At 38.6% G+C, this 72,089-nt stretch overlaps 1 protein-coding gene across 3 annotated transcripts; it reads right to left on the minus strand.

Moving 5' to 3' along the window:
* Positions 1-14,962: 14,962 nt before the first annotated feature.
* On the minus strand, positions 14,963-53,714 carry Slc17a6 (solute carrier family 17 member 6). Of its 3 annotated transcripts, none has more exons than XM_063256776.1 (12): positions 52,701-53,714; positions 49,783-50,041; positions 48,254-48,372; positions 32,595-32,709; positions 31,584-31,671; positions 29,918-30,004; positions 27,280-27,422; positions 23,972-24,121; positions 18,894-19,026; positions 18,350-18,460; positions 17,833-17,960; positions 14,963-17,079 (listed from the first exon to the last, which is right to left on the minus strand). In XM_063256776.1, the coding sequence occupies exons 1-12, from the start codon at positions 52,784-52,786 to the stop codon at positions 16,744-16,746; spliced, it is 1,755 nt and encodes a 584-aa protein (XP_063112846.1). In that variant the 5' UTR covers positions 52,787-53,714; the 3' UTR covers positions 14,963-16,743. The 3 variants fall into 3 exon arrangements, with proteins under 3 accessions (XP_063112846.1, XP_063112847.1, XP_063112848.1); XM_063256777.1 differs by lacking the exon at positions 52,701-53,714 and adding an exon at positions 50,500-50,702; XM_063256778.1 differs by lacking the exons at positions 49,783-50,041; positions 52,701-53,714 and adding an exon at positions 49,211-49,342.
* Positions 53,715-72,089: the final 18,375 nt, after the last annotated feature.

Genomic DNA, 72,089 nt, shown 5'->3' on the forward strand with positions numbered 1-72,089 from the left:
ATTAGTCTACAACCTAGTAGTGTTAGGAGGAGAAATACTCTTTAACGATCCTCCTGCCTTGGACTAGGAACTGGTTTAAAATTTTTTTAAAAGCATATCTATTGTAAGTTTCTTACATGATTAAAAGCCTTTGAGGAAATAGTGACCATCTAAAAATGATAGATATTTTGGAATTCCTAAGTAACTTCTGAACAAAATGACAGAAAAACGTCACAATTACCTTAGTTCTCTAGATGCCAAGAGAAACACTTGCATGCAAAATAATGTGTCCAAACTCCTCCTGGGGCACTGGCTGCCATCTCATTTGGAAATAACACTGTTTACTTACTTTACAATTAATCCTACCTATACTTTGCACCCAGCATGTCTTGACTGATTATTTTTCATTAAAGGCAAAAAGAACCCAAGAAAACAAAAAATTGGCTCTTCACTGTGTCAGGACCCCATTTATTGATACCATCCACTCACTTCTTTGGATTCCTGTAACAACTGGAAAGGCTGGATTGAACACTGTTATGTATAGAAAATAAAGAGGAAAATTCTGGAGTAGCATAAAATCGACCCGTGTAGATTTCGTTCTGGACTCTTGTTTCATTTATACATATAATTATTTCAGCTTTGCCTTTTAATGTTTATCAGTTTTACCCACCGACATATTCTTACAGCTACAGGATAGCTAATAACCAGATCCAGGGAGAACTGCTTCTTTATTGATGACCAGAAAGATAAAATATATATTCTTTAACAATAGAAAAATAAAATCCTGGGTTTCATGTTGAGTGGTATGGACTAGAATGGAATCCTACAGTCAAAATAATACAGTGCTCTGTTTGATTTAAGGCAGGGTGACCAAAAATAAGTACTGAGTAAAGGACAACAGAACTATCCTGACCAGTCCCACCCACTTCATGGAACCCTTTTGCAGATGGGCTTGATCATTGTCACACAAATTTTACAGTCACTACCCAGGAAGCAGTGAAATGGGAGTCACTCAGTTAAGTGGAAGGTCTATCACAAGTTTGGCAAAGTTAGAAATCCATTTCTTAATCTCATTGCGAGTTTCCTTCATCTGTCAAAGATGTAAATAACGTGTCCTCCTGCCCTTGACTGGGCTCTTTTTCTCATTTACATACTTTTATTCTGGTTCATCTCACCATTGCCTCTGAAGCTAAATATTATTCATTGGTAAATGAAGTTCAAATTCATGATTTACCACTGAACTTTAGACTCACCTATTCAGCTATTCAAAATAATACTTGTACTTGAACACCTCCTAAGCAGCTTGCATGTAGTCTGTCCAAATAACTGTTGATTTTCCCACATTAACTCTTTCACCTCCCATCTATCCTACTAATCCAACTTTATTAAAAGCACTATCACCTATCCAAATGCCAAAATTCTAGAAGTTATCATTGATTTCTCTATCCCCTCACCTTATAGACCAAGAATATCTTGTGAACTTTTCTGTCAAACTATTTTGTGTTTTGTATTCCTTTCTGTGGCCACTGCCCTAGTCCATGGACTACTGTTAACTGAACAAAGCAGTGGCCCTCCTAGTATATTATTGGTTTTATAACCTATCTTCCAAAAGGAAACCTTAGAATTTTTTTGTTGAAATACAAATCATGGGGCTGGAGATATAGCTCAGTGGCATAAGCACCTGCCTGGTAAGATCCTGAGTTTGAATCCTGTTACAAAAAAAAAAAAAGAAAAAAAATCAAATTCAAATTCAAATCCTACATTCTCACTTTTTCTTTAAAACCTTATAATGAGTTCCCATTACACAAGAACACTTATTTGGATCTTAGTGTTCTCTTCGATTCTCCAGGTTAAATTTTATCCCATACCCTACAGCTCCTACTGAGCTCCAAAAATTGACTAAGCTCATTCCCACGCTGAGGAGGAAATACCTGCTAGTTCTTCTACTTCAAGCACTATTCCTCCAGCCTTACCTTCAGAGGCCAAGTCACAGGTACTGTCTGTCATGGATGAAGTGATTCCCATGAGTAGCTCCTTCATTTTGTCAGTGCCTCAATCGCCAGCTGTCAGGCATTTTCAGTTAACCATAGGTGCCACTGGTGGCATTATTTCCAAAGAGTTACTCTGAGCCCCCTTGCCTACGATGTAGAATTTCAAACACCAATGAGTGTAATACAGCCAAAGAGTGACAGCAGGTCTCTGCCCTCATGGTGCACTGACTGTATGGAGAAATTCTGATTCTATAGCTCGTGATGAAATAGTCCTGAAGGGATTAACAGCAGGGTTCACCTCCTGCTTGCATTTTGGATAGTAATGCTGACCTGTCAACCCGAATGGCTTGAGAACTGCCTACAGAATTAACAAAGCATGTTCTCAGAAAGTCTAGTTGGGTTGTGGTCGGGGCATATCGCTGGTCCCTGGCCTCTTCCTCTCTGCTGCTGTTCCCATGTTGTACTTCTTGACTGCCATGAACTGAGCAGTATTACTCTGTTATCCAAAGTTTCTACCTTGGTGCCAGCTCACCATGAACTGTACACTCTGAAACTGTGAGTCAGACAAACCACTTCTTCGTTTAAGTCGTGTATTTCAGGCATTTTGGTCACAATGTTAAAAGACTAATATTGCTTTCTTTTTCTCCTTTCTTCCCCCTGCCTCAGTTCCTCTTCTCCTGAAGAATTGTTTAACTAAATCATTCAAGACTCAGGATCCCATCTCACTGCCAAGCACTGTTCACCTTATTCAAGATTAATCCTTAGTGAAGCTACCTTGACAACAGTGCAAGGTAGAACCCTCAGCCTTCTACTATCATATCTATCATTCAACTCAGTGTTGGAAAAATTGGCAACATAAATGGGATGCAGGTTTTAAGGAAATCTCAAGAGATCCAAGTCTTTCTGAATTTCTGCCCTCAGAGATAGGCAGAAGTTTTTGAGATGGAAGCAGGTAAAGAGGAACAGGAGTACCTAGGACACAGACCAAGAGCAAGGTAACCCTGAACTTCACCAGAAAATAAGCCCAAAGCATGCTATGAAAGAAGGATGCCTAAAAGAATCCCACATAACATCATCTTTAAAACTACCAGCGAATGGGCCAGGGATTTAGCTCAGTGGCCAAATACTTGCTGGCTATGTGCAAGGTTATGAGTTTGATCCCTGGTACCAAAACAAAACAAAACAAAATCTTAAAATTGCCAGCCAAGAAATTTTCAAGTGAAAATCTGTGTGACATATTGGCCTTTGTGTTAGCCACTTTCTTAGTGCTAAGATACAGTACCCATCACTCACAATTTAAAGGAGGACAGGGTTATTTTGGCTCATAGTTTCAGTCCGTAGTTGGCTGGGCCCATGGCCAAAGCTAGGGGCAGTGAGGCATGGAGGAGGAAAATGCACTCAACTCATGTCGGCCAGGAATGAGACAGAGAAGAGAGGAGCTGATGACAAGTATACACCCTTCCAAGTAACCCCTCCTGACTCTACTTCCTAAAGTCATTTTTACTTACTAACTTATTAGTGAATGAATCTATTAATAAGCATAGCATGGGAAAGATCTGCCCACTACCAAAGGCTGCAGCATTGAACATGGGAGCCATTTGGGCAGCATCCTAGATCTAAACCAGCCTGGACATACTTTGTTCAGCATGCATTTTTAAATTTTCATTATTTTGGTGGACACTAAAATAATGTAATATGCCATGTGTGATTTTGGAATTCTCTGGAAAAACAAAGTGGTGTCAATCCTACAAGACAGGGTGCTGGGCCTGAGGAGCTGGTGCACATTTCAACTGAGTGTGAGACTCCAGCTCACTATATTTCCATACCCTGCTCTTCTTTAATGTAATATACTTGGGCGCTGTAGGTTTACACCCCGTAGTTACCAGCTGAAAATCATTTCCTTTATCTTGGACTCATATTTTGAAAACTCCTTGTGAGAACTCTAGCTTGTCTTTAGCTTCAGATAAGGGTAGTTCAAGAAAACCACTCCATAATATTTGGGTCAACCATCCTCTCCATTTATGCACAAACATCCCGGGCTAAGATGTACAGCCAAGAAATGAAATCCTACCAGAATTCTGTGTGCCAAGCAATTTACACTAAGACACAAAAGGAACCAGAAGAAAAGAGGGTCCCTCTCAGTCCTCACTGGCCTCTTTGTAATTGACCATCCACTGGCTATGTGTAGAAGCTACAATCAAGAGAGAAAAACACTCATCAGACCGTCAAGGTAGATTAGGAAGAGTCTTTGCTAGAAATCTTTTTTCTTCTTCTTCTTTTTGTTGGTGTGTTCTATCATTGAATGACGTCTTCAGCCTCTTTATTATTCTTTATCTTGAGTTGGGTTTTTACTAGGGCTGGTCTCAGACTTGAAATTCTCCTGTTTAAGCCTCCTGAATAGCTGGAATGACAGACATCTGCTACCCCAGCAAGCTCCTACTGGTGCTCTCAGTGGTAGCCCTGGGAGTGGCCCAAGAGTAAATTGACTTTCTAGTACCTAATACAACAACAAATTGCTTGGGGGCACTGATAGACACAAAAATTCAAAGGAAGCTTCCTAGTCCCCCAAGGAAAGCAGGACCTAGAAGCAGAAGTGGACTCTCAGGTTTAATGCTCAAGAGGTATCAGAACCCAGAAGCAGAATGACTGATGAAGATCTTGACTTATTTAATTTTCAGGCAACTTTTCAGTTAACATATTTTGCTGATCTCACATCAAGTAGATTCTTAAATGGATACCTGATTCCACCAATAATAGCTGTAACTTCTGCAGCGATTAAAATCCTTACTATATTGAATATCTTCACTGAACATTCTGAGTGCTGTTAAGCATAGAGTGTAAGACAAAATGACCTAGTGGAGGAAATCATCCTCTTGAATGATTTGGGAAACCAGTCACACACCCCAGGACACTTGTTTTCTGTCCTTGTCTCCTGTGCTCATTTTGTTTCTTGCCCTTTTATATCAGACTTCTGCCATCTGAATCTTGAGGGTTTTGACAACGTCTTGTCACACAGACTCCTTGTCAGAAGGGCAGTGCAGTGGCCCTGTGATGTCTTTCTTACTATCTGGAATTTGTGTTCACTCTCCCACTGCAGGCCAGCTTCCCGCACCCCAGCATTCCGCATCATGGTAGGGTCAGATGATCACATTCCTTAGCATCTTGGAGATAATGCTGGGAAACCAATTTCAACTCTATATCCAGGATGACAGCATTAGTGGAGAATCTCTCATTACTCTTAGGAAAGAGGACAAATGGAGAGACTTACAGGAGTACTTGCTTTGTGTCTAGGAATAAAACAATATCTTAAGAATTGAACACCTAAGAGACTCTCTTAAGATCAGAGGGAGGTTTTATATGTTGTGTGGTGTTGCAAAATTTCACGTGTTGGGGTCTTGACCCTACTACTTGAGGTGATGACCTTATCTACAAACAGAGCCGTTATAGGTATAATTGGTTAATATGAGGTCATACTACTGTTGAGTAGGACTCTAACTGAATGTGACTTGTATCCTTACAGGAAAGGAAAATCCTAAGAAAGAGACAAATACATGGCATAGTGAGAGTTCTGGGTCAACACTAGAAGTATGGTGGCAGAGAATGACCTGAATCTGGGTCAGAGTCTGCCACAGATCCAGCACCTTCAGAGGGACAAGACTCACACTGCTGGCATGCATGGCAAACATTTGACCTCAGTAGGAGATGCAAAATCTCCATCTGAAGAACTTCCTTCATGGTACTTTTTCAGATATCTCTCTGAAACTAGCACAGAGATGTTCTGAGCTTACAGATTTTGGATTGGTCACTATATCCTCTCACTCAGTTGTGAATTTATTAGGTTGGAGGTCTGGTACTAGGCATGGTGGTAAAATATGACAAGACACGCATTATGAATGCCACCTGAAGTTCATTTGCTAAACAGCATAAATTTAATTGTAAATAGGCACTAATAAGGAAGAAACATATGGAAACAAAAGAAATAACATGCAGCCATGAGTTGGGAAAGGCCCCGTGTACCAGAACCCAAAACAATGTCTAATCCTCAGAGTCCTCAGGGCAGGTGGCCCTGCATCTTCATGTAGCTGTGTTTGCTGTGGCTATGAGAAAGTGCTGTGAAACTCAGAACCCAAGAGGAAGGTTGAGAGAAAGGAAAAAGTGGCTAACTGAAGTCGTGGGAATTTGGTGCTTCCACCCTGCCTTTCTCTCCAGTCCCTTGAGAGTTTCTCTTTAAGCACTCACCTCCAAGGATGTGTGCCAGAATTTTCACTTTTAGAAAAATAGAACTCTTTCCATTGTCACCTCTCTTGGGATTAATTCAACTTGGGTATTTTCCATTGAGAAATAACTTGGGTCATGCCTGAATTAGCACAATTTCTAGGCTCTGTAAGGCCCTGGTCTTGACTTTTTTTTTTTTAAATATGGAATAGCCTAGAGTATTAGCCATTCTCTATTCTCTTTCTAGCAAAACATCTGTATAAATATCAAACAGTAGGGAATAGCTGGACACCTTTTTGAAAGTGTTTAACATATAAAGCATGTGCAAGTAATGTTTGGTCACATATGGACTAAGTGACCCTTCCTTTTTGCACTAGGCATTTTGAGTGACCTACTCATCTTTAATCAGACAGAAATTTGCCAAATTTGCATTTGCTTGGCACCTCCAAAGGATTCACCAGTCTTAAAAATCAAATAATCTTAATGTTATTCCACAAGTCAGTAGACTGTACACTGTTACGCCTGTCTGGTAAGTGAGGGCACTTACACCGGGAGCTCTGCTTGGGAAAAGTCGGAGGTGTGATGTGAAATCAGGTCAAATGCTCTCTCGCTGCCTTAGTCAACATTATCGACTGTTGAATTTGGTCACCCAGTTGGCTCCAAAGCTTTTAGAACTCATCTTCAGTACAGTCACTCACAATGTCCCCTGTTAGTGCTAAAGAATGGATTTTGATCTTCAAAGTCCTCTGGTGACCTGTCAGGATTTCATGTCTCTGTCTAGTCACATCATAAAGACCTATGCACTGTGAAGAGGAAAGAAAGAAATCACGTAGGAAACAAGTTTAAAAACTGTGAGAATATAATCAGCGGCTTAAACTGAATCTACCTTTAAGCCTGTCGTTTTCTGGATTCAGTGCCCTGCATTTTTGATGGAAGATATTAAACTGGGGATGCTACTACAATACACATATCCCTATGTATGAAAGACTAAACAAAGCAACACTGACATTTCATCTTCTACTTGTGTGTAACACTGATATTTGAGATGTGATACGAAATGAGAAGAAAGAGTATTTTCATGATAAATATTCTGTGAGATTCTTTCTAACCAGAATTGTGGAAGCCAGAAACTAGTGTAACACTCTGTCGTGGAATAATTTTGCACAGTGAAGAAAGGTTCATTCATGCTTTTGTCTGTATGTTTTGATTATTTCCTTATTTCTGAAATGCTTGAGTGGTAAGTGAGTGGGGTTAATGCACCAAGCTTTCTCTTGACATCTAGAAAAAATCCCATAACATGCTATCTTCCTCCTCTTTTGTCTACTTTGGTACTACTCACAGGATCTGCTTCCATTATCTTCCCACTCCCATTCTACGTTCTGTAAGGCAATGAAATCACCTCAGGCCGTACTTAAAATCATTTCAACTATAAAGCAAAGTTTGAATGACTTTAGTATGACCTCTAAGACACTTACTCATTTTATCCATGTTTGCATCTACTTCCAAGCACATTTGTACTCCAATACCTGCCAGTTATTCTCTATTAATACTAAAGAAATGACTCAAGTTTATCCTTTCTGTGGCAGAGTAGAAAGCTGTTGTATATAAATGTATATTTTAATCGATTCATCTGTTGATGTGTATATAGTCTGCTTCCGAGGTTTAGCTATTATGAATCACGGGTGTACATGTATCACCGTACTATGATGCCTTTAATTATTTGAGGCAAACACCTAAAATCATAAATAAATATAGATAATAAGAAAGAGGGAGCTGGAACTTTTGCAGTAGAGGAGGAGATCAAGAAATGGAGAGAGGGGAGGAGAAAGGTTCAAAAAAAAAAGAGTTAAGATTGTTTTACATGTATGTAGCAATTCCCTATCAGGAAAGTAATCCTTATGTACAGAAAACAAGTACTAATAAGAAATGAAAATTTAAAGACTCCTAGACAAATTTCTAATTGCAAATTGTGAGAGATAGTATTCTAAAAGTGTTCTTTAAAATGTGTGCCTATGTAAGAAATGTTTGTAATCATCTATTGTTACCTGGAATTTGTTATCCAAATAGAAGATTCTGGATGCATGAGTTTCCTTTTTATGTAGTCTAATGACACGCTATTACCACTTCTGTTTAATTCTTCTTCTCTACAGTACTATAAACTTTTCAAAAACTAAAACCATAGCACACTCATTTTTGTGTTGCCATATTCTAACTACAGGCCAGAAGAACTCAAAAGATATTGAATAACAAAATGGACAGATGAGTAATGTAGCTCCTGAAAAAAAAATGTTTTAGCACTTTACATTTATGCTCAGTTGGTTAGCAGTTGTACCTATTCAAAAAATTATTCTTGGTCACTACTGTTTGTGTGAACACTAAAACACTAAAGTGTGTATTAATCTTTTCCATCTTTAGACTTTTGCATATGCCATTTTCTCTTTCTAATACCCTCTTCTCATCATGCTCAGTGAGGTTAATAGCCATCCTTGATCTCTCATAATGTAAATCAAATCCATGGGGAAATTTTACAAACTATGTCAAGGGTTCTTTTTGAACTTTTTACAGGACCTAACTTCTGTTTCATAGCATCTACCATAATTAAAATTGATTTTTCTCTAAAATTGACTCACCTCTTTATCTTCTGTCACCGATTTAGCACTCAGATTTCTATGGACCCAGGATCTGTTTTGTTTTCCTTTCTAATTTCCTGAGTTCCTAGTACCTGCCGTGTGACACATTCTCAAAGAATATTTGTTGCTCATTGAGACAAACTGATGACCTTAGTTAGCTCATAAAGACTGTTAGTTCAATGATGTAGAGTTAAGTTTCCCCTCTGCCACTTGTTAGCCCAGTATATAAAAACATTCACTTCACCATACAGTTTTAGCCCTCCCATATAAAGTGGAGGAGGCTGGGCATCTATATATTTCCTCTCCAGAATTCTAGAACATTATTCTATTAAACTAGTAAATGTTATGTGCAATGTACTATTAGAATTTAGATCCATAATTTTTCACCTGTACTTTCTAACTCATTGCAGGATATAAAGTCAATAAAGTATCTTCCGAGATTCTAAAATTCAAAATTCTGTAAAAGTCTGTAAGATGTCCCCAATAAAGTTAGGGACAAAGGAGAATCAATGAAAAAGTTCATCAGGAAGAAAGAAATTTCTCTATTATGTACATCCTGTTAATGACTTAAATGGGTGATTATTTTTTAAATGTTAATAGAAATAAAGGTGTAGGCAGTCTCATATTTAATGGGATTCTAAAACCAATTATGACATTCATGTTTACTTGAAGAACTCAGTAACTACAGAGAGAAAAAAGTTAGAAAATCTTAGAGCTGAGATTTTGTAACTCATCTTGTTGATGTGTTTTTACAAACTGCTGTGACAATCTAATTCCTCTGTATTACAGATGGGGAAGCTGAGGTCCACAGCACTGAGAGAAATAACTTGCCTTGAATTTAAACACAAGTACAAGATTTAGGGTCGAACCATAACAATTCTGCTTTTCTGCTATTGCTTTGCAACCAGAATTGAGAGTTAATGTGCTCTGAATCCAGTGATGGGCTAATTTCCACTCTGCATGGATGGAAATAGACCCCCCTTTTTGTTCTCTCTGTCTTTGAAAAGCAGCCTCACAGACTGGCGAGATCTGCTGGAAAGATGCCTTCCTCTGTGACATTTACCGCGAGCTCGCTTTTGTTGGCTTTGAGCAGGAGAACTTCATCTGGATTCATAAACCTGTTCACAAACGTGGACAGTTCCTCCGCTACCTTGACTTTATAAAATAAAAACATTTCCCCAAGGCTACTGAATTAACTTTTATGAATTCAAACACTGTCAAATGTCCTTGGCTATCACTGCCGTATCTCAATTGGCAGCTCAGAGTTTAAAAAATGAATAATAATAATGAAAGGACTGGAGTACTAGAAAACATGTGTTTTCTGGGGGTAAATGTCATATCTAGTTTGTCTGCTTTAGTGTTTTAAAGTACAGATTATCACACGAAAAATGTAATAAAAATTTATATGTAAACCTCCAAGAACAAACAAATAGTGATATTTTATCTTATTTACTTTAGATCTTCTTTCAAGTTCAAAAATTATCAAATTTGAAGGGTTTTTTTTTTTTTGCTTTACTAGATAACGTCTTCTAGTACTCCAATATTTCCATCTCTTTCCAACTCATGTCTTTATTGTCTTACTAGAATAAACAGTGCATTGTTATAAATATGTACTATAGTTACATAATTATTATTTTATAGTACTTATTCACTTATTTATATCATATACAATTTATAAAATATAAATAGAAAAATATTGAAAGGAATTGATTTGAGTAATATAATAGTGGTAAAAATGCCTTTCTAAAAGAGCCTGTTTTGAAGGACCCTACATTGACATCGTATTTTAAAAGTTAATTTATTATATTTATTTGATGTCATAGGTTGAGGAGGATAGGGAAATTGCACCTGCATAGCACTTACTAAAATTCTGGGTGACATGCTGGGTATGTTATGTTACCGATTTTATCATTAAAACCACCTAAAAATTGGGTACTAGAGTGCTGGGTGATAGATGGAAACTGCAGAGGCTCAGACAAATCAAATAACTTCCCAAAGGTACCCAAGTGTTTACTGGCAGTGGGCTGTATTCACAAAACCTTAGGATAGGAAGCCAGACCGGGCTCACAATCTAACTTCACATTATACCTTTGGGAGTTCAGGTAAGTTACTTTCCTTGTCCCCAGTTCTCTCATGTATAAAACCAGGTTTATGATAGTTCCTACCACCAAAGATTATTGTTAAAATTAAATGAGTGTCTCCATTATTATTCCTGAACCCTTCATTCACACCCTCCTTTCAATAAAATCCAAGGTAAATAACATCTAAGCAAACAGGAAAAGACAGTAGCCAGGTGGAAATGAGTAAGTGACAGACAAATAGCAAAGAAACCAAAAAGCTCATAGTTCACTTTCCTAACAAAGGAAAGAGAGAAAGAAACCGGAAACGGTGTGTATATTTGCATGTGGAAAGGTTGTCTGCATACTGAGGCATCCAGACATGCATTCCTCGTACTCAGGAAAATACAAGGATTATCCAGTACAGACGGCACACACTAATACAACATGTCTTCAAATGGAATTTAGCAAAACTGGAGAGATTTCTTTTCTCTCTGCTTCTAAGGAAAGCCTAGAGTTTTATTCAATCAGGGTATGCTGTTATTAGGCAACCAGATGTACTCACGGGAAATCTTGCAGAAGTCTGGGCATTTTATGACACCAAAAACTCTAAAGAAGCATTAGCCCAAGCTTCACGAAAAGCGTTTTTGACAGCAGCTGAATGGAAAATCAGATCTAAAATACTGAATTGGGATGAAGACAGTGAAAAGTCCTTCCAGTTTCATGACTATCAAAAGACAAGCTCGGTGGCAGCTTGTGTTTAAAATTGAAGGAGCCCATATTACACAAATTATGAGAAACACATGGGAGGAAAACAACAGAGAAATTAGAGAACTAAAGCCCCTTACACATTTAAAGGGTCCTACATTGGACTTCGTAGATTCTCATTTTCCCATGGCCCGGGTTTCTTGTATCATGGGGTCAGAGGATGAAGCTAAAGAAAATTTCCTCACTTACAAACTGCATGAGAAGCACCTTGGAAAGAGCCTCCCTTTGGGAATTTTGGGGATTGAGAAAAATCTTCTGAATGGTGAGAGCTGCGTACCCAGGAGGTTCTTCACTCGGCCACATCTGTGTGGTATCTCTTAGCAGCTGGATTCCAGACAGACACCTGGGGAACTGGCACCCTCCATGTCTTGTGTGATGATTGTGCTCAAAAAAAGTAGTGGAAAGGAAACCATGGAGACAGCAAATGAACCCCGGAAGAGCTGGATTTCCAGTAGCACTTCCTGTAGACCCATTTAGGAATAATAAACCATGATTAGCCATCACGGCTACAGAAGGTCTAGCTATGCATATGTGGCTTTGCATTTGGCTGATAAGATCGACCCATGCACGAAAGTATAGAAAAAGCATGCAGATGTGAACCCATGAAGATATTTATAACAGCACTGGTTACAGTAGCCCAAACTGGAAGTAATTAAAACATTCATAAATAAGGTCTGAAATAAGTATGTTAAAAGACGTGCTGTCCAGGGAAATGTTCTGAGAGATGTGCTATTAAGTGATGGTGACTTTGTGTGAGGAGCATAGTATACTTACAGAAACTTAGACCAGATAGGTCAGGCACACCTCCTGGCCTTGGAAGGCAATGTTTTGGTTAACCAAGCAAGCTACTTGAGCCACATGGCTTATTTTAACAGTAAACTCTTTGCTAACCACAGAGAGTAAACTCCAAACAATAAAATTCACGATACAGTAAATACATAAGCCAGTAACACAGTGAGGATCTTATCAAATACGTACTGCAACTCAGTCGTCTGTCATATACTTTTCTAAGAGTGGGAGCCCAACGATTTTGTTCCCATCAGCCTCACACAAAGGCGCAAATAATGAACACGTTGTACTCTGACACTGTGACGGCTGCACCTCACCAGGCAGGAGGAAGCTTTCAGCCTCTTTGATTTTCTGGGGCCACCGTGTATGTGTGGCCCATCGTTAACCAAAATGCCTTTATGTCACACCTTTATGAAGGTGTGTCGTGCTTTGTAATGATTTTGAACGTTAAAACTCTGTTTAAATAGGAAGGGTATCATACTGTTAAGTGAAAAAAACGTAACACGCAAAAGTAAATCAAATATAATTTCAGAGTTGCAAATTCTAAAATGTACGAGTAAGTTTTCTGTGTGATTTTCCACAGAAAAGATTCTGGGAAGCTAACAGTGCTTCTCTAGATAGCCGAGCTTTTGATTACACTTAGTATTTTTAGTACTGATGTGTACCTAATGAAGCTCTATCCAAGTACTGTATTTACAGTCAGAAGGATATTAAAATGACTTAAAATTAGAAAGAAAAGATAAAAATATTTTGCAGTGGTCTAATAATCTGTATTCTAATTCCATCCCTGCTTGGGGAATCTTGGGAAAGTTATTTACACTCTCATAGGCTTGGTCTCCATGCCTAGAAAACAGAAATACAATCGAAGGGAGACTTTTGATTTTATAAGTCAAACATGAAAATAAAATGGGTTGATACATGAGAAAGCATACTGCAAACTGAAAAATAATAGATGTATAAAATGATAAATGAGGAAAAAGGTCAAAAGGACAGAGGAACAATGTATAATTATAAGCAATTAATGTGACCAGTGTTAATGTTGGAAGACATTAGGACAATTTTCCCACAGGAAGTATAAATTTTGTGTTATAGAGTTAAAGAAAGTAAGTGTGGGTCTCACTATTCCTCACATCAAGTTAGGAACACACAGCAGGCCAGTTTTCTCAAACATGAGGCTGGGTCTCTGATCACTGCTTTTCAGGAAGTCCTTGGAAGGAAGAAACAACATAAACTATATCCCATTACTTCCACGCACACACTCCGAGGTTACTTGAGTGATGGATATGGGGAAGTGTACTGACGAGAACAAGAAGTATCGATTTAATTAATTCTTTTTTTTTTTTTTTTTTTTTTTTTTTTTTTGTACCAGGAGTCAATCTTATGACCTTGCACTTGGCAGGCAGGCTCTTTTGCTGCTGCAAGAAATCCCCAGCCCATTAAATAATATTTTAAAAGCCGTTAGAAATACACATTTTAAGAAACTAGATTTTGTGGCATAAACTTATATTCTGAGCACCTAGGAGGCCAAGGCAGGAGGATGGAGAGTTTAAGACTTCCTTGGTCTGTAGAGGAAAACCATGTCTGAAAAGCAGGCAGGAATCAAGGAAGAAAGAAAGGAAGGAAGGAGGGAGGGAGAAAAGAGAGCAAAAGGAAAGAGCAGGAAGACAAAGAAGAGGAGGAGAAGGAGAAGGAGGAGGAGGAGAAGGAGAGGGAGGCAGAGCTAACTATGCTAATAGCTAGCTAACTAATACTAACAAACTTATTTCAAAATCCATAAGGATCTCTGCATCCCCTCCTTGATCAAATGGGTCCCCCTTGAGGAATTTCAGTGCTCTCAATTCTTAGATAAGTGGTATCAATTAAGTCACACCATAACACCCCCCCCCCCAAGAAGATTTTTTTCAAGCTCAGATTCTTCACACTCTCCACATGCAGCTTCCATAGAGTGTTCCCTTTCACACTGCTGTAAGATGAGGGACTAAAAGATCACCCTCCTATGCCAAAGACATCCTGCTGGCTGCCTCTCTTACTGCTAGTTGGTTTGTCTGAACCATTACAGCATGACATGGTTATTCTGTTTTACCAGGGAAAGCTGTTGAAACTTTACATGCTTCCATTTTTCTTTTCATCCGTAAATGTAGAACAGGCTAATATCTACTCTGGAGGCTCACTGTGGGGTTACATACTACACTAACCAAAAAACGTGATTGGCAGAACCTAACACAAGCTTTGTGTGCAATGAAAATTAGGTAGGATTGAACTGACAGTTTGTAAGTTTGTTTCCAAATTTTGCTTGACATTTGGCAGTGGCTGTGACAATATTATCAGCAATGGGTGCAATTTGACTCTTAGACCCATTTCTTAGTTTAGAATTCTTGCTACAGAATCACATCCCACATCATCTAAAGAAAGCCAGATTCCTCCATGGAATCCCAAAGGGCGAAAAGTGGCTGCTACTCCAAAGCAGACATGTACAAGGAAAGTTTGCATTAAAGCTACAAACTAGATAAAAGAAAGCCAAATTAATATATACTGTTTTTACAAAAGCATAAATAGAGCATTTTATTTAACCTTTTTGCTGCAACAAAATGACAATCCACATTATTTGCTTTCAACACAGTAAAAGCTATGGTCACATTACACCACGTTGAGACACAAAGCAAAAGGTACTTTTATTTTCTTAAGTTCAAGAATGGTTTGCATTTTGAAACAAACTTTATGTTTTGTATTTGCAGTAGCAGGGCCTCCGGTCACTAGCACAATACAATGAACTGATCAAATATCCAGGACAGACAATTAAATACACCAATAATATTTTGAGTTGAATTGGGAAATGCATCATTATTATTGTAGAACAATATAAAGCAATCTGATGTTAACTTGTTAAGTAAAAGAAATCATTCCAACCACCCAAACAGCTACACAAGCAAAGTGAAGAGTCTATAGACAGCAAATTGTATGCATTGCACTTATTGCTTGGTACACAAACATTGCAATTCCTGTTGAGATATATTAAGAAATGACAAGCAAAATACCTCCTCCCCATCTAAAATTCTATGACTCTATGAAAGTAGAAATGACAACCCCCTAACCCAACATTAGGTGTATGCTAATTTTGGTTTGTGTGAAGATTGTTTATTATGTTTCTGTGGTATGGATATGTATAAGATATACAGATATATATATATAGATAGATAGATACAATTTTAATATAATTTACTGTCCTATAAGACAAATATCTCTTAAGTGGGACTTTAAATAATAAAGTTGTCTACTTACAATATCTCTATTAAGTTTACTTTTCATATTATACATAGTTCTGTGGCACAAGATTCATATAGTATTTAATTATTAAGGAAGAAGGATATCTAAACCATTTTCTATTTCTTTTGATTTCAATATTGCATTTGAAGGGTTATATCTTCATAATAAATTTCTTATTAGATTCTTTATGGTGTATATATCTTTTTCCCCTAATGCAAGTTACAACCAGTATAAAGTTGTAATAAAAAATACATTAAAGTCTGTTTCTTTTTTATATTTTTTTTTTGCAAAAAGTTACGTGATATGCTACATGAAAAGTTGAATTTCTTGAAATGTGAAGTGTTCATACTGTCAGGTAATGAATGGAAGAACGTGAAGCATACCCCTCACTTTCCAAGTTCTCTTTCACAAAAATAAGTGTTTGTGCCCCAGCGTTTTGTATAAAACACTGCAAGATATTCCTTCAGATCACAAAATATCCCACATTATACAATCTTCATGATTATCTAGTACAACTTTCGAGCAGCTGGTGCTCAAAATACTCCCTCCATGGAGAGATCTCAGCTCCCTCACTCACACTCACTACATTCTGTAAACTTCTGGTGCAGCCAATAGGATATCACTTTGTTTTTTGGAAACAGGATTTCTGGATATCTTGCAATACAGTGTAACAAATATATAAGTGCATTTTGCATGATCAAGCAGCTTTGGCTTCCTAACTTCTGTAGGACGAGATGTGCCACGTGTTTGTGCTTTGTTACATGGTGATGAGGTTTAGCTCCTATGAATCCAATGGATGACTACTTGTTTCTACAGTGAACCTTTAAATCACAAAGGCAAGAATGGAGGACCTGAATGGAAATGATGTAATTTCACAACTCCTACAGATTGCACTTGGTGGTGATTTCATGGGTTTGACTTCATTTTTACAGCAAGACTTGCCTGGTTGATATGTTTACATGTTTACACCACATTTTTAAATTTGTGTGTGTGTGCAATCACATTTAATTTAATCACAAACACTAAAAATAAATCCAGTAATTAATTTTGTTATGAATAATCATCTCGGTCCTTGTAGGTATATGAGTCTTGTGCTCCTTCTTGTACAAATTCCTCTTTCTTTTCCCAACCATTTGGCCAACCTCCATTGGCCTGTGTCGTGGCACCATAAGATTTAGTGGTACCATAATTTATATAATTCTGAGTAATATCCCCTGTTTCTTCATCGAGTTCATCTTCATGGATAAATCCACATTTTTCTTCACTTGTTTCCTCAGGGTCTGCCCAGGGTTGCTTCTCTCCTGAGGCAAATATTGCATAAAAGATAACTCCACCGTAGTGAACGAGGGCCGCGATGAGGAAGACGTACTGCCACTCCTCGCGTGACTGCAGCAACAAAGAGGTGACTGTAAGTGGAAACTCCCCACTATGGAAAAGCACATCTCCTCTGAGGATGCTACCGGCCTACCTCTCATCAATGCTGTCTTTGGGAATATCCAGGTGCTGGTGATGTAAAGCAAACACTTTTATAAAAACTTTCTATAAAACTATTTCTTAGATGAATGTTTAGCATTCATGTTCCGAAATAGAACTCTGAATCTGCCAGTAGCCTATTGAATTTAAAGGTGTTCATATTCTTTTTTCTATTAATTTACTAATCATTTATTTCTGTGAGACCTTAACTTTGAAGTATTATAGATACATATGTTGCAAACAGCTGCTACTAGAATTTCGCCATGGACAAATGCAAACGTGTCTGAATTGAAATTTACAAATAAACAAGAGACTTCTCCCTTCCTACCTTAATAAGCTGTTACTATAAAAATTATTTTTGCTGTATCTAGGATATCAGAAATAGGTGTGTAGAAGACTACCCTGAATTTGATATTTAGCAAAGCAATAAATAATTAAGTAGCAATAAATAAATGGTGCTAAGGAAAGTCTTGCTTATTGGTTGGACAAGTAAATAGTCTCAGAATTCCTACATAAATATTTCCTTCCGAACCTCAAGTGTATTTCCCACTCTGAAGTGTGGTGACTGAACCAGAAAGAGCATGTCAAAGGGAGCGTGGAAACTCTTTCAATCATGACAGAGAATCTTCTTACTATTTTCTTCAACTGTCATCTTCCTCGTCTTACCTTATTTTTTGTCATTGCACCAACAATGATAGGACAAACCATTCCTGACAGTGTGCCAACGCCATTTGAAATGCCCATTAAGATACTGGCATATCTTGGAGCAATATCCAGGTGGTTGACATTGAAACCTGGAACACACACATAAACATTGACTCAGGGCCTCCTGCACCCCTTCAAGGCAGGCACTTAGAACGTTACACAGCACTCCTTAAAAGATACTGGGAATATAATATGTGCTGATTGACTACACTTCAATAATTTAGCTTAGGATTATAGCGAGAATGGAATGAGATACAATTTATTGGCCAATAGTCATGAGATGCTTGCTGAACAGTCAGGAAGATGTCCTCACAACAAAACAAGCAAGAACAAAGAAGGAGCAATAAACTTGGGGAAGCAGAGTGTAGTAACAAATGAAGCAATTTTTCTAAATGCTTTGATTGTTGCCTAATTACTATACATGTACAGAATCACCATTCAGAATTAGGATGTCACATGTACAGAAATAGTATCTTACCAGAGATAGCAAATCCGCTGAACCCCACAGCAAGCACCAGGAATGAGATGGCTACGCCTCTAGTATGAGAATAACCAACCACCAGCAGCAGAGTGGCTTCCATTCCAAAACCTTCAGAAGCAAGCAGATGGAAACACTTCAGAAATTTTTGCAATTCTGACCAATGAGGTAAAACTGCTAACAGCACTTATACTTAGAGACCTATGCATTTCTAGAAAGCCTGTACTAATACACAAACATTAATACTACTAATACATGCTGGAGATCACGGAAGCTTTCTTCATGTTTTGTTATGAAAATGCTGAAATCAATCTGCATTTTCAATGGTCGGAAAGTTTGCTCACTACAATACATAGAAATGGTATGATGCAGTGATTTGAATCTAAGAGTTATGGAAATTTGAGCCAAGATGAGAAAATGATTTGGAATAAACAACGACAGCACAGATGTAGCTAAGTAGTGGGACATGCAGGCAAGTTTATTGGCCCTTGTCCATCAGCCCTTCCTGAACTGAAGTATGACCTGTCACCGTGCGTGCACTTACCCCCGCAATTCATGATCTTTCTCACTGTTGTTGTTGAAAGGATTTGCTTGCTTCTTAGAAAGTCTGCGATTTGTCCTCCAATGGGCACGATGATTGTCATGACTAAGTGGGGTACAGCAGACAGCATGCCGACCTGGTGATAAACAAGAGGCAGGGAGATGGACATGACCGCGAGTGTAGCTAACCCGGGAACTTAATGGGCTTGGCTTTGTGAATCCATCTTGTTATGAGCAGAGGAAAGCCAAAGACTGTCTCCAAGTGACCAGGCCCTCATTCCTAGAGCCAGCAGCAACTCCCATGCAGTAAATGATGGAAACTAAGTCAGTTACTTTGATTCCTTTCTATCTTTCTGGGGAAGAAAATTTTTATTGCTCTTAAGAGTCAGCAATTTTTGAGCTTATGAATTAACCATCCCAAGTCCTATTGCTGAGTGATTCAACACTTATGTGTTCATTTCCTATTCTTCAGTGTCTTTCCACAAAGCCATCATTCGGGAGACCAAGTGGGGAGGAAGAGATACAGAGAGGATAAGTCCACTGGACATGCCTTGAAGGGCTGCATTTTAAAATTCATTTTTAATTCATAAGACTAAAAACTGTACATTTGCATTATATATATTACACATTGATAATATTTATGTAGTTGCTGCAGAGTGAAAATCCAGATAATGCAGATCGGTTATTGAGTTTTAAGTATTTGCTGCCAAATATCAATGTGTAGTCTCACTGTTCTGCAGTGCTGTAGTCTTTGAATTGACGTCATGGGACTTAGCTCAATCTAAAATCTATCCAGCAAGCATCAATGCAGCGCATATCTCTCACCATTCATTATGTACAGACCACAGTTCTAGATGCAGGGGAAGCAGGAAGTGTGAATAAACTTCATTTAAATGGAGTATTAACACAGCTACAGACCCAGCAAAACTCACATGCAAACACAAAATAGAAATGTTTCTCATGAAGTATACTTTGAAGCACAATTTTTGGCATATGCTAAGTACTGACAAGGTGTTATTTGTGGTTAAGTGAGTCTTCCCAAAAAGATTAGCAAAGGAGTCTACTTTCTTTTACAGGGGTTTATAGAACATGGCATTGCACTCATGGAGTTGGTTTTTTTATTACAACTCACTGAGAGAAGGAGTGACTAAGCCAGCATTGATGTGGAGGAAAAAAATTCTTCCAACCCAGAGGAAACTGTAAAATTACTATTATTAGATGAAGATCTTAGAGATTTAGAATGGGTGTGTGGTTGTCATTCGACTCAAGTTTTTAGCTGGTTCTACAAGTGTCCAAAGATTGAGCTGAGGGCCTAAATTTTATACAGCAATGCCAGCAGCAGGAGGAAGAAAAACAAAAACAGACAATTCACATGAATATGCTCAGTTAAGTTCAAATATGGTATTTAGTAAGGGCTCAGCAAATATGAGATAAAGATATAATATATATTGACCTTAAGCAAGCATTATTGCTTTTGAGATGAATAGCTTGAAAAAATACAATGCTTCTTTATTTCTTTATTAGTACATGTTTGAGATGCATGACTGTCTTCATATTTATCGTCTGTGTCTACAGTTGAACACACACATTCACATCCTAATCCTTTTTTCTTCCCTTCATCTCCCCTCTCCTCTCTCCTTTCATCTAAGAGTCCTCCTTGCATGTGGTAAAGGTCTATCTTGTAGTTTTATTTTGCTTTTAAAATTATTTATATTTTAGGATTTTAATATAAAAGAAGCCACAGAATAGTTAACCTCCTGTACCTGGTTTATTTTACTTAGCATTATGAACTCAAGGGGCATCCAATATCGTACAAAGACTTAAATTTATTCTTCCTGAGAGCTGAGTAGGGCTCCATTGTATATAAATAGAACATTTCTTCATCCATCCATCTGTTCATGAACACATCAGCCATTTCCAAAATTTAAGCATTAAGAATTGTAGTGCTATACATATGGGTTATTTTTCTTAATTGCAACAGATATATTTCATGCAACTAATGTGTAAAACAAATCCACTGGAAAATAGTCACTCCACTGGAAAATAGTCACTCTAAATACAACGTGCCATGGAATTCTTGCTATTGTTTTTGTTTTGAGACAAAGTCTCACTCTATATAGGTCAGCTTGGCCTTATACTTGTGAGATCCCTCCTGCCTCAGCTTCTTTTGTGCTGGGATTACAGAAGAGTATCAAACTGACTGATTGCACTGTGTTTTTAATAATTATAAAGGCAGGCTAAAAGCCTGAGGGCAGCTGCATTTTCCAAGCTCACAAAACTTAATTTGTGTTTTGATGTAGTATTTGATACATTTGAAAAATTCTTAACTCCAACATCGTGTTATTTATTATCTTTTATTACTTTCAATGTGCTAAGACCAAAGATATGATTATCATTTTTTGTACAAAATATGTCACAAAATACAAAGGGAAATACAGGGAATGGTGACAAGCTTCAAGCTAAATGAGACAGAAGTTTTGGAACACTTCTGCCCATGGAATTCACATCTCAATCTCTAGAAACTCCTATTCCTTAGGCAAGAGGTAGCTCTCATCTCTGTGTGACCTCAACACGGCCACTGAAGTTTCAAAGCTCCATGGAAGTGGATCAAATGTCTCCTAGCTTTCGGTGACATGACCCATCACTTGCCACGCGATGAGAGTGATCACACCTTTCCTGGAGTATCGTCATTTATGATAATCACATGCCAATTGGCTCTTTGTTTGGAAGCTTTGCAAAAATAACTTAAAGGTTTCAAGTTCATAATACCGACTCCAGGGGATGAGACCTTGCCTACCTCCCCCTTTTTTTCTGGGTCACAGTTTGGACTACATATCTCATTGTCTCATCTACATTCTGCTCAAACATTTACAGACTGTGTAGCAACAAAGAGCAGCTACTCAGCACTGTTTTCTTCCTCCTCTAAATATGCAATTTGGAAGATGTGAAGCTTCCTCTCCTTTGACTGGTTCCTGTGTCCTGATCGTAACAGTGCTTGTTCATCATCATATGCACCTTACCCTCTCAAAAGGGCTATTTTCAAATTTTAGCATAAAAATGTAATATTATACATGTGTGCTAGCTAATACAGTTCACTCATATAGTTAATTTATATGTATATATAACTAAAATAGCTAATACATAGTATATACAAAAATGCATGTTATATAATACACAGATCCTACATATATATGCTATATCCAATTTAATGATGATGTGGGAGAGTTATTTTCAATGCAAATATTTTATTTCATTTAAAATTTGCTGCACACATGAAAGATGATAGTAATATCATCAGTGCAAGACACAAAACCTGAGGTTGCCACTTATTCCAAAAGTGGCCTGGAGTTCCTCAGTATTCAATGTTCAACCTGGATGGGAAGCCACACCAGTCCAGATCCACAGCTCAGGGTCTGTTCCCCACCATTTCCTCACTCATTTCTTAGTTAAGTCGGAGTATTTTCATTCAATTAGCCTGGCTATTAGTGAAGCCAATTTAATTGAAATCTCTAGATCAATCTATGAGTGTAGCATTTATCCCAACCCTTAGTTAAAAATGTAACAGGAGATTCAAATCAACAGATTTATAATATTTAGGTTTGGCAAAGTATCACTGATTTAACACAGCATTTTCTCTTCATTGGAGAGGCACAGTCAGCAGGACCACAGACTTTTATTAATATACCCTGGCTTCTTTGCTCTCCTGGTGAGACCTGGCTTCACAAATAGCCTCTCAGTGTCAGTTTTGTGCCAGGTTATGAAAAGCGACTGGCACATCCAGCAGCAGCCTTTGTGCAGAAGTATAACACCTCTCAGAGCTCCCAAAGGCCACCCTGAAATGTGCGATCAGGTCCAGAGAGAACAGTCCTGTCTGAAGCACTCATTCTTTTCACAGAGGGAGGAAGCAGTTCCCTTAGAAACCAGGATCACAAAAGAGCCCTTAGAATAGCTCCCCCTAAATCCAGGATTTCTCAGTCCCAGCCCTGAGATATTCTTTTTAACAGATGCACAATATGAAAAGAGAGAGCACTGCTGGACTTAGGTAATGACACGAAGTCAAGAAGACTGCCAGCCCCAGACAAGTATATTCGCTCTCAGCAAAAGGACAGATGGAACGTTCAATAAACACTCACTAAGTGCTTGGATGAGTCTCAAGTCTACCTGAATTTGAATGGCAATGTAAAGAGAATTTAAATGGAAATCAAATCAAAAGATCTAGGGATCCTCTTAATTATATCACTTATTACCACTACCACAGCTGTAGGTAACTGAAATCATTTCCACTATTTCTGTTTTCCCTATCTGTTGAACAGAAATGATGACAGTTACCTAGCTGGTCAGCCAAACAAAGTTGTTCATGAATAGGAAAGGACCATTTAAATTTTAAATCCCTATATAGTACTATATTTTTAAGTTCATTTTGTCCTTATAGCAAATATGAAATGATTGTATTTCCATAACAATGAACTAATGTCTGTGGCACTTCGCATTCTGGGCTGGATATCAGCTTTTTGTCCACACCACCAAGCTGTGAATATTTTGGGATAGAAACTAGGCTCTCATTTCTGCATCATTCGCAAAGTTTCACCTACGTGTTCAATATATGCTTTGTAAATTGACAGATTGGGTGAAAAGAGTACAAGAACGTTTTGTCGAGATTATTCTGATTATTGTTTGTAAAGCTGCACAGCTATCTGAGAATGAGTTAGATAATTATCTAAGTGCATTTCCACTTAAATAGAATTCCTTTTATTTTTTCTTACTGTTATATAATCTCTGACTTGATACCTAAAAGAAATTATGTTTATTTAGAGGAAAAATTCTACATTATTGCTCGTGTCACTTGAGATGTATATTCCAAAAAGGCAGAGACTGATTTGTTTTATATCATTTTCAGCACTAGAAAGCAACATACAGCATACAACAGAACACAGCAGGACACTCCCAGCAGTTAGTTACCTGTTTAAATGAATAAATAACTCAGGAAGGTTAGAAAACAAACTAATTAGCAAAAGAACAAAATATTCACTTAAATATATATAAAAAATCATCCACCATTTAAATGATGTCAATTTTACATACCTTACTGATTTCAAATCCAAAGACTTCCTCAAAATACGCCGGCTGACTAATAAGCAATAAATAAAAAGTCCAGCTTCTGCAGAAGTTTGCCACTATTATTGCATAGACTGGCATAGATGTAAAAAATTTCCTCCATGGAGTCTTGAATTTCTGAAATTCCAGAAAGAGAGTCACTTTGAACATCTTTAGTATTTTCTAATTTCAATGGAAATAGCAGATACTTTACATTTTCAAAATACAAATGATGGGATATGAGTCGGTGGTAGGCAAGTGATAATGAGCTGATAATTACAACCACCACCCAGTTGGCTTCTGCTGTATGAATAATTACTGAATGAGAAAAATAAGAGAGCAATCTCTTCTGATTAAGCCACTCCAGCTTTAAGAATATGCAAACTTCCAAGTGTACAGAAAATTCCAAAAACATACATTACAGTTTCTACAATGTTTTAGCATTTTTCTGGTATCCACAGTCACAGGAGGCCTTCCAATAACCGGAATATTTCATTTAAAATACTGAAAATTCAATATACTTGGTAGGAAGAAGATAGGAAATATAAAGAATAAATATCACAAGATCCTCTTGGCATTAGTCATGCCATTACCTGTCTATAAATTCTCTTGACAGGTAGTGGATATCAATATGCTCTATGACAGCCGAATGTGAGGGCCTATAAAAGTCCCACTGCACACAGGCAGGTTAAAGCACTCATTCCCATTATATCGTAGACACATCACAGGGAAAGTGCTTTACAGAGGAGCATCAAGGCTCAAAATAAGCAATGTAAATATTTGACTTTACTTATGGTTACCTTTGCAAATTAAATCTGATATACTTACATAGTTTGGAACTGAAAATATCCTTCACCTTCCCAAATATTTTCCCAATTATTTTGAATACCACAACATAGTTTGGTAAAGTAAGTATGGCCTAAAATAATTTTATTTACTATTTTCTTAATTGACATGGACAATTGCCAAAAAAGGAGGGCCACACTTTTTTTTGAAAAAAATTTAATTAGTGTTTATGAGTAAAAGGGAATTCATCTTGGGAGTTCAGCACTTGCCTTAATGTACTTTGATCATTTAATATTATACACCCCTTATCCCTTTCCTCTCTCTTCCTCATTCCCTGCTTTTCAAATATGTATTTAGTAATTATTCCGGCACGTGTGACCCACATTATTTTTGTTATTGTGACTGTAATTAATCTTTTTGTTTGGAACAACTACATTAGGGTCTCAGTTCACAAACTCAGTTCTCTCCATGATCCTGATCATAAATGAAACTGGATGAGAACTGAGTCAAATTCCCCATAAGGCTAACACTTGCACCTAACCATTGAATTTGACTGAGTTCTCTTCCACCTCTGTTTGCAACCATTATTATGACAAGAATCAAATTCACGACCCGAGGTGCCACTTGTACTTGCTATTTAGCTCAGGCTGGTCACCACCTCATGACCCTCCCACCTCAGTGTCATGAATACCGTACAACCTCTTTCAGTTCTGTTCAACTTTTTAAAGATCACTTTAAAAGCAGAATGAGGTACTAGTAAGCTATAAATAAGAATAAACTTGAGACATTTTAGGGAAATGGATGCAACTTGAGCCCATACTCATAATTGAAATGAATCAGACTTGTATGCATAAATATCATATTGTCTCACTAGTGTAAGAAGCTGAAAAAGTAAATAAGATCCATAATATACAATGGATATTGTGTGAAATGGGAAAGAACTATTCAAAAGGAAAGAACAACTGGGATGGGGAGAGGGAGAAAAGAAGGAAGTGAAAAGGATAAATAAAATAAATAATTATACACAAAACAGTTAAAGTAGCTATACCACTAATTGCCATTAGTTCACTGAAAGGAAAGGTTTGTGATGGTGAGCATTAGAGTCCACGTAACCAATCCCACTCTGTCTTTATGTCCTCCTGCCACTTGGCTGGCCACCATTGGAAAGCAATTATCTAGCCAACAGCAGAAGGAAGCAGGAAGTGAAAAGTTCTAGCGCCAATCTGTCTCATCCATGCAGCAAGTACCATGTAATGATTTTTAAAATAGTGAAGACTTCACTTCTCAATGATTTCAATATGGAACATTTCTTATTCATCACAAATCAAACTGTGCTTATTAACAGTGGATGGCCAACTTTTCTGTCTAGATCATATGCAGAAGGGAAGCATCTTCTAGCAAATGAGTCAGAAAATCAGAGACAAAATCAAACACACTTAGAATGGGGAAAGGAGCATTTAAAAAAATAGAGAGGTATAAGCTATAAAGGGCTTTGATGCCTCAGTCAGTGAATTACACTTTCCAACTCTTAGCATAAGGAAATGCAGTTATTAGAATATGGAACACTATTTTGTTAATGATTATTTTAAAATAATATTAAATGATTATTGATTTTTATGTACAGCATATTGACACGTGAGTAAAATATCTGCATTATTGAAATAGAACTGTAGTTTTGTTCTCCATAAGCAAACACTCCCTAAGAAACCAGACCCAAAGAAAAACACTTCACAATATTCAGAAGCCATGGTATTCATAATAATAATTTTGTATTGCCATCTTTTAGATATTCATAATGATAACACTCATCATAGAGAATCCGTACCTGCAAGGATATATCTTCCTCATTCTTTTTTACCCCATTCTCCTCTCCTCCTTGCACCCTCTTTTTCCTTATTGCAAAACTCTGCATTTTTTGCTTCTACTCCTTTTTCTTGTCCCTTTCTTCCTCTGCCCCTGCCTTGTTCCTCTTCCCATTGAACATTTTCCATTTCCCATGTTTTAAAGATGCTATTTCATCAATTAAAAATATTAAAGTATGGTAAGTATATTATCCATGTAAGTTATTACTGGCCTTCAAATACTTCAATGTTTTTTGAATCACACATAACAAACCTAAAATTAGAATATATGTTAAATAAAAATAGCCATTTTCATCACTGATTAGAGATTTCCTATTATTTAAAATTAACATATTTGTTTAATTTGCTTAAACTATGTACCAATTAAAGTTATTTTTGAAAGCTTGCTTAGTTTTGTAATCATACCTAAAAGTCTAGGGCTGATTTTAGGATGCTTAAGAAAAGATAGAGAAAAAAAACAAACAAAACTACAGTTGAAAGAAATAGCAGTCATTCCTAAGTGAGTGAGGGAATATGGATAGACAAAAAGAAAAAATAATAATTGATACCAAAATTGTTTTAATGCATGGGGTCTTATCAGGTAGTGTGGTTCATCAAGGACCATGAGATGGGAAATAAGAGAAATATACACCATAATAAAGTTCTTACTTCCATGGCACCTAAAAGATTTGCACTTTCTCCAATGCTTTCTTCTATGTACCTACGTTCTTCATCTGTAATTGTAGGGTGTTTTGCAGGGCTCTCATAAGACACCAAAAGCCAAAACATGTACCAGACCATCCCAAAACTTCCTGCAAGAAACAGGAAAAAAGAGGAAGTGAACAAAAGCTATCATAAGTCTTTCCACTTATTAGTTACACGCTGAAATAAATCTACAATAACCTAATGACAAACAAACATCGTCTGAATGAAAGAGGACTTGATTTTATGTGTGCCCAACTGACTTTGGCCTTGTTCTCTTCTCCTTTGCCGTAAGATATCAAGTTTCCTCAACTCTGGTCCTGTGGTTGCATCTCTTTGTCTCTACTGAACAGTACTGATACACATGAGAGTCCCAATAACTAATGATTCTTCAGGGAAATTTTCCCAGGTCCAACAAATACTGAGCATTACATATTTCAGCTGCTTGGCTAGGTGGGAGAAGTAGAATGAACAAGTAAAATCTTGTCCTCAAAAGAAAGTTTTAGGACAATTTCTTTAATTACTTTCTCTCCTTGAATATTTAAAAATGGTCATCATTTTCAGGGGAAAATAATGTTCATTCCAATTCCTCTTACCACTTCCAACCTAGTAAGCAGAACACTAAATAAAATCCAAAAGATAATTTTAACATAAATCATTGTATCACATAAAAAATGGGCCTCTGTAATTAGTGTTGTAACATTTTATACTATATGTATCAGTATAATATATAATTTTTTGTGCCTACCATCCAGTCAGGAGATTGATCTAGCAATCACCTACCCTTAACCCCAGCATTTCCCTATGAATCAAACACAGATTCAGCTACCTATGAAAAAACCTCTGTGACCACAAGAGGTTTGGGGAGGACATCTAGACACAAACCACAACAATGAAAAATAATTTCAAGGAACTTATTCTGTTATTCCAGAAGTGAGCCATTTCAATTCTGCTTTAACTGTCCTCTTTGTTCCTTGGGTAACAATCTAACGCCTCAAACTCTCATACACTTTCTTTCTTGCTTACTCAATCTCTAGGAAATGTTCTTAATGCTGTCTATAGCTTGTGATTTCCTGCACTCCTTATAATTACCAAACATGCCAGAAAACATGATTTGGACCCAGCGTGTGAAAATGTGTTATAATTATAGTGGTTGTGGAATAGGACCCTCCCCACATTCATATTCTAGCTTTCTCTCACGAGCAATGTGACCCAATCAGTAACAGAATCTCTCTAAACTCTCAGTGTAAAATGGGACAATAAATCCTTTTACAGGATTGTGCCAAAGAAAAGTTAAAAGAGATAATGTATGGGTAAGCCAACGCACCAACATAAATGGAGCACCTAATAAACAAGAGCCCTGGTAATTCAGTTGTAATCATTGTAACCATTAACTAAATTCATCTGAAGTGCCATGCCTTCTGCTAATTGCTTCGTGTGCATTATCACTTTCAATTTATACTCCTACGCAAGTCTTATCTCATTAATTTTTAAAATCCAAATATCAAACGTGTAGTTCAAGAGTCATACTATGAAATTTTTAGATGAACTGATATTTCCATCTTGACTTTGTATCATTCAATGACAAATATTAAATGAGATTATAACTTGAAATATTGATACTAATTTTAAATCAGTACAGTATTTAAATTAGCATTCTTTTCCTTCTTAAGAGTGATGAAGTTATGAAGAGACATATTTGGTATTTAAAGTTATTTCATAACTTCAGTTAAGTAATGAACTACAGCACAAACCAGAGGGCTTGCTAGCTGAACTAATTCTTATTTTCCTTACAGGGAAGTGCTCTTAACTTTGTTGAAGTATAGATCCTTTGAAAAATCTGATGAATAGTATAAATTAAAACCTTGAAGTAAACACATCTCTAGAAAAATGTGTATAAATATGCATATGGTTTAATATTTAGGACATTCATGCATCCAAAACCTATCCATGGATTTTGAGCTTCCAAAGCTCCACACTGGAAACTAACACTTAACAATGCTCTGCAGAAGGAGCATTTGTTCTGGAGAGACCATTTCAGGATGGGAATGAGTTAAGGTAAAATTGGGAGCATCCAACACTCTTATACAGCATGACTTCGTTAATATTTCATGCCCATGTCCAAAATGATATTAATAATTGACAACATCAGTTTTAATCTAGTTCTAATAATTCTTTCTTCATTATTACCAAATGGGTAATGGGTCTTGGAGATAGATGTGCTACGATTCCAGTTAGATTTTTAGATTCAGGGTTTCATTTTTTATTTCAAGGTCAAGGCTTAATTGGGGGAAGCAAAGATTAAGAAAGGGATGTTGCATCACAGCTGATTATAGACATTTCATCATCCAATGGAACCTTACCATTCAAACTGCCCCTGTTTTCTGTTCTCTACCCCTGTTCAATCTTGGGGTGACAGAGCCAGAGAAATGGGTTGCTATCTAGCTCTTTCTACCTCATAAATATTTTCCTTTTTTTTTTTTCAAATATAGAAAGGATTCTTAAGATGAGAAAATGAATGAGTAATCATTTCACTGTCTGCAAGCTCATTTCTTTCAGCCTGGGCACACTGTACTTAACCCTGAGGTAAGGGAATGGAACATACCATAGACATAGAACACCGAAGACCACCCAGTGTATTGTACCAGGATACCAGCTAAAGGCATGGCAATCACAGCTCCAGCATAGGAACCTAGGGAACAAGGGATAGTAAGTGAAATCAATAGAAATTTTTATTTCATGTCATGTTTTGAGGTTCGTTCCCACAAATGCACTCTCTGATGCATGTACACCCTTACCCACACATCTATCCTAACCAATCACGTATGTACATATTCACTTACATAGGAGTACAGTAACCCCACTGTGAACAGAGATTATAAAATCATGAAAGAGTCACACTGGCTGCCATGGATTCTGCATGGCCAGGTGCAGGACTGGGGCCAGGCTTTTCCTGGACACTGGAAAGCCATTCTTGCAACTCAAGTATGTCTCTCCTGGTAGCAGAGCCATGCAGTTTAAGTTTGCATGGTGTTTTATAGCTTCATTTTTAAACTTATCAAAGGTTACTGTGAAAACAGTGTCATTCATATGTGTGTGTGTATATATATATATATATATATATATATAGTCACACTTGTGCTCCATAATTTATGCTTTTAAATTGAACCTTTATAGGAAAAACTACTGCTGAATCATTCATTATAGTTTGAATATAAAAGAAAACTAGCCTAATTTTTTTGTTAGTAAGATTATTTGCTATAGTTCTAGTCTCTGAGGTTTAAAATAGGTTTATATTCTCTCATAGTCTGGTCTGGAAAGAAATTGCATTCTTGCCTTATAGTTTGGGTACAAAAACGGAAAATATTCTGCAGTCAAAAAAGAATATGATCTTAAATCATTTGGTTTCTTTCATTCTTTCTTTCTTTTTGTTTTTTGTTTTTTGTTTTGTTTTTGTATCGGGAATCAAACTCAGAACCTCACACTTGCCAGGCAGGCGCTGTGCCACTGAGCTGTATCTCTGGCCCTTTAAATCATTTCTTAAGTAATTTCCTTAAAATATTTAAAAGTTAGCAGCAAGCCACAATTTCATGTCAACAAAAAGAGCACTAAGTTTCAAAATTTTAGACTACATATTAATTTTGTTTCCTAAATAGCAATAAGTTCTGTTTTATTTCTGGAAGTTAAAGTTTTAATAAATAGAAAATTATAGAAATACTATTTAGGAGAATAGTTTGAGATCATACTGATTTTAGCTATAATAGCTATATTCTGAGGGTTATTACTTGGATATCCTCAATTTTCCCATTATGATAATGCATATTGTATCAAATATAAATTCCAATAAATTGTTAGATTTGATACTCAACAGGATTGAAACAAAAATCAGTGTTTTAACATTAATGCAAATTAACAGCCTTCATTTCTTTTTATTTTCACCTTTGTAAATGAATTAAAATTTATTTTGTTTTTATAATGTGTTTTGTCTAACAAAATGAAAGAGAACTGAGATTCTCAAAAATGTATAAAACCTCTAATAAATATATTTGAAAATGTAGTTAAAATGGATAACTCCTAGAAAAATATAAAACATACCACGTTATAGTTTATTCAAGGAGACCACAAAGTACTAAAGAAATTGCAATGATGTCGAAAAACTTACCGTATGCCAAACTCCAATAGTTTTAGGGCTGAGTTTACCAAAATTTCAGCTCCTACCAAGTTTCTCCTGTGCTTCCATCCAGCATAACCACATCCACACCAACACTCACCGCAGAAGGAAGTGGTGGCCAGCCTGCTCCTCTCCAGGGGAGGGGCCCATTTGCTCCAAATCCCGTGGCATGCTGGGTAGGTGACGCCCTGTGACCGGAAGGCATGCATCACCTTTTAGAATGCAAGGTCAACCGGGAGATAAGACCACTACCTTCCCTGTGACTCTTTCCCATAGGATGGGCTCATGGTATTAGAGAGAGCTGCTACTTAGGGGCTCCTGAAGACTCCCTGAAGTTGATGAAAGAGCTCAGGTCACACTACAGCCTGTTAAGGACCTGTTCAAATTCTTCCCAACTTCAGGTGTTTCTTCTACTTTAAATTTCTTCTGGTTAAGGCAAAAAGTAAGATTTTATTACTCAAGTTCCTTGAAATTTTTAATAGATTGGAAAATTTGGAAGCCATTTCTGTGAGTCACTAAATTCAGTGATTTTCCTCCAGGTAGGGCTGAGTTATTAGGCACTCACACTTCCTAGAAGTGGAGTCTGGAACTTAAGACAGCTAAAATAATTGCCTGGTTCCTATTATTTTTATTGTATTATTTTTTTTCTTTTTTGAAGGTTTTTTTTTTTTTTCAGTGCCTTAATAGACTTCCACCACAATCCATAGAAAGAAAGTGGCAATAGTCCAAACTCATTTTTCAGATGATATTCTTTCAAGGTCCACAAGATGATGGAAACAGAAGCCAATCACTAGTTCTCAATGTCCAAAGCTTACACCCCATGAAATATTTCAGTGGGGACGTATCACTAAAGGACAACAGGGACTTGGCATAAGACATGCAAGGACTGGGGACCAGGAGTGGCTAGGAGCAGGGTTCTTGCCTAGCATGCATGAAGTCCTGGGTTCAATTCTCAAATACCTGATTCCCTACTAATTCCAGTGTTTCAGTTTTCACTCTTAACAGTGAATGATACAATTTAAAAATACTTTCGTTTATAGAAGGCAGAGATAAATTGGTGGTTTTCAATAACCCACCAATGTAAAATGAATCTCTTCCTGTAGTTCCATACCTCCACGAGTCCCTGCAATATTCTCACAAAGATGACGCATCCATAATGCACTCTGGCTGCAGATGGGATTAGCATGTTAAGGGTGGAGGTCAGAAGTATGGCGGCTCCAAATACCCTGAAACAGAAAAGATAAAACACTGCTTCGCTTCAGCATTTTACAGACACAGATCTAAATTTCACATGCCAGGTTTAACACTTAAGGTAATCAGCAATAACTTGCAATGGAAGGTAATTTTTTCCCTTTAAGAAAATAGATTCTGGATTTGACTGGCTAGCCATTATACATGCATACCTGAAGTGTCTAAAAGTTATTTGCATTATTGGATGCACAAAAAGTAAATGATCTGCCAAATCTGATTTTTATAGATTTTATTACAGTTTGAAAATATTTAATAAGCATCATATATATGCTTTGTCCAAATTTCTGGCTACCATGTAACCTTTTTAAGGACAAATTGCTGCTCTTCATGTCAATTGGAGCCTGCACTTAGTACAGTGCCCACTACACAGCTGGAACTCTTCGAAGAGCTGTTGAAAAAAACCAATGAATGTGACAGAATTCTGAGTCATATTATGCAATTCGGCAACTTCTCTACAAGTACATACACATAGAAATTGTATAAAGAGAATCGTATCTTAAATGCCCCCAGGAAAAGCTCATGATTAGCTCCCTCAGCAGGCTTTATACTTAATGTACCTCTCTCAATTTTGTTTTTTTCTGCCTTTCCTTTCCCCTTTCTTTCTCTCCTGTTTTTAGAAGTAGATGAGTAAGGGTGTTGACTAAGACATATCACCAACACCCGGAGTACACACAACTCAGGAAATAATTGAGTAGGCATGGTAGTAAAGGCTTTACTATTGTAACTAGTGAGTAAGTTATCTATTGAATTCTATAATTTTTCTGTTTAAAATATCTTCTAGAGTTTTCATACTAAGGAAAAAAAAAATACCTCCTCAACCTGAGAACTTTGGAACTATTATCTTGGAGACATGTTTTGGGGGAGAGACTATCACTAGTGAATGAATCTGAGTGTTGGATAACATTTCACCAAATCATAAACTGATCTGTAAATTCAGTCAATATTGGCTGCTCCATAGAAGTTTTTCTAGGGTCATTTAACTATGAAAAACCTAGGCTTCTTTTTTTCTATGGTAACTTTGTTATTTTTATTTTTTTCTCAGCGATGTACGTCTGCATAACATACAGTTTACATTCCTCTTGATGAATACTGTACAGGTGCATCCTACAGATTTATTTTTAAATCTCCTTTCTTTCTCCCTACTTCCCTTCTTCTTTAATTCCCCTTTTCCCATTTTCACTCTTGTTGATATTTGTAATCTTAGTTCATTTTGCTTGCATATAATATTTCCATTCATTGGGGATATTAGGATCATATATATGACATATCTTTATTCTAGATCTGGGCTTCTGAGATGGGCTTTGGATAGTGTTAATTTGATATTGAAATTAGATAAATTTTTTTTTAGAAAGACTGAACTTGAACACCTCCTTTTCTTTCAAAAATCAATTACAGACTTGGTTAAATACTTCTGTGTAAAAACATATGCAGAACCTAACCACTCTACCTTGGGGTTTTCTCCACCGAGGTGGCCACCAATCACCTGAATATTCTGCTTCTTTTTCCCTCAGTCATGTGTACTAAATGGGTATCTTTGGGAAATCAAATGCAATACCGCATGCTAACATTTAAGGAAATAGTTTTTAAAATCGAAGTTTGTAGAACACCTATGTTTTTTATTTTTATAATTCTTTTAGAGATGCGATGTCTAAACTTTGTTTTCCATGAATATAACTTCTTGTTAGCACCTTTTTCCTTTTAGAAAGGATTTTCAAAAATACTGTTACTACAGAAGGTGGTGAGAGTGAATTTTACTCATTCCTTAGCTTAGAATCTCGGTCTCTGTGTTACTGACGTTATGGGCTGGGTAATGCTTCCTTGAGGGCTGGGTAACTCTAATGGGTGTAAATGATGCTCAGCAGCTTCTCTGTACTTTACTCCACTGACGCCAGTAGCATGCTCTCTTCCAATCCTCAAGATACGACAACTAAAATCATCCCTAGAAATTTCCAAATGTCCTCTGGGGAAGAAAATTCAGTTCCCAGGAGAACTGAATCAATAATGAACCGTTTGATGAATATCCACGATGGTCAGAGCTGAGTTTAATGAGCATTCACTTGACTTGATGAACACCATGCTAACATTCCACACAATATAAAAACAGCCATTTCACACCCCAGTGACGCATGTCTTAAGAATATATCCTTGTTTTGCAAAAAGAAATAAATACTTGCACAAATGAAGTCACTTGTTTGGGTTGCTAACCTCTTCTAAATAAGGGAGACCTAGGCCAGAAACAATTCAATCTTATCTCAAATCCAGTGGGTTTTGCCACTAAGATTTACCTTTGGTAATGCACATTCGATGGTAAGATCATGAAACAAACTCACGTAAATCATATTACTATCCCTATAATAATTTGACCATAGATCACTTTCAATATTCACCTGAATAGTGGGTCTAATTATAGAATCTGTGACTTGGTCTAAATGTTTTTAAGTTCATTAATCTCTCTCTTTTACTAGTGCTTGATATTTGTTATACTTTAGATCTTCATGTATCACGTATTCATCAGTGGATTATGGGGTTCTGCCTCTGCAGCTGAATCGCTGTTAGAAGGTAAAGTCTGGTTAGATGGGGGTCCTCAGGGAAAAGAGCTGGAAGGGTGTCCAGTAGTTCCCTTTCTGGTTCCCCCATTTCTCTGCTTCCTGGTTACTGCAACAGGAGCAGCTGTCCTCCAGACAGGTTTCTGCCCGGAGCCAGCTGACCCTAAGTATAACTGTGAATCAAAATACATCTCTTTTGTTTTCAAGATGTGGGTGTCAGAAATTTGTCCCAGCAAAGAGGAAAGTTACTAAGAGAGTATCCCTTCTGAAAATGCATTGAACTTATTCTAACTAGTCAAGAATACAATCCATCAAACTTTGTGCAACCTTAACTTATTTTATATAATTGCTAGCCAAATTCATATCCAAGTAATTAAAATTCTAATCATTAAAACTCTTGTCCTATGAGGAATGATTTTACCCTCTCTCTTGCCACAAAGCCAAAACTAAAGCAGCCTCCCTATTCAATGTGCATTACACATTCACAGTTTCAACATCTGTGATACTGCATTCAGAGCAGAATGTTGAGCTAGGAGAATGGTCTAAGATTTACAAAACACTTACTGTACTTTCTACATTTATATTAACTCATGTGATGCATAAGCCTCCGATGAAACTTTCTTCACATTTTGAAAATAAAGAAATTGAATAAAAAGATTGACTAAGCACAAAATGAATTGTATGTAAAACTTAAATTTGAATATAGAGCTCCGTGAAACAAAACTCTGTGCTCTTTCATCTAAGTGACGCTGTCAGGCAAGAAGACAGACAGATGGACCTCATTATACTAGAAGAGGGAAAGAAAAAATAGAATAAAACAAGGACCCAAGAAACAATGTATGCAAAAGGCTATAACACAAGTACAATAAATTAGCAAAAGAGGGAAGATCCATCCCAGAGAAAGTTAAACAAGACACAAACTTTTCACAGGGAATCTTTTAGCTGGGGCATGAAAGGGGAACAAAAAGAAATTTCAAAAATAAGGAATGGATCAACAAAGTTCTAAAAACAGAGAAAGCTTTTCTATATACAAGGGCGCACTTAACTATGGGGACACTGTCCAAGACAGTCATTGCTTGGTCATTTTGTCAATGTGAAAATATAGAGTATAGTAACAGCAGTACCATTATAAAACCATCATGATACATGTTGGTTATGTTGCATTATGCAGCACAGGACTGTGCCAGAAACCAGGGCAATATTGAAACAGCTGGACCTGGACATGGAGCTTCTGCTGAGCAGGAGAAAGCCCAGGGAAGGACTTGGATAGGACAATGAAGTGACAGCAGAGTCCACAAGTTCATGCAGTTGGGTGAAGGTTACAGTGTGGACTGATTATCAAGGATAACTGATGTAATCTTTAAAGCAAAATAAGTATATTCTTAAAGCAAAATATGTATTAAAACTTACTGGAATAGATAGGAGACAGACTTACGAAGCCTGGAAGTAAAAGATGACTAAGATATTCATTTCAGAGAAGCACACAGATAAAAGTTGCTGATTATGCTGGGGGAGGGGGAGATGCTAACATAAATATGATGCAGAAATTTTCATATGATTCTTCCTTTGTCACATAATAAGTGTGTGAACTGCAAGCTACTGAGCCTCTTTAGGCTTCTGATTCCTTACCTGCAAAAAGAGCAGTACTGTATATTGATTAAAATCAGTTATTTGAACTTAGGGTCAGGATGTTTGGGTTCAAAAATCCTTACAGTCACTAATTACTAGAGTGACCTTGAACAGCTGGTTTAACTTTCTGTGCTTCATTTCTTATCTTCAGAATGAGTATTAAAGGACTTCTGAGTTATTAAAGGTAAAGTGCATGAAAGGGTGTTTGGCACATCCAAAGCCTTTAAGGGATGTTAGAACCAGTACAATGATAGCATTAATGTACACAGCCCTTAAGACTGCTGTGAAGCTAAATAAAGATCTGATACCTGATACACAAAAATAAATCCATAAGTATGAACTAGACAGGTAGAAACAGAACTAGTCAATGGTGACTATAAGAGTGAAAGTCATTTCTACATTTTCAGGTCAACTTAACAACATCAACATTACAAAGCTCCTACTGCTCCTACTCCTTCCTTAGCTCACAGGAAGCATAAGCAAATCCTAGTGAGTTTAAGAACTGTCCGGGTTGAAGAAATAGTAAGCTGTCTATGGCTCTTTCCTTATTCAGTCTGGGTACAGATCCCAGATGTCCAATCTAATTACTGAGCTCAACTATGCTGTAACAGCAGCAGAACACACACTAATACGAAGAGTGTCAGAAGCAGAGGGAAACATAAGAAAAACTGAAAGAACTAAAATAAGAACTGAAAGCCTTGTTGAGAGATGGATGATCAGAACAGAGCGCTGGGCGAGTAGAGTTTTCACTTTCCTCTCATGCAGTTGAACAGAGAGGTTCATTCATGAAGGCATTTGTCTTTTTATTAATAAAATCTGGTTTTTAATAAAGAAGTGAAAGAAAAAAAAAAGAAATAAAGTTAAAAAATCCCTGACCCCAGAAAAGAAGTGAAAACCACAAAGAAATGTTTACCACAGTGGTTTCCAGACTTCAGCATGCATGCTAACATGGGGCTTATTAGCATCCAGGTTGCTGAGTATCAGAGTTTTGGATCTGACAGTTTTCTGTGGGCCTCAGAATTACACTTCCTACTAAGAAGTTCCCAGGAAGTTTTGACTTTTCTTGTCCCACTTTGAGCATCATTGGCTCAGCAATGCTAGGTGTTCTCTCAGGTCATCATGAAAGAAACAGACATGGGGCAGAGATCTACAATACCTAGAGCTGGCTGGGGTAACGTAAGGGCCCACTATGCATTATCTAGTGGAGATGCAAGGTCAGAATGCAAATGCCAGCTGAACAGGGAGACTTCTGTTACAAAAAAAGTAACTTATTTAGATCAAGAACCAAATTGAAGCCACTGCAAATCTGTAATCCGAGCCCTCTAGAAGGCGCAGGCAAGATGAAGGCAAGTTGGAGAAACTGGGTAACTTAACAGCTTTGCAAGACTCTGTCTCAAATCTAAACACACAAACAAATAGGCTGAGAATGTAGCTCAGTACAAAGGACCTGGGCTCAACAACCAGTCCACTCCACCCCCCAAAAAACTTAAAATTTTATACTTGCCTGATTTAGACTGTCTTCACTGACCAGATGGGCAGCTGTCACATATTTTAGGACATTAGTAAGTTTGACATAGGAACACCAGTTATATAGTCACAGTGTAAGAATTGAAATCATAATCCTGATTTCTTAATATGAGTTTGGGCAAGTTTCTATTTCCCCCCTTCTTCCATCCATGAAATCAAAGTGGGATAGTTCCATACTTCAAAGAATGCCAAAATGATTAAGTGATCCATTATGAAAGGATCAGGGTTCATTTTGTAGTAAATGGTCTGTAAGTATTACCAACCATTATATAGAAATTTCCTATCGCTTAGTAGACATTTCAAAGGACTGATATTCCTCATTTCCGTTCACAATGATTTTGCTTAATGCTACTTGTTTGACCACAGAGGCAGAGCTATTCTATAACATGCTGAAATTTTAGCTTCATAATATGTGTAAAGAAATGCATTAGGAATTCTCACTCTGTTTCTGAATTTCTGTGGGAATGACTGAAATGCATTAGCCTATTAATATGTCCTGCATAGTCCATCTAAAATATCTGAGGGGAAACTAATAATAGTAAGGAGACACCTGAAAGTTTTCTCTAAGTTTCTACCTGTCTTAGCATCTCCCTTGATTCCTCAATTTCTCCTTCCTTAGTTTCCTCCTTCTGCATTCATTCATAGATTTCCAACTGGTTTCCTCTGTGATGTGTTCCAAAAGCTCTGTCATAAGGTTCAATGCAAGATGTCATGTGACCTTCTGGTCTCCTGTTGTTTATTTTGGAGAATGGAGCCAATGTCTCTCCTTCTTTGACTCCCATAGTACTAAATACAATGTTTTGTAAATAGGGTATATTCTTAGGGAATGCTCATTCCCTGGTGTAGTGTAATAACTTCCCTTCCTGAGGCATTCACGATTGCTAACAAACCTTTCTTCCTGGAGTCTTCTTTATCTCAAAATCATTTTTAATCAGTTGACCACTTATTGGTTCTTGAGCTTTTAATGGCAATAAACTGTTCTGGTAACCTATTAATTCAAAGAAGCTCAGTTACTTTAGAGAGAAACTGTATGTTGGCAACCATGCGTTAGAATTCATAGTACTCTTGTGGATAAATCTTTACTTGAGATATTTGCTGAGTTCAAGTACATGCCCAGTCTGGCCTCATCTTTAAATTTTCCAAACAATTCTGGAATCTCCTGAAACCAACTGCCACTGCATTGCCTGTTGATCTTTGCATCCTGGAGATGTTTGCTCCAGAGTAAATGAGGTAATGTAGCATCCTCTTAGAGAACCTCACTATTTAATGTTACTTAATACGGTTACATATATTGTACTATGTTTAACTGACAGTCATCATTTTTGATTCATCTGATGTTGAAAATAAAAATATGCAGTGAACATGTGTGGTACTGTGACAGATAGAGCGGGATGGATTATATGGGGAAACTTTGAACATGCATGGGTTTTAGCAGCCTTAGTAAAGTCTTGACTTTGACACATATAATTGGGTTTCACACCACACTGGCCTGAAAATGAAATCTACCAGACAGACATTTCATGTTCATCCTCTGGTCAAAAGACTTCTCTAAAATCAAAGCTTAAAATATTCCTTAACCATGTTTTTTCTGTGATGTTCCCTCTCTCAGAATTAAGTATTACAGTGACAAAGCAACTACAAATCAGTTTTTAAGTAACACATACAGTTATTTAGTAGGAGAAAGGTGTTGAGCAAAGATCAACATAATTTGAAGTCAGATATCCAGCTCTACCTCCTACTATCTGGGAGAGATTTGGGGAAATAACAGATTAGTCTTTCAGTTCTTTCAGAAGAAAAAAATGTATCACGATGCTTGTCTTATAAGGTCACTGTGAGGAGAAACGATGCTGTATACAAAATGTTAGGGGACATCCATGTTTATTATTCTGTTCAATTCTGACTCTAGGTGTTGCCTGCCATGAGGCACTCAGTAATTAAGATATGATTTAAAATTCATATCTTCTCCTTTCCTATCCTCAATATAAATCTCTACTCTTTAGAAAGAGGTAGAAAATGTATTGCTGAATCATCCACTCCCTACTGAAAGCTCCTTTCATATCCACTCCCTTCCACTTTATACAGAGAATCATTTCTATGTTTTGATTCAGATGAGCTGGCTTTCTCTCTTCCCCCTACTTTTTATTTTTTAACTGTGGGAAAGGAGCATTCTCTTCACTAATGCGTTATATAAATTAATCAGTCATGTAACTTCCTGACTTCAGTAGGCTCAAAGAAAAATTCGTGCTGTTTTTAGGTTGATTTTTCAATTCTTTTGTCTTCTACTGTGGATCTTTTCATTTCAAGCACACTTTCCACGTTTCTCCCTAGATTTTACACAGATTAAGTATTCTGTGTAATAACAGGAAATAATAACGCAGTTGACCTGAGAATGTCTTAATGATTCTGTGATCAAAAAGGAAACTCTTCAAGGTGATTCACCAATGTTTGTAAATTAATCTTTGTATTTGGGTGTTTATATTCTGGTTCTTATGGCCCTTTGGTCTTGCTTTAAAATCCAGCTCGGTGAAGAAACTCAAGATTCTCTTACCATATTTTCTATATCAGTGAGAATAATGAACAGGGAGAAGAATACAGAATTTTTTTCTAAAGTAAGTACATTTCCACAAATAAGTAATTAATTTTTCCATTTTTAGATATTTTGATTTTTAATCGTAAAGTAAAATTTTCTATAATATGACTGCCATATGTTTAAATAAACCATCAGTGAGAAATTCTAGCAAGTTGCAATGTTTTTGCAGCAGTGCAGTAGCAACACTATCACTTTCACTAAACAAATAAGCTTCACTGCTATTTGTGAAATGCCCAAACTCAGCATTGATACACCATTTTGAAAATGCTCACAAATGCTTCTAAAGCACTCGCCTAAAATCCACTTATGTGACAAATATGCCAGAGATAGACTGTCAGTTACTAGGTGAGAGAGAAAACAGAATAAAATGTACAAATTAATGTGAAAAATCTCTACTTGCTTTCCCCTGAGAAAAGTATTAGAAACCTTACTGTTGGTCTTAATTTTCCAAAAACAGTACTATAATCTCCGTGATGTAAGCGGAGGGCCTTTTGCTTACTGAGGTTGATTTTTACATGATAAACCATTGAAAGGCACTCACAGCTGTTCTCTTCCCAATTTCCTCTGCTCAAATAACATACTAAAAAAGGATTTTTCTTTGACTATTTTCAGGTAAACATCCAATTTCCGTTTTTGCTGTATTTGTTTTACACACACACACACACACACACACACACACACACACATCTTTCCCTCTCCTTTTCTGAATGCATGGAATGATCAGATTATATGCAACCATTTAAGGAGAACTAGTATGTGCCATGGAACATTCTGTATCACCAAAGAGGATGAAAATGTTCAGAAAAGCAAAAGAAACAGCTGATAACCTGTACCCCATGCTGCCTGCAGATTAATATCCAACTAGGCCCATAAGGAGTGAGCTGTGAAGCCCCCAGTTATATGCCTTTCTATGGCACACAGCTGCAAACAGCCGGGGGGGGGGGCATGGCCACCCCAAGAGAGTCTGTACCGAAGAGAAGACAGGAACACTGGCGACTTGTCACTTTTCCAGATGATATTCATTTTTCCCAAGTCAATCAATCAATTTCCATTTGGGCGGTGCCTGTCACTTAACAAGAGACTAGTGTTCCTCACCCCAGGTGTGGGACTAATCCTCTCCTGGAGGGTCTGCAGGAGTGGACTGATTCAGTCTGTTTAATCCATTTAATCTAATCAAATCAGGGCCCGGGTGCCTCCCTTCGTCACATCTGATGCCCCCATTCCCATATTAAAAAAGGAGAACACAGGCGTAAACCAGCCCTCCCGGTCCCTTGATACCTCATTAAGTTGTAAAAATGACTTCATCACTCATGACAGAGAAATTAGACAGCCCCAGTGGTGGCATACAGCAACTGGAGAAAAGCTGAACCAGCTGCCCACCCGATTCTCTTCTGCAAAATTTTGTCCTTCCTCTTGAGGCTGTCTCTGCACTGCGGTAGCAGGAGGTTGCAGAGAAGGAAGCTGGAGCAAAGAAGGGCAAGAGGACTGAAGGAGGGAGGGACCAGCTCATGTCAGAAAAGCACGTCCCATCTCTTCATCTTGTGGGAAAGGTTATTTAAGTTTTACAGGAAAAAGAAAGCGAAAGAGAGAAAGCTACCTTAACCTGGATACCCAACCTACAGGATGGACAGGGAAATCAGCGACAGGTTTGATAGACAGGCAGGTGGGTGAGACAGAGTGACCTCTAGCCCTCAAAGTCTGGTGTCTCTGAACCACTTACCCCTGTTGGTGGAAGTGGTGGTCCTGGTAGCAGGCTTTATGCTCTGAGTCTGCATTATTTTCTCACAGGAAAAAGATGTGTAAGCATTTCACATTGAAAATGTTAAGAAATCTCTCCTTGAAACAGATGTTGCAATGGATGGGTCAGCAGAGAAAGGAAAAATAGTAGATGGCAGATGGTAGGTAGATGATAGATACTGTGTGTCTGGTAATGGGGCTGATAAATTCATTATAAATTATAATGCTGAAAAATAACTGAGGCACACTTTTACTACTTGATTTCTGAAAAGGAAAACAGGACAGCACCAGTAAAAGCTCCCCATTTCAGGATCTAATGTTAAAATGCACTGTTTCACATGGCAATCTTCCTCCTTATTTTGAAAATCAATCTAACAAGAGCATTTTGCACTACCAGGGAAAACAGATTATTTAAAGCATATAAAAACCATTTTTTAAAATGAAATTTACATTAGTGAAGAGTTTTAAGATCTACCTTTTTACTTACTCATTTTAAGCATACACTAATCTCTTTTATATCAGGGATAGAAATTGTGTTTTCATTCGTCAAAATGCCAAGAAAGAATTGCTTTTCTTTTGCAGACAAGGTTCCAAAATACCCTTAGTCAGGCTCAAACTTCTGAGCTAAAAACTAGAAGCTCAACCTAGCAAAAAAGCTGACTGGGGAAGTAATGTTATAATCCATATTTTCTCCTGCAGAGTATCATACTATCTATCTAAGCCATTACAAAGTGCAGAGCTGGCTTTTTGCATAGAAGGGAGCAGAGAAACCTGTATTGTGCCCAATTAGTTTGGAAGCCAGTACAGGTGCACATACATACAATCCCAATTTCTCCTGGAAAAAAAAAAAAAAAAGAAAGAAAAGAAACTAAAGATCCCCTGGGCTTGTTAAAAGCTTCTACCTCTAATACCTGTTTTGTCCCTTGGATTTGGGGCATGATAGATAACAGTTTTTCATTCAAAGAGCAGGTGACTCAGACTACAGCTGAAAGCGAACTTTTCAGTGAAACATAGGATTAGACAGAGAAGGTAAATTTCAGTTTAGAAGTAGTTTATAGTCATGCATCACAAGGCACCTGAGTTCCAGTTGCAGTCCCTTTGTGACCTTAGGCAAGTTACCAACTCCCAGATTCCCTGCCTGATTTCCTAGTTTGGAAATGGGGGAACTGGCTTAGATGACACTTGTCCTGCTTTAACAAGGGTTCCTGACATAGCAGGTCACTGTATACTACAGCTAATGTGCCACCTTCAGTCTCTTAACCAAATAAAGGACTGTTCTTTCCTGAGCAAGAGTTGTTTAGAAATGTAGACAAAACATTGTACTACAAATTAACCCCTTGTGAACAAAGTGTAAATGTAGTCGAGAATAAACAGTGGCTTTCAACAGAGAAATCTACCTTTAAGATCAAAAGGATATCTATAAGAACATTTATGCCTGGCGTGAATCATGTTCACTGGTTGTGTTCACTACATTATGATCAATCTCTGAATTCCTGATTAAATATATGTTTAATATAACTCTTTAAATCTTTGGATGAAGATTCATGAAAGTTTCAGTGGACAATAATTTCAATTTGAAATAATACATAATGGAGAATAATTATTTTGGTACCAGGCATTGAATTCCTGACCTCATGCTTACCAGACAAGCACTTGAAACCCTGGTCTAAATCCCTGGCCTGAAGAATAATTTTTAAAACCAAAAAACATGGTCACATAATAGCGGGCATTGTTGTTGCAATAGAAAGAATCCATTTGTATTATAATACTTAAAGCAAATATAAAGAAAGAAGCTAAATGGACACAGAGCTTCTAATTCATTTTTTAAAATTAAGGTCATGTTAGTAATAAATCATGGGATCCAAAAATTATCTAGTTTCCAGCACCCCAAAAACTTTACAGATATAGCACTTCTTTATTTAGCTGTCATGATGGCTATGAGGTAGATACTTTGTTTGGTCTTCTATAGAAATACAAACTAAGGCTCAAGCAAGTTCAACACAAGTAACAATACAGTCAGATGTGTGAACATACAGTTTTCTCTAAGAGTTTACATCTCTCTTGTTGCTTTATTTCTTTGACCCAAATTACCTTGATGTGATGTTCATTTTATCTGTTCAAGAAATGTCTATGTTGAATGAGCCAATCTTCATTCCAGGTGTTATCAATATAGCTGACAGTGGAAAATACAGACAGAAACCCCTGCTCTCAGGTAGCTTACACTTAACTAAAGAAAGATACATATTGGATAAGGAGACGAATGAGTAGGCTATTGTTAGGGCAAGTGGTAATATAAAAATTTAAGCAGCTCAGAGAAATTAAGCACAAGAGCTGGTAGGGAAATATTAAAATAAGGTTTAAATATATTATTATGTAGATAAAAGCAAGAATAAGCCTGGCAGATACTCTGCTACACATTTAAAAGATAATGTTGAGAAAATTTCTTTTAGTGTAATCAGTTGTCTTTGTTTATCCCCTTTCCAAAAAAAATCTGTTATTTTACATTTTTATTTTACTTTGTCCAATTAAATACTTGCCTACATTCCTTGCAGGGTAAAAATGGGTCCTTAGCAACTTTATATTTGTACATATCTGAATTACTGTTAGCCCCATTTTCTGTGTTGTTTAAAGAAACATATGTGCCCTAACATGCTTATCATGCTACTATGTTCTCATCTTCAAACCTTTATAGTTCTCAAGGGAATCTTCCTTTGATTTTCCACAGAGGTTCTCCACAGAGGATGAGATTGTCCTGCTCATGATCTGCTGTAGTTATTTAAAGAAAGGCAATGGAAAAAATGACACAGGAACCTTCCTCTGAGACTGACTGTCTTTTCCTCCAGACTCTCAGCTCTTCCTACCCATGAGCTCAAAAGCCAAAGACCTTAGACTAGGATCAATAAAAGACCAAAAAGCTTTATTCTGACCAGGAATGTGTCTGCCTTTGCTTAATCAGCAAATTATTGTGCTTAGTTTTCATTGAGAAATTTGCCAGGCTGGGTAACCAGGTGCCCTGTTCTCCCGGGAGCTGGTGCCACACATTATGGTTCCTCTACTCCAGTTCTGCTCGGAACTGTGAGAGCAAACACTTTTCCACAATGAGCTGCTTTTACACATGGAGGAAAAACAAGCTGATTTCCACCCAGGAAAAATTTCATCCTCCTATGCAGTGACCTGTATGGAGAAGCGTACACAAGTGATCAGGCAGAGCTTGTAGGGAGAAAATTAGATTTGCTGTGCTGTTGCTAGTGTTTAAAAAAATCATAATAGAAAATATGCATTTTTCAAGTTAATTTTATAAATCTGTCATATTCTTACTTATAAAAAACCTTCTAAAATTAAATTCTAGTGTGGCATTTGCAGGATTAGGTGATAAACTACCAATGCATTTAATAGATGTATCTGCATGATTAAATTATTTGTGATTTTAATATCCTTTCTTGATACAACTTTTATATTATGACTTGTATAATCAGAGAAGAAAATGTCAAATGTGTTTAAATCCTATTTTAGTAGGTTTTAACTGTAATTGCAATGTTTTGTTTTTTAAATGAAACAATTCCAAATTATCCTGTGTGTGTCTATAATATCCTATATTTTTATAGTACTTACTTTAGTACTTTACAACAAATTTAATTTTCTCAGTGTTACAGAACACAGTATGCCCTATATGAAAATAATCATTTCCTCTCTCTTGAATATGCACTTAGAAGTTAAGATGAATTTGGATCCTATAAAAAAGTTTAACTTCCAGAAATCTTTCCTTTGAAGAAATCAAACTGAACATATTAGCACCTGAGCCAGCATTAATGTTTTTGTCACCACAGGGGAAACAGATGATAGTAAGAGCCTGTGTTGTTTTCTAAAATCTGGAAAACCTGGGGCATCCCTGTTATTTTTGTCCCAGCAGGGACTATGTTAGCATTTTAAGACTTGGCAAGCTGAATATTTTGACTTTGAAAACACCCTTAAAGGTACTGCGCTTACATTTTCACTTAACAACCTATCGACTTTCTTGTATTTTTAAAAAATGTTTTTTGCTAAATTGTGTTGGATTTTGTCTCCTGAATTTGAAATTCTATATATACATATGCATATATATGTACATAATTTCAGGAATCTATTTTGTTTTACAAAATGATTTTAAGGAAGACTGAAGAAAGGATACACTACAGATCTGAGAACCCAAGCTGTAACCTGTTCAGTTACACTAAAGATTGTCTTTAAATGATTCCGCCTAATATCATTTTTATTACATCCATGCAATTGAGATCTAGCTAATCATTTTCATCTGAAATTGATTCATTTAAAAAAGAATGTTCCTTTCCTGCTTGGTATGAAGATTAATCATCCCTGTTGTTAGGGAGCAGTGGTATTCAGAGGACAGGATTCCAAAAGAATTCATTCCATCCTCCATTCCGCATCTCGCAGAACTGTCCAGAAAACCTCACTGGAGGCTCATAAAGCCTAAAATAAATCTCCAAGCATTTTTGCTGAGGCCTTGGAGACTGAGAAGCCTTGGGTGGGGGAAAGAGTAGTGAAAGGGATTGAAGGAGACAAAAGCCAGGGCTGGGGCCTGGAGACCCAGGGGAGCACAGGAGGGAGGGGCGGGTTTGGAAAGGGAGGGACCCTCGTGACCAGGGCGGGGCCGATCTGGTCCTCCGTTTGGTGAGGTCTGGAGACTTTGGGGGTATAGAGGCTGAGGTCTTTATTTAGGGTCTCTGAGCAGCAGGACCCGGGAGCACCGGGCGGGTGCGCGTTTCCTAGTGAATTAACAGCACGGACTAAAACGGAGCATTAAGGGTGATTTGTTTTCGCCCGAAAGCCACAGTGAAACAAAAGAGGATGCCCTGGGCTTCAGGTGCAGGGGTGGATCTCTCCGCCTCCCCCGCCACCTGCTCTGCAGGCGGTGTCTCGGAGGGGAGGGAGCTCCTGGGAGCCGCCTGGGATCTCCGGGTGGCTCTTGCCTCCGGCCACAGGGCGCAGCTGGGCGCTCCTGAGCAGCCGCTCTAGGAAACAGGTGGAGCCGCGCCTCGGCGCTGGAAATCCCGCCAGTCTCCATAGAAGCAAATCTGCCTCCCCACCGCACCCCCTGGGACCTGGGACCGGGCGGTCAGTGCGCCCTGCGTGTCTCTGTGCCCAGGAAAGCGATGCGCCCCGGGACACACGGGGGGGGGGTGGGCAAACGGACTCCCCAGGACCTTTGCTTCCGGACCCCAGCTCCCGTCGGGTTTGGCCTCAGCTCTGGCCCCTTCGCAAGACACTTGGACCATTGCATGGAAAGAAAGCGTTCAGACCCCAGGATAGGCGAGATCGCGGCGCTGACCCGCAAACTTAAGTCCTCTGGCTCTGGAAGGAGATGGCAGCAGCCCCATTCTTTACAGGGTGTGTCAAGGGATCAGAAAAGGTTCCGGGGCTCCCCAACCCCTCGGAGCTGCCTCCCTGGGCGCTGATCGGAGCCCCGAGGCCCGGCCCTCGCTGGTGCTTTACCTGTTGGCTGCCAGGCGCGACGCGATGTATCCGCCGGGAATCTGGGTGATGATGTAGCCCCAAAAGAACGACCCGTGGATCATCCCCACAGTCTCCGGGTCCCAGTTGAATTTCGCTTTCTACAGGAGTGGAGGGAAGGGAAAGAGGCGAGGGGGAAGAGTGGAGTCAGTGTTGAAGAGTCACTTCAGGGGCTTCCAGGCCAGAGGGCCTTCCCCACGCCGGGCACTTCCTGCGCTCCCGGGGTCGGGAGCCTCGCCTTTTCGTTTCCTAACAAAATCACCTCTTGCAACAGAAATGAAGGGCGCCCCTTAAGTGACTAACAGTGAGGCTGGCTGCCCAGGCTTCGAGGCCAACTCCTCACCGGGAGATCTGATCGCCTTAATGAAAGAAAAATTTTAGGAGCCCAGTCTTAGAAATTTGGCCCACGCCAGAATAGATTTCTTAGCCAGCGCCTCCGGACTGGGACTTTGAGCCAGCATTCCCTGGGCCAGGCGACCCACGAAGACAGAGCGGTGTGGTGACTTCCAGGATGCCATGCGATCCGCTTGGCTCGCCTAAGGGAAATTATGGGAATGGGAGGCGAAAAGCTCGGACGGGGTGGGGGAAAGGTATCTTCCCCAATCTGGACACTTTTAGAGCCAGTGGGCCGGTGAATTTGGGAGGGTCAGTGGAGAACTGACCATTGACTGTGCAGGAGTGGTGTGCGGCATGTGTCTCAAGGTCCAGGTGCAATTTTCCAGGGCTGTGGACCCACGAGCGGGACTCCAGGAAAGTGGCACAATATTCACACCGGAAGTACAAAAAGTGCTAGTTCAGGGAGCTGAGTACCTGCCCTCCTGCTCCCCTAAATAAAAGGTGGAAACCAGGCGCATTTTTCAGTCTCCTGGATTCCTCTGAGGCCAGAGGATGATGCCCAAGCTCCCCACGCCCAGAGTGTTCCCCCAGGTTCTCCTTCACCTGGTTTACAGCCTGGCCACCCAGGACCGGAAACAAAACGAGCTACAGTTAATTTCTGTGTCCTTGAAGTGACCTCCCTTCTGTAGGTGTCACTATGCAGCACACAGGAAAAGCTCCACAGCTGGAAGCACCGAACCCACAATGGCCCCTCTCAGCCCTCAAGATAAATCTTTCCTTACGCACCACCCCCTACTCTGGCCTAATTGATCTATTCTGTTTGGTTTAATTTTGATGATTAACACGTTTGGCTTGGGATCTGGAGGCAATGGGGGGAGGGGAATTATAACGGATATTCTCCTCTATTTCTCCGTAAAAAATAAAGTCAAAGGGAAACAGTGTTTGTTGGAACTGAGCGGGACGTGGCAGGTGCTCAGCTTGGGTCAAGTCGCTCTTCACCAAAGCCTTGCGAGCTGGGCTGCGTTTTGCACTTTGCTCGCGAGGAGCAGGACAGGCCGGGGAGCAGAGGGGAGCAGAGGCAGAGGCAGCGGGGCCTCCTGGGATAAGGGGTCAGTCGGGCCGCCCCAGGCCTGGCTGTGCAGTCAGACTGACCGACGGACTGAGGACGGGCCCACCTCCTTGATGACTTTGCCGCCGCGGTGGACCGTGCTGTTGTTGACCATGTCCACGATGGCCACGCCCAGGTTGCAGCGGATGCCGAAGGAGATGCAGAAGCCCAGGCCACTCATGATGGCGATGATGTAGCGGCGCGGGAGGCCGAAGCACGTGCAGTCGCACAGCGGCGCCTTCTTCTCGGGCACCTCCAGGGGCTTCCCATCCTCAGTCAGCTCGATGGTCTCGCCGCCGGCGGTGTCCTGCTTCTTCTCCAGCACCCTGCGAGTGGGTGGGAGGGTGGTGTAAGAAAGGAGTTCACGGGTTAGACACCCGGGACGCCCGGCGGCGTCGCCCTGGCCTGGACTATCGGGACGAGCTGGAGGATCCCGACCTGGTGCCTCCCTAGGGATCAGGGTGGCGCGGCGACACCAAGCCTCAGATCCTCCACACAGGTCCCTCTGCAGCATTCTACCACCACCACTACCAGCTCAGTACCTCCAGGCCTAAGACGTCAAATCCCAGGCCTCCGGATCCACGCCTTTTGGGCCGCGTGCACCTGTGTTCGCATTGCAGGGAAACGGTGGTCCAGCTATGCGCCCCGGGCACCCGCGTGGGCCCCTGGCGCCCACCCATCCGCTTGTCCTGGGCTCCACACCAGCCCCCTGCGGTTGTGGCCCCGCCTCTGCAGGCCAGCCGGACCCAGACCCAGACCCAGCCCGAGCCTCCCCCTTCTGCACCTTCAGCAGCTCGCGGGGCTGGGGAAGTCGCGACCCTGACTCTCCCAGAGCCCAGGCCCTGCCCCGGGTCTGGGGGACGCGGCCTCTCCCGGCTGGCGGCTCCCGGGGAGAGACCGACTGAGACTGTCAGGGGCTCTCCTCCCCGCGGCTGCAGCCAAGGGCGCCTGCTCTGCTTCCTGTTCTGTTACACGTTTTACTTTTGCTTTTTCTTAGAGCGGGAAACAAAGGCCTCCGCAGCATATGGCCGACACCTAAGCTTCTCACAGCTTGGACATGAATAATTAATTATTCACAACCTTGCGTCATTACTATCTGGGTTACAAACACCAAAAAAATATCCCAGGGCCCATTTCCAAAGATGTAAAATGCGACTCCCGGTGAGGACTCCCGCATATCTACTTTTGTAAGATTGCCACACCAAGGTAGCAGATCTCATTTAAAAACATTTTTTTTTTTTTTTTTTTTTTTTTTTTTTGTATAGTACTGCATAGAATTTCGCCCCTTTGAGTCAGTTCCTTTCGGGCTTTCGTCCTTGGGAGGAGGAGGAGGGAGTCGGAAAAAGGGAACCTCGAAGAGGACTGATAGAATCATGTCATTAAAGGTGCTGCTGTTCCAACCCCTAACCTGTCTGAAATTCCTATTTTTCAGCGAAAGAATGTGCAAAGCCACAGCTCCGCAGCCCCTTGAGATCCATACTCTCTGTGCTGAAACAAAGCATGTCTCCGTTTACGGTTTGAAAATATTTTCCAAATCCTCCATGGAATTACTTTTAATCTGTGTCCTTTTGAATTGTGCATGAACACTTTTTAAAAATTTTTTCCCACTCACAAACACCAGTGAGGCAAAAGGAAATTTCGGATTAATTCCAAGAATGAATAGCTTGGGATAATGCCGCCCAGTCATTTCAGGCCAATAGAAAAAGGAATATCACATTTCCAAAGTCTAGCAAATGTCACCTGAAGAACGGATCATGAACCTATTAGGGCAGAGGTGAATGTTATTCCTGAAGTCAGATCCCCATTGAAGAAATACTGATTTTGTTCTAGGGGAAAACAATTAGCCTAGGTGAAATTTTTACCTGGGCGCTAGATGCCTATGTGTGCAAAGCTGAACTGGGCACCTGAAGTCCCCACCTGATCCCAGCTGGCTGGGAGGAAGCAGCCCTTTCCAGGACAGGGACTGCAGGGCCCCTGCGGTATCCTCCGCCTGCCGCATAGGTGCAGGAAGGAACCTACCCTGCTAGAGCCCACCAGAGCAGGAGAGCCTGGAAAGGAGGAGGCACACTGGTGACTTTCTTTGTGTGTCTTATAATTTACAGAGGCTTCAGTTTCCCAAATGTGAAAATTAGTGCCCTCATGGAATCGTTTGTCCTTTGTGTCTGTCCTTTCTGGTTGATTCTGCTGGTATTGTTAACAACAAAAAATGCATGTATATCGCATACCTGGAAGGATTGAGTGTGTGCAGTTCATAGCATAGTAAGAGCAATGACTGCAAAAGAGGTAAAATATTTTAAATCTTTGCTAGGACTTTCAAAGTCATTGAGGTTGTGATGACAAGCACCCTGACATTTCACATGCAGGAACTGGGTGGCTAACAGAAAGCTAATAATTAAAAATACACCCACATTGCTTCAGGTTCAGAGAAAGGAACTACTTCAGGTATCAATTATTGATATATTTTTATTTTATTCAGTGCAGAAAGAGATCCCCTGAGACTTTCTCTACTATGATTTTAAAACTGAGATCTAAATTTCTTTCTGCCACTTTGGAATATCCTGATTATTTTTAGGGGGTTGTATTTTGTTGTTCATTCTTCTGCATCAAAGGAATTTAATTTGAAGTATTTGGAGCACCAAAAGAAAGGCTTTTTGAGCAGATGCCAGTCATTTCTTAATGGCAAAAAGGATAAGTCTTGGGTAAGACAGGATGAGAATTTGCAGGTAGCAAAACACACACACACACACACACACACACACACACACACACACACACACATACACACACACAGCACAGACAGGTTTATTTAGTGAAACATTCCTGCATTAATAAGCAGGTTTCCTGAGCAGCTTGGCTTCAGCAATCAGCAACAAAAAGACTTCCCGATCATATTACAGTCTCCCTAAGCAACGAAGGCTTATGGAAATATTCCCGCAGATTGTTTTCCTGGCAAGCCCCAGGTACACAGGGTTGGATTTCTCTTACCTGTAGATCTGGCCGAGGGATTTTCCAGCAAAATTCTTGAGCCCCTCTTTTCCTGGGGCCAAAATCCTTTGTTTTACCGACTCCATTCTCGGGAAGACTGATGTCTCCTCTTGCCAGATTTAAGTAGTGATTGCTATGAAAGGCGAAGGCTGCGCATATTTTCCTGATCTTAACGTAGTTGGGGGTTGTTTTTCCTTCTCAGCAGACTGGTAGTGGTGTGCCTCCAGCAAGAGTGCGAGTGAGAGAGGGGAGGGAGTGCGAGAAGGAGAATACAACAGGATAGCTATAGCTGCACGCAGCCCACGGGTTTCCTAATAGGAGAGTTGGTAGGCACAATCAGAAAGTCTCATTGGAAGGGGAGGATCGGGTGGCTAAGGGCGCTCGAGGTGCCATGGTATTTGGGCGGGTGCGGACGAGTCCTGGTCCTGGTAGTCAGCTCCCTGAAAAAGATGTCAATTTCCGACGTCCAGGATTCACTGCAATCAAAGCTGCGGGCTTTCAACCGAGGGGGTGGAAATATCCCAGAGCCCTGGTGTAAGGGCAATGGCACAAGAATACTACTTTTTAAAGCAGTGCCTTTGCCGCAAGGCGCTGAGAGCGCTTTCCAAACTCCTGGGAGTGTCTGAGGTCTCAGGTGAGCTGTTAGTTTTTCCTTCCTCCGCGTGGTCTCCTCCCCTCGCGCCGGCGTAACTCTGCTCTGCGGTAGAGTCGAATTAAGATGGAGAGGCGCGGTTGCTCTTTGACGACGGGAGTAAACAGCACAAACACAGAGCCGATTTGGGGAGCATCAGGAGCAATTTTTCAGAATGGCCGGCAACGCCCGGCTGGGCGGGTCTGGGCCGGAAGCTTCAGCACCACGGACAGAGCAAGTTTCATGGGGAAGGGAAGCGTCTGACCGCCAGCCAGGTGGCCAACTTTGCAAGGGAGCCAGGCGGATCGCCCTGACCAGTACCATTGGGGCTCTTCAGGAACGGATGCTATGGAAACCAAGTGGGAAGATGTCATCATCTCCGGAGTTTGCTGGAAGAATGCTGGATTGGGCTCTGCCGGGAGGAGGACTTTATTAAAAATTGACAAGTTGCTTCCAGTGTGCTACCTTATGCCTGGAGTACAGTACTGCAGGAAGGAAGACCGCAAGGTGTTTGGCTTGTGCAGGGGACTTCTGAACTCCGGGGCTCCCATATACATATATATGGAAATTATGTGTCCCAAAATACATCGCTGATTTAATTCAATCCCTGATAAGAGAAAGAAGGAAGGCAGGTAGGTAGAAAGAGAAAGGAAGAAAGATGAGAGACAGAGAAAGAGACATACACACACACACACACACACACACACACACACACACAGAGAGAGAGAGAGAGAGAGAGAGAGAGAGAGAGAGAGACAGAGACAGAGACAGAGACAGACAGACAGGAGAAAGAAAGCAAACAGAATACACTCTCTTAGATACAGGACAAAAATTCAATGTAAATTCTTCAGAATTTTAAGCTGCTTTACTTAACTAAATTACAGCTCTTCCAAAATATTAACATACTGGTGAAATCTGTAGCCATAGTGTGTGCTTGTCAGCAATTTATTAGCTGATGTTTTCAAGATTTATTTTAATATATTTATCTTCCACTGAAATCTCATTTTTTCCTTTGTGCTTTCTCCTAGTGCATAATTTTTGAGAGATAGCTGTGCAAGATTTTAAAATTTTAAATATACAGATAGATATGGGATTAATGAATTTAATTTAGCAAGGCAAGAATTCTGTGCTCAGTGTGAATTATTAACGCCTTCCACATGAACCACAAACCTCTGAGATGAGATGCAGTTCAAGCAAAGGCTCATAAAATGGACTGGCCTTGAACCATATTCTCAAGGTCAAAGCTTTGGCTGTTATTTAAGCCAACAGGGGGAGCAGATTTTACTTATGAATCATTGGACTAAATCTCAGTTCCAAATACAGAATCATGTAAGACTACTCACTGGATAGTTCAAATGATAGAATGGATTCAATTTGTTGAACAAATAGTTGCAAAGTATTTCACAAGGAGCTAAAACCATTCACTACTACTGAATATTGTAGCTATCAAGACACACAGCACTATAAGTTGTGATTAAAATAAGATACTAGAGGTATATATCTCTTATTTTTTATAAGTAGGCATAACACCCGTCTGTAATAAAACAGTAAATTCAATTTTTAAAATGTCTTGAATCTTTCAAAATACTATCAAAATTCTATTTGCTTCTTCAAGAAATCAATTAGGAAGAGAAAGAAAAACATCTCAGTAACCTATCTCTTTGCAAATTGCAAACAAATACTCAAGTTACTCAGAACTTGAGTCATCTGGGTGTTTTTCAAAATTTTAGTGACACAATTGATTAAATTTAATTCATCCAGAAATATCCATGATTTTGTGTTCTGGGAATTTATGTAAAAATGAACGTTTTAACTAATATTTGTGAAGGTTGGGTGTTGATATAAAAACAATTCTGCTTGAGTTTTCCCTAAATGACTAGACATCTAAACTACCAGAAAAAAATGTGATGATCATCTCATTCACTATATATTTGTGAAGGGTCACCAACCAATAGAAATCCAGAAGAAAAGTATTGTTTCTGGAATAAAATAATTACTTCCATTTGTCTTCACTGAAATAAATATTTCCTGAGTTTCTTCTCCCTCCTCTTGATAAAAGTTTAAATGCCTGAATCAGAGTAAGTGCTAATAATGACTTACTCATTCTAAAAATATACAAGGAGTGCCAAGAATTACACTCAGTCTGGGAATGCCCCCAGAAGATTTCATGGGCTACATACAAAATAGACACAGAAATATCATCATGAAGATAAAATTAAACACCATGGGTGAAATTAAGCAAGTGAAACAACCCAGGCTATGTGTGAACCTGCACAGAAAAGCACTTCATTCAGCGATGTTTCCTTGCCTGTCTAAATACTTCAGAGGAGATTTAGGCCAGTGAAGATGGGGGCGCTCCAGTGGAGCTGAGCAGGGAGGAGTAGCTTTTGGAAAGAATTCTAGCTAAAAGAAAATTCCTTGGCAAAACCCTATACAAAAAGAGCAATGTTGTATGTGGAGAAATGCAAGCATTAGTACTTGGTCATTTAAGACTTGATAAGGTCATTTGGGCTGCCCTGAAATTTATAGAGTTGATCCCTAAATAAAAGACATATGTTCACATTCCAGTTACTGACCCAACAGAGTTTCTCCTTGTGTGGCCACAAATTCTGAACACTGAACACTGAACACACAGTGATAAATTTGTTTATAGGCTTGTGTAGGGGTACTTCTGAACTCTGGGGCTCCCTCGAATGAAATTATATATATATATATATATATATATATATATATGATTTCATTTCTTTGAGTACTCTTTTTGGCCCTAAAAAACCTTACTATTTCTGTGTTATGGGGATTAAACTTAGGGTTTGTGCAACCTATGTAACTATTCTACCTATGAGGTATATCTCCAGTCCTCCATATTTTATTTTGAGACAGGGTTTCATTGTGTTTTCCAAGTTGGTCTCTAACTCAAGGTCCTCCTGTCTCAGCCTCCTGAGTAGCTGAGATTACTGGAATCCACTGTCATGCTATTTTTTAATTCAATTTTAACAGTATCTTAAATTCTATCTAGAGAACTTTTCCTCTTATAAAATTTTCTCCTCCCCATAAGGTTTCATTGAATACAAAACATGGATGGCATATTACAGTTTATGAATAATTTTCATTTACATGATGACTTCATTTATTCCTCATAATTTTTAAAAGTTAAAATAGTTTTCTATTTTATAGAGGAAGAAAGTGAAGAATTACAAATTACTTGAAGGCATATACCTAGAAATGAAGATAAATAAATAGTACAGATTGGAAGTGGTATAGAGTTCTTTGAGATTGACATTTTGGTTAAGTATGCACTTGGGTTAAACGGGTTCAGGGTGGAGCCCAAGATTCAGTAATTCTAAAAAATTTTCCAGACTTTATACCTTTGATGCATACCTAGAATACTAGTCACTTAGAAGCTGGAACATGAAATCAACTAACAAATCTGAGTCTAGATTCTTGGCCCCAAAACTTTGAAACCATCACTCCTCATTAATTATTTCAATTTCTTTACGGGCAAAAATGAAAGTTTGCAGTGATCGCTGTCTGAATTTTTCGTTATGTATTCATTATTGCAAATGTTTCATTTTGTTTTGCCCTGTGCTGAGTTTTTCAATCATACTTAAGATAGATGGTTAATCATAAGTTAGAAACATAAAAATATGTAAATATGCTGTATTTTGAAAGCTCTGTTTTCTTCTATTTTTAAAGAAGTTTAAACTTATTGCTTGTATTTCTATGAGGAGACAATGAGTTTTATAAGCAACTAAGCAAATAATTATAAGCAACTAAGCAAATAATCTTTTTTTTCATGCTTACATGCAGTATTGTTCAACAACAATACAATAGGGTTTGTTCCTACTTGTTTATGTCCCTGTGTGAGGAGATGCTTGTGGTAGATTTTAGCATCTTGCAAATGTTGCCCTCTGGTGGAAGCATTTGTCAATATTTTAGAAATAAATCGTCCCCAATTATGTAATTTAAACTACTACTTTTTTGATTTTGTAATTTTCCTTTCCCTTTTTAACTATTTATTAAATTCAAATATTTCCATGAAAATTTGAAGTGCTTTTCGGTAAGTAACACATTTGCAACTTCTGACAGAGTACAAAATATCTTTTAGGAATACATTGATTATTTAAAAACCTTCAGTTAATAAAAATTTTAATACTATAAGAAAAGATAAATTTAATTATGAAAATACCTGACACTTGAAAATGACAAATTCTGAGATTATCTTGAATGCAACATTCTTTTATATTTTGACAAATGCTCCTTTAGCAGACAAGTTGCATCTACTCTGGGACAGGTCTTTTTTCTAGAGTACAGTAAGCCAGTTAGCTCAGCAATAAATTTAGAGAGTGAGAAGTGCTCAAGAAAAACTGCATTTTTACAGATTATTTCTTATAGTATGACTGTCTTTGACCTGAGCTTGCTAAGGAAACATTCACTTTAATGAGGCACACATCTGTCGGTTGGACACTGCAAAACTAAGCATTAGGGTTTATGCGGGACTTTTGCTTTTGTCAGAAATTTTTAAGTGGACAGTTTTTGGTTTAGTTTGATTTGATTATACTTTGCAGTAATGCTCTGGGAGACATTTCTAAGAAATTACCATTGTACAGTTTCTGGATAGGCAAAAATAGAAGAAATCAGTTCATTTTAAGAATCACATCTGTGTACATAACACTGTACTGCTTTCTTTAGTGGTGATGTATAGAATGTCTTTTCATTTATTTAGTTAAAAACTTGAAGTGGGTTATACTAATAAATGTACATTTTTGCTTTAAATACGGATTTTAACTGTAAAATATACATACATAAGCCTACATGAAATATATCTTTTTGTATTGGAAATAATCTTATATTTTATTCCAGTCTTTGTGTACTCAAGAGAAGACAAATCCTTATACACTGTATGCCATTGTGGGTTGGAAAAATCCAAGTTTTAAAGTGAATAAAAACCACTACCGCAAATGTTAATTATAGCAATCTTTCTGAACTCCAGGACTGGATTTCTAGCTTTGAATTCCACACTTTATACGTAATGTGGTAAATCATAGAAGGACTTTGAAACAATTGGCCTCTTTAAACTCTCAAAAATACTTTTCCAGAAGTAAAATGTGTGGTTGATAAAGTGCATATTGGACCAAAACTAAGAACAGAAAAGAGAAGCAACTTGTAATGAAATAAAAGAAATACGCCCTTCTGTGTAAAGATGGTCAAGACCGAGACCGTCGGACTCCAGACTTTTAGATACAAGTGGACTGAATAACAAAAATATGCCATATTACTGAATGTGAAGAAATCTTACCTAGATTTTCCTGGGTACTGCACGATCCTAGCTCTCTGTCAGCACCTGAGAATCCTCAACTCTTCCTTAGAGCTCCACACAGTTGTCATCGCAGACTGTGGGACACTGTCATCCCGAGAGAGGAGGCACCCAGCATTACTGAAATCTCCCCTTGGATTTTATGTCTAGCTTAGCACTAACTTCTAAATTACCTAAGGGATCAGAGGCAGAAGGTGGAGGCATTCACAGCTCTAAAATATTTAGAGTCACGCTTTATAAAGCACATATAGCAATGAATAACTTTATGTTAAGACAAATATTTTGACTCCAGACCATGTCACTGCTATAAACATACTGTAGCCACGTTTTTGGACACGTAGATACACAGCCACCAGAAAAGAAGTGCTGGGAACATTTTCCAGCTGCCGCCCCCTAGTGGTTAAAAAAGAAAGCTGCCTTTGAGTTAAAAGATCTGACCTGGAGTGGGTGAAGATGTTTCCAAGAATATTAGTATTACACATCAGTTTTACTCCTAGACTAAAGGGTAAGAGGCAGTGAACGAGGGGTGACTGAGAAAGTAAGCTAACAATTCCACACTTCGCGCGCGCCTGCTTTGGGAGGAAGCTGCCTCCTTCCCTGTAAACTGCAGAGTTGGTGGTGATTTCTTGGAACTCTGGATACCGCCAGCCATGCCTCCTGGTGGAGAAACAGAGGCAATGATCTGATCAAGCCCCGCTGAAGTCTCTTCTCTGACTGGCCTGGCTTTTCACATTTTAACCGATGGATGAGTACCTTTTCCTTACTGCAACCAATGTGAGTCGGTTACGCTTTCCTTGCAGCACAGAATATCTTGTTCTGTCACCTTGAGGTATCTTCTAAACCGAGGCTGGGAAATGAAGAAAGAATAGATAAGCAGAACTGAGGTTTCACTGTAAACTGAAGACACTGGGAGAGGAGCCATGGACAAGCAATCATAGAAAAAATAAAAGACATGCAAAGCTCACCCAAAGCAAACTCTTGATGGGAAGATGAATCAGTGAGGTTTTTTTATACAATTTATTCTAAGCTGTGCTGTGTCGTCCCCTTTGCTGACTACCAGAGAAACAGATAAGGTAAAGATCTTGCTTTTGTATAATTTGGAAGTTAAATTAGCCTTTTACAAAGATAAATAAATAAAAATAAAAGCAATGTTTTGAAGCAGCACAGTCCTGGTCCTCTGGAGGGGAACTGGCCACAGTGACACAGAGTCAGGGGCCCAGCTCAGAAAGCAAATAAAGTAGTAGGTTTTTCCAGCTGATCAAGAACCTCACAGAGCTAGCTTCTCTGTATTGTGATAAGGAGTTCCCAGCACATGCAAGGTTGGGGAAATTCTCCACAGACACAGACACAAAGGATTAGGACCCCAGTCATTGCATCCATAGCTTGAAAAACATCAACATGAGGACATTGCCTTTGGGCGCTCACTCTATTTACACTGAGCACATATCCTTTGCTCACGATCCAGAGCCCTATCATCACCAAGTCATCCTAACCCTGGACATCGGAAACCAAGGGAAGTGATGGGACAGGAGCCAGAGGTCAGCAGCAGGTATACCAACCCAGAGTCCCTCCTCTGCCTACCCTCGGGCCACAAATGGGTACACTGTTCACTTGATGCTTTCCTCCTAAGCACAGAAGCAGTGGACAGTGGATTGGATGCGACTGACTTTTCTTGAAGACTTGGAAGCTAATGGCTCCCAGATTTTAGCAGCTATGATTTTTCCTTGTAGGTAAAGTATCCTGGGTTCAAGTCCATTTTATAACCATATCAGACTGTGCAAGGTGTACACAAGAGCTCACCCCCGTGAAAGTGTTTCCTAGGAAACAATACTACACGAGAGGGAGAGTAAGAGGGTTAGAAGGAGATATGACATTAACTGGCTCATTTGTTCCAAAGAAGCAAAGTTCTGATGAGGGCAGAAATCAAAGCACATTGTGCACAAATGTCTCAATCATGGGTTTTATGTTTAGTTTAGTTTTTATTTTATCAAAGTGATAAATATACCTAGATTTGGAAGTCAAATACATATTTTTCAAACAATGGCCTCTGAACTCATTTTATCTAACAACAATATTTGCTGTTGAGAAACCTCACCTTAGTCAAGAAGATAAAGTGCATGTGTGTGTGTGTGTGTGTGTGTGTGTGTGTGTGTGTGCGCACATGTGCACACATGTTGTGTAGTGGTGGTGTTAAGCACCTTGCATCAGCTATTAGGATCATTATATTACTGTTGGTTGATTTTCAGTTTTTCTTGTATCTATTTTAATCTTCCTATAACATTATTTTGTGATTCTATGTGATTCTATTTTTCTCTTCTTTCTCACTCACTCAGGAAAGATAAAAACAGGAAAACACCCCCACGCACATACACACACACACAGGCTTCCTGTCCTTCATCCTCCCACTCATTTAATTTAAAGCAAAATTCGGATTTTATGTAACAGTTATGATACAAACACCAAGAAACCCTCCACGGTCACACAATTCTCTGAAAATTCCAGCTCAAGCAATCTGCCTCTTATCATGAGTATTTTCTTTTGTATTTTCTTAGCATCAAATCCGCACCCTAGGCTTGCCTTACTCTTTATTTTGAAACAGCTCTCGCCAAGCCCCAGCTTGGTCTCAAATGTGTCATCCTCCTGCCTCACTCCCAGAGCGCTGGGGTTACAGGCATGTGCCCCATATTCCTCTACTTTGTCTTGTAAAAGCAAGTCCCTTTTCCTTCGTAACTCTCTAGCCCGCTGCTTTTCACCTAACTCATTCTCATTTTTGAGTCTGGGGTCAGCTGTTACTTCAAAGAAGCGTTTCTGACACCATAGGGAGACTTGATACACTTTCCTCAATATACTTTCCAGTGCTGTGCTTGCTAACCTTTCATATTGACTGATAGTTACAATCAAATTATAATTCAAGAAAATGCAGGTAGTTCATATGTGGTAGCCGATGGAAGATCACATTCTGTGGGAACAAGAGCCACAATAGTTGTCTCAAATCTACTTGTTAGGGATTGAATTCTGCCTCCTAAATTCTTCCTTCTGGGGCAAATTTCTCAATCTGCTAAAATTGGACTTTTCCTTTCTAAAACATTATAATAACATTATTGACCTCAACCAATTTTTATGAGGTGAAAATTAAATTCTGCATATAAAATATAACTCACAGTAGAGAGAACATCAGAAGAACCTAAAAATAACTAATTAGTATTAGTTTTTGGTGCTGGTATGGAGTTAAGTGAATAGAGTAATACTAATTTACCCAGGTTATTTGCCAAGTCTGGGAATACGATCCCTACCACAGAATAGTGTAACAATTCTAAGGTTCCAGGAACCCTGTTCCTCATTAGAGATTTTCCTCCAACTGGGGAGCTAGAAACCCCAGTGGAAGTACAGTTCAACACCTCCATCTCAGAGTAGTTTTCGCTGTTATTGCCCTTACAATCCCATTTAGAAACAGATTTAAAAAAAAATGTCCAGAGAATCCAATTGGTTTCTAGCCCTAGGGGGTCTTTAGGAAATGGAGAAAGGCTTCTGAGAGGTGAGAGCAACGCATTAGGGAACAGCACGTCTGGTTTCCTTGCAGGTGAAGTGTGCTTTGAGGCCACAATATTTGCAGGTGAGGAGGCATAAAACTAATCAGGGCTTGCAATTTTCTATGTGTCTCTCTACGATCTAAGGAAAGAAAGAGAAAGAGAAAGAAAGAAAGAAAGAAAGAAAGAAAGAAAGAAAGAAAGAAAGAAAGAAAGAAAGACCACCAGCTATTGAATAAATAAACAAACAAAAAAGGCAGTCTTAAAACCTGAAGACAAGCGTTACCATCCTGGGATGAACTGCAGTTCTGGGATGCACCCCACTGCAGAGGGTATTTGTCTCTGCACGGCATCTCCTGCAGTAAAGATGAGGTAGCAGCAGAGCTTTGTCATGGGGCTGACCCAGTTCAAAACTGGAAGAAATGTGGCTTTCCTTTTTACACTGAGTCATGGATCATACTGATCTACTTTTGGGGGAGGTGACAGTTTTGATGGTTGGAGTCATTTATATTTCCTTAAATAGGAGAAGCGGAAACAATGACAACTTTTGGTGAAGAATATAATTTTAGAATTTAAAGATCATTTAGTCTGAAACCATTAAGTCACCAGTGGTTACACTGGGAGCAGAAAAGTACAATTCAATAACACACATGCAAAAGATCTATTTCACACTTGTCAAGCCCCAGAGCCTCTCACTTCATATTTGCGTCACCTGCCAGGGGAAATTATTCTTTTTAGAGTTAAGGAGTGACATCATCCCTGATGTCATGCTTCTAGGACTACAACATCTTGCTGCCACTGCACTGCCCCCAGTAGTTAGAGTCTATTTTTGGATTCCATTCAGATGGTGACCCAGAAAATACATTCCTTACCTCTCTCCTATTCTCTGAAATACACACACACACAACATTGAATAACTGTCAAGCATAAAGTAGATATAAAAATAAGTCTTCAAAAATAGTGTATTTACAATGTTTAGAAGAAGACCCTTGGCTCCCTTTGCTTTACCTGGCTGATTGCTTCTCCCTCAAGAGCAAATTCCAGATAAATTATAAAACATCGGTTAGGCCATGTGGGTAAGCAGGCTGGAGTGCAAGCAAATACATCCAGACCCAGCTCACATTATCTGTTTGCATAACTTTCATCCAGGCAGCTGAAGGAGAAAAATCAGCAGACAGGAGCCTCACGTTTCCTTTGTTTTGCTTTTCTTCCTGCATGTGACTGTACAATGCTTGATTCTGTTCCAAGGATTAGGCGGAATAGAAGGTGTTGAATTTCACTCCCCAGCCGCAGCACAAGGTTACTGCAGAGCTCTGGTTCTGGAGCCCTGTGACCGTGAGACAACTTTAATAAGGAATTCTTCACTGCATAGTTGAAATCTTTATAAAAATCTCACCAAAACTCGTGATCAATAAAGCAAAAAAAGTAGGTATTTTGGGGCTTCTCAGCATTTTAAAGTCAATATTCCATTCATTCATTTACTCAAAAGCATTTGCTCCTTGTAGACTAGATTCCAAATACTGAGGATGAAGAGGTGGAGAAGAGAGGCAACCTTCTGTCTGCAAGGGTTTATTTTTCCTGGTGCAGAGACAAAAACAAACACATTAATGTCAACCCAATTCCTAAAAACATGTATCATTGAGCATTTATGAAAGTCCAGGAACTGTTTGCAGTGCTTACAGGCAAGGCCTCATTTAATTCTCACTGCGGCCCTACAGAGTAGATGCACAATGAAATGTAAAATTATATCATATGACACAACATAAGACGTACAATTAATTGCCTTGGTTTGTTTTATGTGCCAGTAACTGAATACTGGAAAGTGGGTGATATATAGAGAAAAGGGGTTTATTTCTCATAGAATGGGAGGCTGGGCAGTCAAAAATAAGGGACTGAATTGGGTGCAGACATTCCTGGAGCATCCTAAGAAGACAGAAGGGAAGAGACACTCTTAATAGGAGGAGGAAGCCAAGGTGATTTTCATTTTACAGTGACCCCCTCACAATAACCTCAGCATTAGTCTTTTCATAAGGGCAGAGCCTTCATGATGCAATCATGACTTATTATCTCACCCCCTGAATACTGTTCCCTTCTGGATAACACTTCTAGCACATTAACTTTAGAGACATATTCAATTTACAGCAATCACAATGCAACATTTTGCAGATGAAAACTGTAAATTACTCAGTGGTTTGGAGCTCTCCAGTGTCTGAACTAGAACCTAAATTCATTCACCAGAGTGAAGACACGACATCTGCCTTTATGCACTTTATTCTTTTATTCACCAGTATTATTAGACAATCTCTCTGTCTTGTGTGCTATGCTCACTGGAGGGAGAGAATATTATGAAACTATGTTTACCACTAAGAGCTATGCAGCAGGTAGAGGATACAGATGTCCAAACACACTGCTGCAATGGTGCGTTAAGAGAACTATGGCAGACGCCTCTGCAGAGGTGAGCTGGAGGAAAAGGTGAGAAACATTGTTCTCTCCAGGTAGTGATATAAATTGGCAAGAGAAATGGTAGTCATACTACAACCACCAGTGTACTGAATTGCCTTTCACTTAAGGGTGCTGGTACCTGAAAACTAAGTCAGTTATTCAATGAAAATAAAAAAGAGGGAGTGGGAATGGAAATGAACCATCAATGTTCTAGGTAAGAATTGTGTTTACCCCACACAGTGAGATACTACTCTTTTATGTGTACAGAATGGAGTGCAGGATGCCCGCTCCATCTGTAGTATAAGAAATGAGCAAAAAATGGCTGCATGCTTCACATTACTCAATGTGATCACATCACTAGCTCATTTTTAACCTTTTATGTGGGAAAAAATCATGCAGAGTTCACATTTTGTCTGCACAGAGCTTGGGCTCAGGTCTTTAACTCACCCAGCCTCAGGACCTGCACCAACCCTCTCCTGCATGCATCCTCTGTGGCTGGAGTTTGGCAGGATTCCCCAGGGCCTTCTACTCTGGTCCCTCATGAAATCCATGTATGCACCCATTACTTTTTTACAAACTACTCTGAAACAGTTATGAATGTCTTTGTCATTCCTTTTACAATTTGTAAGGAGCTTTCAATTTTTCTTATTTAGTCCAAAACTTCACACAGCAAAATAAAAGAAAGCAATGTCAAATCTACTTAAATTTCTACCACTAAGGTATAACTCTGGTTTCCATCTTGGGGAGTAGCTATCTAAATTAACTGTTCTCTGCCTTTAATGTGTGACAGAATTTCCTACAAAGCTTTGTAAGTTTGCACATTCTCTTGGGCCTCGGCCTCAGGGCTTTTGATTTAATTTATTCGGGATTCCTTTAAGATTCTGAATATAAAATATCAAGAGAATTTTAGAAACATGAAGCAATTCTTATATTGATGATCTGCATACCAAGTCTTGAAGAAAAACCAACAACAGACCAGCTGCTGCAGGTAATACCCCATATCATAGAGAACAAGTGCAAACAGAGTCACATGAGTTTCCTAGCACTGGACATTGGTGCCTGACTCCTCTATAGCTATTCCTAGCTCCCTTCTCTCTTGTAGGCTTTCCTGCTGGGCACTAGTGATCCCAGGACTGCCTGCAGTCTCCCCCACAGCTGTTCTGGTCTGTTTCGTGATAGAAAGAAAGGTTTGAGGAACACAGTGACTGCCACTGACCCCTCCCCATTTAAAATTGATGAACTATTCATGGTCCTTGGAATTGCTTTGCTATTGAAATTATGACCTCAGAATTAGACAAGCATATAGTCTAAGCCCATTTGTCAGACACATCCTCCCGTGAATGATCTGGAAGTGGGCACTGTCTGGAAACAGGCTCTCAATGGATCCTCCATGTATCACCAGGGTGGTTAACAGCTGAGCTATCTGTGTTTGTCTATCATCAGTGGCTGTCTGGGTTGTTCCAGGTGGTCATGAGATAGAGTATCTGACTTCATCCTAGTTTACCCAGTACTTTCAATTTGCCCCTAAGAATCTTGTCTCCTTAGGGATTCTCTCGGTCCTAGGCATGGCCAGTGAGATTGCTAGCACAAGCGTGGTAACACCTTCCTCTACCCTCAGTAAGCACGAGCTTTACTGATGCTAACAACACACTATCCAAGGTGGGGTAAATTACTGAGAAAAGAACTTAATTTGTCTCACAATTCAGGGCTAAATATGAGGGGCCACATTTGATGCTGTCTTCTTGCAAATCAACTTTGCAAGTGGTCCAACATATCACATGGAATGATCCAGGGTACACATGAAATATCTAAACAAACAGACTTTCATAGCAGATCTGCCCTTGAGATAGCCCATTAGACCCCTCCTGATTCCACCTCTTGACTTGTGATAAATGAGGGTAGAGGGCCACCATAAGAAAACTGTAGCACACTGAAATTGTTTTCTTGGAATTTAGTGCTAAGCAGTAACAGTGGCTAAAGTTTTAGGACTGTCTCATGGTGGGCTTTTGGTACTTCCTCTTTGGAACCCTCTCTTGAGCTTAAGGTATGTGGGGGTTTTTTTCCCCTACTCTTCCAATAGTTTCATAAATTGGTGACTGTGCTGTAAATCAGTGTCAAGCTCAGAACTAGTAGTTTCTTTTTTGCTTCAAATACCACCATGATCCCTGGAGATAGAAAAGCCATCCTGTAATCTGAAATGATGAAAATGAGCCTGGAAACCTACAGTTAAAAATAGCAAATGTGAATAAAGAATGAGCTTGAGGTCTTAAGGGAATAGTTGAAAAAAATTAACATGTACTGGAACTGCTTCTCTGTTGGAACCTCAGTACTTGAGTTAATAAATGTGTACTTTCTGTATTGTTCCTGGTTTTAAGAATTATCTTGGTTTTAATCTGCCGTAACTGATAAGGACTCATGATGTGTTGTGTCACCTGAATGTTTCTCCCTTAATAATATGTGACTTTTCATTTCCCTGATAATAATGTAGTTGACAGCATTTATGATAACTAAATCCTAAACTTCTTTGAATGTCCATTGTATTTCCCACAATGCCCTGTTATTTTGAACGGTTTTTGGTTTATCTTTGGGAATCTGGGCCTTCCACAGTTTATTTGATAAGAGCTTAGTAAAAGATGAAAAGAACCTGAAAGCACCAGTAAATAGTAGCTACAAACTAGTTGAAAGATGGTAACACTATTATGCAAAAGACAGGGGATAACCTTTGCTCACTTCTGCTGTGGCTCATATCGCTGCACAGCTAAGGCAGTGCTTTGTGTCTGTGTTGTTTCTTTAGAACTTTATGTTCTGCCTCTGCAAAAATGTTCCTGGAAGAGGCAGTTAGGACATCTCGTATCTCTCTCAAAGAATGACTGAGATGGTTTTCAGTTATACAAAATGTCACTGAGTTGCTTTGATGAGATGTCTGTAAGAAAAAAATAAAGAAAATATGAGTCAAAAGGAAGCAAGAGAAGAAGGAAAAAATGGGTGAATAAAGGATCATAAATAATAAAGGATAGAAGAAATTAGGAGCTAACTTAGAGCTCAGTGTGGAAAGCAAGTGTTTATGAGTAGACAATATGTAACCTGTTTACAAGCTATAGCCCCTGTAGTCATCATAGCTAAAAACATTTCAATTAACATTGTCATTTTCTTCTGTCTTCAGTGCATTAGTGACTCCATAAGTCAAATGACCTCCACAAGATTCAATGTCCAGGAGGAGAATTTTGCTAAGACAAGAACCTATGAGCTCAGCCTCGAATCTTTCTGCAGCAATGAAATGGGAGCAGACATCTTTCCACATACCAAGCCCCTATCTCCCAGATTCCACAACCTATCCTCACTGACCAGGGAACTTGCAGCCCATTTAATAGACTTATGGCTTTTGGGATGAGGAGTCTGAAGTCAGCGTTATGTCTCATGTTGGTCTCTTTGATTTCCCTCAGTGTGACTTTCTCTAGAATCCTGCATCTTCACTACAGAATGTTTTTAAGAGTAAAATAAGTAATCATCAACTACCCAGTAGGCTAACCTACATCACATATTTTCCAGAATAGCCTCTAAAAATAATTAGCAACTCAAATCATGCTTTATACTGTTTTTACCTGACAGTTCATTTCACTTTTGAGAAGGTTTTCAAAATGTGGCAGGTGGATTTACAACCTGATTGGGTTGGAAGCTGCCTAACAGATTAGGAAAGCAGACTTTGCTTGTATCTTAGAGTGGTGACCTTGGGTACTATACCTGATCCCTGGCCCCTTCCTGTCTAGCAGTATTTCTTTGCTTTGCTTCGCTCTCTGACTCCCATGAGGTGAGATTATTTCCACTGCTTCCTTCTGCCATGATTTTCCTGTCTTGTAACCAGTAAACCATGGACTGATACCTCAGAATCCATGAGCCAAATTAAACTGTTCTGCTTTAAATTGTGGGTGTTGGGTATTTGGTCCCAGAGCCAGGAAATCTAACCAATGCACAAAAGAACAAATAGTTCATTGTTATATACTCATGAATTATTTCTTCAAATGTGTCTCATTTTTTAAAATATATCACATGAGGCAGATAAGAATTCCTACTTAACAAAGCTGAGTTTACAAATAAAAAGTTACTATATATAATGAGTTTTACCCTTGAGCTTGACACATAATCAAATACTGGCTTTTCCCACCTAATCCTACCTGTGCTAGGATTGATGTTCCTAGGGCAAGTTTAATTTTTTTCTAGAACATTAAAGTATTCTGAAACTCAACAATGTGAATGGTTTTATTTTCTCACAGCCTCACCTGCATTTGTTATTATTTGATTTCTTGATGATGGTCATTCTTTCTGAGGTCAATGAAATCTCAGTGTTCTTTTAATTTATGTTTTTTCTAATGGTCAGTGAGGTTGAGCATTTATTTATTGACCATTTGTATTTATTGACCATTTGTACTTCTGTCTATTTATTTCTTTTGCCCATTTTTGATTGGGTCTTTAAATTTGGGGATTATAAGTTTTTCAGTTCTTTTTATATTCTAGATATTAGCCCGTGTTTTTGTTACATAATGATTGCATTCATTTTCAGGAGTTTACAATACACATTTTGCATCTTGATTGTCTTTACCTTCCCTCCCTACACTCCCTTTTTCTCCTCCTTCAGACCCTATTCCCATCTCCATCTTCTTCCTTCTCTCCTACCATTTCTCTTTTATTTTGCCCTTTAAATTGTTTATATTTTGGGTTTCTCATATTAGGGATACCATGTGATATAAATGGGAAATTAGTTTTATCCCTCTTGGGAATATTTTTAGGTACACTCTTCTGTATTGTTTGTGAGACACACATTTTCTCTCAGTCTGTGGCTTGCCTATTTGTTTTCTAAATAGTGTCTATCATGCCAGCTTCAGGGATTGACTTGACTAGAATGAGGGGTCCTCAGATTGCTTGTGAGCTTCATTCTGGTTTCATCTGAGAGTCAGGATATACTGACATTGGGATCAGTAGACTAAGGAATGAAGATCCAGTTTAATCCATCGTGTGTGGGCACCATTCAATTGGCCAAAGGCCTGAACAAAACAAAAAGGCACAGGAAACACAAATATACTGTCCTTCTTTGGAGCTAGCACACGTTTATCGAGGCCTTGGCATCAGAACTCCAGGTTCTCAGGCTTTTTGCCTCTGGTGGAAAAGTATGCATCTGAGCCTCTAGTTCTGAGGCTTGGACTGAACCAAACCACCAGCTTCCTTGATTCTGTATCTTGCCAATGGCAGTATGGATTGCCTTTATAGCTTCTGCCATCTTGTTTGCCTAATTACCCTAATTCATGCATTGCAATGATCTATCTATCTCCCATTAATCTCCTACTGGAGAATTCTTTACAATGTCTTTGGAAGAGTAATCATTAAGTTTGATAACGACTAATTTTCAGTTTTGGTTCAATGATTTCTGATTCCACTGAGATCTATTTAAGCAATTTTTGCCTTGCCCAAGAATATTAGAGATTTACTGTTTATTTGTTTTTCTTATTCTAGATATTTAAAGCTTTTAGTTTTTAAGTATAGGTATACAAGACATTTCAATTTGCTGTTAAGGTAAAGTAAGATTAAGATTGTAGCTTAACCAACAACCAATTCTTACAACAGCATTTAGGAATATATCCCCTCGTTGAGCTATTTGACATTTTTTCTAAAATTGAATACAATCTCTAAATATGGGCCTATTTTGTTCTGTTCTGGTCATTGCTATATCTAGTGTCATGCAAACACCATACTGCCTTTTTTAAAGTAGCTATATTTTATTTTATTTTATCTTAAAGAGAATAAAACAAAAGAGAACAGAACAAAGCAAATCAGAACAGAACAATTCAAGCAACACAGCACTTCACAACCAGACAACCGGATATCAACAGTAGCTACAATAATGTCTCTTTTCTTTGAAATAGTTCAGCATGGCTTCACACACAATAGTATCAAACATAACAAAATAATATAAAACCATTCAAGAGAATGAAAGTATTACAGGACATTCAAAACCAAATAACAAAAAAGGAACAATGGCTACTATGGTATCTCATGTTCTTTAAAAAATATTGTCTATACTATCACACATACTAAAATCCAGTAGGACAAAACACAATAGAACCAATGGAAACAGATGCACAAAAGCATGGTAGGACTTGCACATAAGCAAGATGATATTAAATCAGCAATAGCTGCCATAATGTCTTGTTCTACAGAAGCTATCTTTTAAATTTTAAGTTTAGGTAATACACATCTGCTAAACTTTTTCTTCATAAATATTTTTTCCACACCCTTGAATACAGATTTAAGTATCATTTGTTGATTTTTAAAAGTAAAAGCAAACAAAAAGCTTCAAGAGTTTTCATTGATGAGATACTGAATCTACATATCATTTTGGAAAGAATTAACATTCTAGAAATATTTGCTCTTTTGAGCTGTGAATGTACTTTGACGTTCATATCTTCTACTCATGATTCTTTTCAGTAATATTTAATAGTTTTCACTTTACTGATTTGTACACCTTTTATTAAATGTATTTATAATTATTTATTAACATTTTTCTATGCAATGTTTAGGACGAAAAATACCTTTCACTCTTTTAGTAGATGTAAATTTCTGTCTGCTATTGGTTTCTGCTTTGTTTTCATTTGTTAGAATGTAAAAATTTGACTTTCCTCATGTACATTCTCCCCAGAGTAGATCAATTTCCAATTATTTACCATTATGTAGTTTTAGAATTTTGGAAATCTTCTTTTATTTCTAGTTTTATGAGAATTTTGCCAGAAATAAATGCTAAATGTATCATAATTTTTCCTCGATCTTATTTAACCAATCACCAATGTTTTTATCTTTGTTTAAAAAATATAGCTAGTGACATTGATTAAATATTCATCATGAAAGCATCTTTATACTTCTGTTTTAAATCCTAATCACTCGTGGTGCATTATAGCATTTATATGTCACTGATACATTAGCCTTGAGTTTAGGACTTTTTTGTCTATTTTCATGAAGGACATGAGCCTATGCTTTTATTTTCTTGTAACATTTTCTGTTGGTTTTAGCTGTTCTGTTAATACTTTAGAAAAGTATTACTAATATTTAGGCCTAATATTTAGTAATAGAATTACTAAATATTTAGGCCTATATTCTCTTATTCTACTTCTAATAAATTTATGTAAGAATGGTATAATTTTATTCATCACTGGCTGATAGATTTCACCAGTGAAGCCTGTGGGCTTCCAGTTTTCTTTGTGTGAAGAATTTAAATTTCAAACTTATTATTTTATAAACTATTAATACTTTTGTGTTTTTTGGCATGTTCTGCAATATGTATTTGAAGGTCCTTGGATAACTTATTCTAAAGTCACAAATTTATTTTCACAGATTCCTTATAATATTTCCCAATTTACTTTTAAGTATCTATAGGAGCTGTACTGATAGTCCCTGTTTTTGATCTTGGCAATGTCTGCCTTCTGTCTTAA

Source organism: Cavia porcellus, unplaced genomic scaffold (assembly GCF_034190915.1).
Source record: "Cavia porcellus strain 051 isolate PalLab524CR breed Dunkin Hartley unplaced genomic scaffold, mCavPor4.1 scaffold_9, whole genome shotgun sequence".
NCBI lineage: Eukaryota > Metazoa > Chordata > Mammalia > Rodentia > Caviidae > Cavia > Cavia porcellus.

Coding starts and splice junctions, on each gene's coding strand:
- Slc17a6 (XM_063256776.1), bottom strand. CDS start 52,786: ATGGAGTCGGTAAAACAAAGGATTTTGGCCCCAGGAAAAGAGGGGCTC. Junction 48,373..49,782: donor GCGGCAAAGTCATCAAGGAG/GTGGGCCCGTCC, acceptor CCACTCCTGTAG/AAAGCGAAATTCAACTGGGA. Junction 32,710..48,253: donor TCGCGCCTGGCAGCCAACAG/GTAAAGCACCAG, acceptor TTTCTGTTTCAG/GGTATTTGGAGCCGCCATAC.